General features: G+C 34.6%; 5 protein-coding genes across 13 annotated transcripts; all 5 read left to right on the top strand.

The window, feature by feature from the left end:
- The first annotated feature begins 22,823 nt into the window (after window positions 1–22,823).
- On the top strand, window positions 22,824–28,058 carry LOC114713080 (cyclin-dependent kinase B1-1). 6 transcript variants are annotated; one of them, XM_028897664.1, is made up of 5 exons: window positions 22,824–22,890; window positions 25,293–25,964; window positions 26,345–26,432; window positions 26,626–26,757; window positions 27,716–28,058. In XM_028897664.1, the coding sequence occupies exons 2-5, from the start codon at window positions 25,345–25,347 to the stop codon at window positions 27,806–27,808; spliced, it is 933 nt and encodes a 310-aa protein (XP_028753497.1). In that variant the 5' UTR covers window positions 22,824–22,890; window positions 25,293–25,344; the 3' UTR covers window positions 27,809–28,058. The 6 variants fall into 6 exon arrangements, with proteins under 6 accessions (XP_028753497.1, XP_028753500.1, XP_028753499.1 ...); XM_028897667.1 differs by lacking the exon at window positions 22,824–22,890 and having other exon boundaries at window positions 25,168–25,940; window positions 26,372–26,432; window positions 27,716–28,000; XM_028897666.1 differs by lacking the exon at window positions 22,824–22,890 and having other exon boundaries at window positions 25,168–25,964; window positions 26,372–26,432; window positions 27,716–28,000.
- Window positions 28,059–31,109: 3,051 nt separating this feature from the next.
- Window positions 31,110–40,377, top strand: LOC114713079 (autophagy-related protein 3). Of its 3 annotated transcripts, none has more exons than XM_028897662.1 (10): window positions 31,110–31,402; window positions 31,795–31,865; window positions 32,858–32,974; window positions 33,056–33,219; window positions 34,660–34,733; window positions 34,941–34,992; window positions 35,264–35,329; window positions 35,568–35,695; window positions 37,163–37,264; window positions 40,039–40,377. In XM_028897662.1, the coding sequence occupies exons 1-9, from the start codon at window positions 31,242–31,244 to the stop codon at window positions 37,257–37,259; spliced, it is 930 nt and encodes a 309-aa protein (XP_028753495.1). In that variant the 5' UTR covers window positions 31,110–31,241; the 3' UTR covers window positions 37,260–37,264; window positions 40,039–40,377. The 3 variants fall into 3 exon arrangements, with proteins under 3 accessions (XP_028753495.1, XP_028753494.1, XP_028753493.1); XM_028897661.1 differs by lacking the exon at window positions 40,039–40,377 and adding an exon at window positions 37,424–37,785 and having other exon boundaries at window positions 33,053–33,219; XM_028897660.1 differs by having other exon boundaries at window positions 31,111–31,402; window positions 33,053–33,219.
- A 1,411-nt stretch (window positions 40,378–41,788) lies between these two features.
- On the top strand, window positions 41,789–42,816 carry LOC114713082 (PLAT domain-containing protein 3-like). Its single transcript, XM_028897670.1, has 2 exons — window positions 41,789–41,888; window positions 42,306–42,816. Exons 1-2 carry the CDS (start codon window positions 41,820–41,822, stop codon window positions 42,765–42,767), a joined length of 531 nt encoding a protein of 176 aa, XP_028753503.1. The 5' UTR covers window positions 41,789–41,819; the 3' UTR covers window positions 42,768–42,816.
- Window positions 42,817–45,644: 2,828 nt separating this feature from the next.
- Window positions 45,645–46,831, top strand: LOC114713084 (uncharacterized mitochondrial protein AtMg00860-like). Its single transcript, XM_028897671.1, has 2 exons — window positions 45,645–45,764; window positions 46,400–46,831. The coding sequence occupies exons 1-2, from the start codon at window positions 45,645–45,647 to the stop codon at window positions 46,829–46,831; spliced, it is 552 nt and encodes a 183-aa protein (XP_028753504.1).
- A 4,943-nt stretch (window positions 46,832–51,774) lies between these two features.
- LOC114713078 (uncharacterized) lies at window positions 51,775–66,999 on the top strand. 2 transcript variants are annotated; one of them, XM_028897657.1, is made up of 16 exons: window positions 51,775–52,216; window positions 52,414–52,497; window positions 54,421–54,494; window positions 54,617–54,650; window positions 55,423–55,481; window positions 55,773–55,887; window positions 56,269–56,306; window positions 57,279–57,376; window positions 57,565–57,620; window positions 58,429–58,711; window positions 58,866–58,978; window positions 61,289–61,345; window positions 61,943–62,008; window positions 63,112–63,186; window positions 65,509–65,592; window positions 66,613–66,999. In XM_028897657.1, the coding sequence occupies exons 1-15, from the start codon at window positions 52,088–52,090 to the stop codon at window positions 65,569–65,571; spliced, it is 1,344 nt and encodes a 447-aa protein (XP_028753490.1). In that variant the 5' UTR covers window positions 51,775–52,087; the 3' UTR covers window positions 65,572–65,592; window positions 66,613–66,999. The 2 variants fall into 2 exon arrangements, with proteins under 2 accessions (XP_028753490.1, XP_028753491.1); XM_028897658.1 differs by lacking the exon at window positions 51,775–52,216 and having other exon boundaries at window positions 52,479–52,497; window positions 55,407–55,481.
- The last annotated feature ends 4,345 nt before the right edge of the window (window positions 67,000–71,344 follow it).

Here is a 71,344-nt window from a genome sequence, read left to right as displayed (position 1 = left end):
TAATTTAAGCAAACTTGTTTCAATGCAAGATTTGAAGATAACGGGAATGAAGTCTCATGATTGTCATGTGTTGATGCAACAATTACTTCCACTTGCTATTCGAGGCATTATGAAAACCGATGTGAGAAATACTATTACAAGACTTTGTATGTTTTTTAGTGCCATTTGCAGCAAAGTCATTGATCCTGCTGAGTTGGATGAATTAGAAAATGAAGGTTATGTGATCCTCTCTCAATTGGAAATGCATTTTCCTCCATCATTTTTTGATATTATGGTCCACTTGATAGCTCATCTTGTGCGAGAGATAAGACTTTGTGGCCCTGTGTGTTTAAGATGGATGTACCCTTTTGAGAGATACATGAAAATCCTAAAAGGGTACTCTAAGAATCCTTATCGGCCTGAGGCATCAATTGTTGAGAGATATGTAGCTGAGGAGGCAGTTGAGTTTTGTAACGCATATCTTGACAGGGTAAAGGCAGTTGGTCTTCCTCAATCTCGACATGATCAAGGGAGAAGAAGCAAGGGAACACGGGGTGTCATAGTGAGGTCTATGTCAAGAGAAGTTGTAATGCAGGCACATCTATACATTTTAAACAACACGGATGAAGTTTTGCCGTACTTAAATGCTCACAAGAATATGCTGAGGAACTTGAATCCAAGAAAGAGTGACATGCAACTAGCTAATGAACATAATAAGTCATTTGCAGAGTGGTTCAAGCGAGAAGTGTTAAAAGATGGCAATCCTTCTGAGACAATACAGAGGCTAGCTGCAGGGCCTTCTTTTGAGGTTTTGTGTTGGGGTGGATATGATATAAATGGTTATTCTTTTTACACAAAAACCCAAGACGATAAGAGTACTATGCAGAATAGTGGGGTGATGGTAGTAGCGGAAGCCATGCATTTTGCTAGTTCTAAAGACAGAAACCCAATGTTGGCGGCAATGTCCTATTATGGAATAATAGAAGAGATATGGGAGGTTAGTTATACCAAGTTTAAAGTTCCCGTCTTCAAATGTAAGTGGGTTAATAGTAATGCTGTGCAAGTGGATGAAGAATTTGGATTTGTTTCGGTCGATCTTGAGAGGTTTGGATACGGAGACGAGCCATTTATTTTGGCAAGTCAAGCAAAACAAGTGTTCTTCGTTCCCGATCTAGCAAAAAAGAAATTGTCTATCGTGCTTCAAGGTAAAAGGCAAGGAGTTGGTGGAGATGATGGTGACTTAGAGCTTAATCTTGATGAAACCCCGCCTTTCACAGCTACTCGACCTAAAGCAGTTGAATTAGATTTGGTAGATGATGACTATGCTGTTAGAGATGATCATTGTGAAGGAATTTGGGAGGATAATCGTTGTAAGCCTCAAATGAATTTTTTGATTTTTTTTTTTTGCTAAATATACTTAATAATATAGTGTTTTATATTAACTTGATATTTTTTATTCTTACATTTATTAATTCCTTATTCTTTAAACAGGAAATGGACGGATCCGGTCAACAGGGTTCTGGTGATGACAACTCTTTACTAGCCGGAGAAAGGGTAGAGGGCCAACCCATATGAGGCATTTAGCTTTACGTGATGAGAGCACACAGCCTACGAGGATTACAGTGGAATTTGATGATGATCTGAAGCCTATAGGAAAGGATGGGGCTCAATTTACTAGTTATGTGGGTTATCTCGCACGCAGTAAAATTAGCATTGACATTCCTAACTGGAAGAAGGTGGACAAAGATTTGAAGAAAAACCTTTGGGAGGATATATTGGTATATTGTGCATTGTTTTCTCTACTTGTTTCAATTATAGTTGTTTATTTACTTTATAACTCTATGCTATTATTGTATTGCATGCAGCTGACATTTGATATTCCTGCCACTAAACAAATGAGAGACCGTCTGTTGAAGCAAATTGCTGAACGGTGGAGGGATTTTAAGTCCATGCTTACAACACAGTATATTAATGGAAAAAGAAAGGGTGTGCATCCTAAGGAACGATACCAGTTTATTAGCGATGAGGCATGGGAGAATTTTGTGAAGCAACGTGAAGACCTCGCATTTCAGGTTTGGTTTCTTCAAACTTAATTTTTAATCAGGTCATATTTTATTTACCTAAACTAATTTTGTCGATTTGGTTATAATTAACATGGTTTGCCTTTTGCAGTTGTCATTGGACTCTAATTGTTTGTGCCCCTTTTGACAACAAAGTTTACTGGTTCGATTCACTCTGTGGAAGTCCATCCGAAGAAACCAAAGATGTCATCGACACGTTAGTTTTTATTTATATATTTATTACTTGTGAAATTTATACAAGCATGCTCTAATATCATTTTCTCTTATAATGTTGATAGGGCTTTTCATAGTTTTAATGTCGTGGCGATTAAACAAAATAGACAAGCACCAACATGGATTCTTCCACAGGTATATGTTGTTTTGAACTAACTTTTAAACATTTTTTGATGAATTAAAGTTAATGTTTATAATCAATAATGTCTAATATTCAATTTTATATCTTATTTTTTAAGTATCGTTGTCAACAAGGACATGTTGAGTGTGGATATTATGTCATCTGCTACATGAATGACATAATTGAGACAGGAACGACTGAGAAATTAAACGAGGTAAAGATGAGTTACGTTGCATGACGTTCTTCAATTTATTTCACATTTTTGACTAAGTTTACTATGTTATTTTTGATTAACAGATATTTCAAAATACTGCGCCATATCTCATGGATGACATCAACTTGATGAGGGACACTTTGTCAACAACATTGGTAGAAAAAATTGAAATTTAGCTTTCAAATAGATAGGTTATTTGTCAAAAAATTCATTGTTAGATGCTTTCTCTCGGTTCCCTCTTATATTGTTCATGATTTCCATTGTACAAGAAGTAGTTACTTCTATTTCAGAATTGTTGGACCTAGCTAGCCAATACGTGTTCCTTGGTTACCACTTAGTTCTATTATGTTGGCCGGTTTCCCTATTTTCGAATTGTGTAAAAAAAAATTTCATTGCTGTATATTAACTAGCTAATTGATCTTGTTCTGCGTGATCTGCACTGCCTACATTTGTTTGGAGCTGTAAACTGCAGGGTGGTAAACACGAAAATTTCGCAGAATTTAAAAAAAAAAAATTTAACGGCGGTTATACATATAACCGCCGTTAAAACCATTTTCCACGGCGGTTAACTATAGGACCGCCGTGGAAAGTTGACTTTCCACGGCGGTTAAAAACCGCCGTGTTTTCCTTGCCTTTCAACGTCGCCTTTAACAACTACGCCTTCAAAACCGCCGTTAAAAGCCACTTTTAACCGCCGTTAAAAGCCTTTTTTCTGGTAGTGCAAGTTACCTATTCTCCTTTAGTTTACAAGTAGTCAATGACATATCCAACCAATTAAAGCTCTTAGTAGGAGTCTACGAGAATTACATAGATACAAATATATCAATATATAACTCAAATTTGCAAAAGAATTCTCCTAAACCAAGCTCAGCACTATTTTATAAAATTATCCTACGCCAAAGTTACCCTAACTCCTCTTTTAAATTCATATCCCTTTATGGTTTGTGTAACTTTAGTTAACAAGAATGTTATATTTTATTCATCTATTATTATTTTTAAGTTATAAGCTGAACTCGAATAATATATGTTAAATGAATAATAATATATTTGAATATCTAACACCCATGATCAATTAATAGAAAATAAACAATAATATAGTTATGTTATAGATGCCTTAGTTAACACACAATTACTTGTTAGTGTCTATATATATATATATATATATATATATTGAGTTTCTAGATGTGAGCTATGTGGCTGTGGTTATATCCTCTTTCATTTAACAAATATGAATCGATATATATATATATATATATAGGTGTATCTATATGTACAGAATTATTAATTATGCAGGTGAGAAAGGCATCAAGATCATAGTTTTTTTTTAACTCCAAAGATCAGGCTCAATGTTTATGGAGTTGAAAATATATACACATGCTATGAGTTTTAATTGAGGAACAACTCATATAGAGTACTATATACTCATATAAAATACTATACAAATATATGGTTAAATTGAAAGCCAAAAGCAGTTGTACGTGGGAAGAGAAGCCCCGTGACCATTATTCAACAATGGGGAAAAAGACAAAACATCAAGAGAAGGAAAGAGAAGTCAAATTGGGGAAGAAAAAAACAAAAAGGAAGTTGGATGGAGGAGGTCACGGATGCGTATGAGAGAAAACAAAAAGAAGAGAAAGAAGAAGAAGAAGCTAAGATAAGAGAGATGGTGACTTAAAGTGACGGCTCATAAAAAAGTTGAAAATGGAGATGACATTTAGGTTTGGCCAAAATATATATTTGTTTTTTTAATTTTATATAAGATTTTAGTTTGGTCTTTTAACTTTAAAAAGTATACTTTTAGTCCTTTAATCTTAAAACTTTTATTCTTAAATTATGATTTTTTGTAACAATCATGGTTGTTTTGAATATTAAACTTAATATATTAGTATTTAGTGATGTTTTATCTGCATTCAAAGCTTAATATCTTTTTTTTTAACACTTTTAGGGTTAGAAAATTAAAAGTTTACTTTTTAAAGTTACAAGATCAAAATAAAACCTTGTGTAAAGTTAAGGAACTAAAAGTATACTTTAACATTTAGATTTTGGTTACTATATCTTTAAAATTTATAAAGCTAAATTAAATTCCCATATCTCACTTTGACTTATTATTGTTGTTGTTGTTATTTAAATATCATATTAAATGTGAAATTGATTTCAAGATAGTCTTTAAAATAATTTGAAGTATCCTTAAAATTTGATTAAAAATTTCTAATTTTTATCATTTTGTTTTAAAATAAACTTTAGATATATTTATTTAAGAATTATTTGGATTTTAGAACTTGATTTAATATAGATAATTTTTATGGTTCAATCTTTTAAAATCTTAAAGTTTTTTAGTTATTATTTACTTCACATGATACTACTTAATTTGCCCTAAATAATAATCCTAATAATAATATATTTGTATTGACATACACATATACATTCAAAACAATTATTTTAAGGGATATTTTTTTAATTTGATACTCGTTAACTTTTTTTTCCTGATGTACACAAATAAATTTTAAAGCACATAATGTTTATCATAAATCATAATTTATTTTTTTATATACCCTGCAGTGCAACTAATTCTAGGTTAAAAAAATTAGGATGTTACATAAAAGTATCACGTGACGTTTTGGGCCTCCACTTCTCATATGGGCCCTCCTTTTTGAAACTAGTATATATCTCAAAGAGTCTCATTTGGTCCACGTGGTCTTCATGAACCAACGGCTTTGAATTCCAATGAATGTTGATCTCAAGTGGGTTGCTATAATTTAGGGCTTTTAGCATAGGTGTGCATTCTATTAATTTGTTTTGTCATACTAATTTTTATATTTTTCTCGTAGCTCACAATATAAATCTTATGCACTTACAAATTAAATGATCATATTATCTCAAATTTTTGTCTTACTGGCTCTGATACCATATGGATGAGTTTTCTTAATCTCTGAGACTCAATGTAAAGAGATACAGTTCTTACCATGTCAATGTCTTAACAAATGGCACTCCTGGCCTCACATAGACCACATTGGGATCTCAACTTATAAAACTCCAAACAAAAGACTCTTCAACTAAAAGAGATCATCTTACAAGATCATAGTCAGATTCTTTCTGATACACAGGATCCTCATAAGAGACAAGTATAGAACATACTTGAATCTTTAGAGTAGATAGAATAAACTTTTAGAAAGAATTTTTGTTCTTCTTATTTTTGTTTTCTTCTTATTCGTTACTTGTATCTTTTTTATTGTTTCATTTCTAATTTTGCCCCTATTAATTATAGTAAAAGTTGAGAGAGGAAATGAGTGGGAGAAAATATATTAGTAATGCTCTCCTTAATGAGCACAAAGGCAAAATATGTAATTTATTTAATAATTTTATTAGCATATGAGTAATTCCTACAATTCCAAAATAATAAGAATAAAAACTAGTATTAGATTATGTAGAATGACAATCTAACCTAGGTCTTCTCATAGGGAGCCTAAAATTTGTCAAAATCCTGGTTAATTGACTAAATTACCAATTTAGTTTTCTGTATGAAGATCAAGAGTTCAGAATTAGAATGCTTATAGAAGAAGATTTGAATAGCAAGACAGTTCGGTTAAGGATAGAGTTGTAAGGAAAGGGAGTCAATGAATGTAAGAAGTTCACCTAGCAATCCACCTCTGTCTTCATTGTTCGCTTGTAAAAATTTGAGTTTCTCATATCAATTTTGAGATAGGAATTAACTACTGTTAAATCCTCCTCAACAAATGTTCAAAACAACAATTCCACTAATCTATTGCAATCAACCAAAGGTCAAGGTAAGGGAAATCAATTGGTAGAAAGAGTGTCAGAGAGGAGAATTGAATTTCCTTTCAGTGATCACAACTGCTAATCACCTTAGAATTAATCGAATCAATTTGAAAAGATTAAACTACTGCAATAAAATTACTTAGATTAACTCTACTTGAATGTAGGAAATGCACTTGTTCAACTGAGATCAAATGCTAACAATTCACTAAACAATTACACTCAAACAAAATTGAAGTTCTTATCGTATTAGCACTATAATCCAATATTTAAACTATTCAATCAATCATCACATCGTTACAATTGGATGAAGGAAAATGTAGATCTTCAACTCTATAGAATCACTCCATAAACGCTTTGGAACTCTGACTTCAGCGGAAATTGCTAGATGAACAAAGAGATTTAGCTACTCATGCTAAAGATATGCATCGGCAAGGATGAATGGAATGAATGCGCCATTGAAGATTGGATATCAGAAAGCCTGTTCAGGAGAGAAAATGTAGATTTGGAGATTGTGTCCTCATCGATATTTCCCATAAGTCTTATATAGAAATCAGAATCAGTTCTTCCCCCTCCAAGCTGACGTGGAGCTTTTTGGCTTTTGGCGGTTGCATTTTGTTGAAGAGAGAACAAATTCAGGACTCTGTTCTGCTCTCCTGCTCCTCCTTTATTTTAAATTTTCATTGAAGCTTTGACAGAAACTTCTCTCCTTTGCTAATGGAATTGGTTTTCCATTGGCGAAGGAATCCTTTTCCCTGGAATTCATTTTCAGCTTGAATATGGAATTCCTTCTAGAATTGCATAAATTCCTTATTTGCCCCCAGAAATGAAACCAGCACATAAAAGACCAATGTCTAGAGTGGGAAAAATCTCTAAAAACTCAATAAAGTCTGATGATTCTAATTCAAAAGAATTAGACTCTGAATGATTACAAATGAAAATCAAATTACTCAATTAAGACTCTAAAAAGGACCCTTTAACACAGATTGAATCATGTTAAAATAACAGTTTATCAAATTCCCCACACTAGAATTTTGCACTCTATGCAAAACAATAGAAATATCTAAATTAGAGGACTGTTTACAACAATCAGTAATGCAATAAAATTAGTTGTAAATCACTTAATTTCTAACCTTATCTCTTAGAGAGCATCAAACTGAAAGAATGAAAACTAAAAGCACATATTCAAATGCAATTTAAACAAGGGAAATGGAGTTTGGGTAAGGTTTCCTCATAGTTAGGGTGTTTCACTCTTCACTCAAGGGGTTCTTTTCCTCCTTGGCTACCTAAAAAGGTCCCTACCATAAGCTTATAAGGACCCTATATCTCCTTCACTTGTCAACAAGTAGAGTTGTAAATTAGAGGGACTTCACAAGGTTGTAATATTGGAAAAAGGCTAAGTGAAATGGAATGAACTGCTAATGACTATTGAGATACTGCACATGCTTCTATACAAAATATCTTGATGGGCTTTATTTAATCAGAACCGTGCCATAACAGTGTTGTGATGCATTCTAACCTTTTGCAATCTTTAAGCCTTGCCATCAGCTTCTTACCCCTTTTTTTTCCTATGCAGTCTTTACCAAATTCTCTTCTTTCTTCTCATTTTTCATTTTTTTTCCTTTTATTTTCTTCTCTTTTTATTTTATTTTCTTTTTTTCATGCTGGCCCTTTTCTGATGCTGAATAGCAAGACTTCTAACTCTCTGATTTCTATCTAACAATTGTTGTTTCAAGTTCCAACTGGTACTTCACTTCAGCCAGGTTCGGCTATGTAGCATAGTATTACAATTAGTTAATGCAGTATCACAATAATCATGGATGGAGCTAAAAGAAAAGTGAAGGTCTCAAAGGGTTCACAAGGGATAGATTGATGTCAGGGTTTTGTTTGGGATGAAGGTTTTTTCAACAGAAATGCCCTTATCATTTTCACAACTCCAGTTACCAATGTAGTCTCAATTAAGGATCCAGACAAGTTCCGAAGAGAGCTTAAACAAGGTGCCCACACTTAATATGGAATTACGGCTCAAGTTTCCTTCCAACTGGCTTACTCTTCCTACTCCATTTATTAGGATTAAACTACATAAAATCTAAACTTAAAGCCTTCATAGATTTCATTTGATGCATCTTTCAGGAAAAATAATAGAAATTCAAATAACCCACAAACCAATAGAATCCATTCCAAATCATTGCATAACAGTCCATTAGTTTAGAAAGATCCTATTTAAATTTAGAGTCACTTCCCCCTACACTTAAGAGAAGCATTGCCCTTAATGTGATAAAAAATCTAAAAGAAACTGAGATGACTACTATGGAATGAGGATTTGTGACAGAGCAAGAATGACTACAACAATAACTATCCTACTGGTCAGTCTTATCCCCCCACACTTGAATGAAAATTAAAATTGGCAATAAAGAAGAAGCGAAAGGAAAAGGGGAAAAAATAATACCAACTGCTAAAACAAGGTGTGCAAGAGGGAAAGTGATGTAACATCCTTATTTTTATCTAGTATTTAATTAAATTTATAAATAAATACTACCTCCGGTCCTAATTATAAGAGCCAGTTGACTAATTTGAGGAGATTAAGGAAGTAAGTTGAGTTAGTTATTTGTCCTAAATATGTGTTGTCTTTCCTAAAATATCCTTACTAATCAAATGTATTGACTAGAACTCTTATTATTAGAAGGGCTACTTTGGAAAAAAATATATAAATATGAGAGACAAAGTGGATTGGGGTCTTATATTTAGGACCAAAATAAAAGTCAAACAGGGTCTTATATTAAGGACCGGAGGTAGTATATTTTAGTATTAAGTTAATAAATAAAAAAAGGTTAGATATAGGCAAATTATTATTATTATTATTTTAATAATGTTTTTGTGTGTGATTGTGTGTGTGTGTGTGGGTAGTATTCTAGAAAATTATACCATGGTATAGAAGTCCCACATCGACTAATCTTTAAAGTGAAGGAGTTTGAGGAGCCTATATATAGGAGATAGTGAGTGGAGCTTGAAGTGAGTAAATAATATTCGCACATATCTGAGGTAGTCTCAGAAAAGTGCTAGTTTTGAGTATATTAACCGTTGGATCGGACTAAAATTTGGTCAGCCCATTTGGGACATTCAAATAGTTAATTTCAACGGTTGGATCATCATTTTGATCTCCAAGTTACAAGTTATTAGGTACGTTTTTAACTTATATATTTTGGATTTAGCAAATAGAGTCCTGAATAGTAAATTAGTATTTTAAAGTTCATTCATCGTTAGATTGGGCTATAATTTGGAGGATAGTATTATGATAGATAGGAAATTAAATTCAACGGTTAGATTAAGGGTTTAACTTCTGTAGTGAGAATAACCTGGTTCATACTAAGTCTATTTGTCTAAGTCCTTCGAAGATGGAATATAAGTTATAAATTTATAGTTTGTCTATTTACATTATGAATTTGATGATTCTAATAATATAGTCTAATAATTAAAGGATATTTAAGTAATGAGAATTTTGGAATTGAGTTTAAATCATCATATATATGTTCTTACCCCAAACCTTAGAAAAAGCCTTTCGAGCTAGAATTTCGAGTAACAGCTGAATGTATTAGAGGGAGCGTTAAAGGTTAGAAATTTATGAGTAGTTTACTCTAATAATGTAGAAATAATATTTTAATTTCAATTGTAGATATAAACCCTATTGTGGCATTTTCGAGTACGGGCCTCGTTTGTACTTGATTGTTAGCTAGGAGACCAGGTAACTAAATTTTTATCTGTTGCATGCTCTAGTATGAAGTTGGTGAGCAGCTTTATAACTAATTCTATAAAAGTATATTACGTTTTGTATGAACTGTCTTGTGGGATGCTATTTTAAAAAGGATTGACATAGTTTGTATTGCAAGAAATTGGTGATCATGATTATGATGTGTTATTATGAAATTCTATTGATTATGCATATAAATGTGTCATTTTGAACCCTGTGCATCTATTTTGGGTGGGGAAAGGAGGTAATTGAAGTTATTGAGATTCATATATTTGCCACGTGGTATTAGCCTCCATATGGAGCTCTATGGTTGGCTGCTATTATTGTCCCACTAGTTCTTCGAGGGACTGCGACACCCCACTAGTTCTTTGAGGAGGGACCCATGGTCCACCGAGTGCTCTGTGGTCTTTGGCCGGTCCACATCATTCGTGTGGTGAGCTTGTCAGAGTTGCCAGTCAAATGGAAAGAACTTAGCCCATGGGTCCAGTCGGCAGAAATAAGAAGGATATAAGGATGAATTTGGATTCATGGGTTTCATATGACATGGTATCTTCATTGGTGTTTATATCTTTTGAATAAATGAAAGGTATGTTATCTCTTTTGAAATCATCAGTTGCTTGAGATTGGCAGATTGTGAGTTCAACTGTTAGATAAGTGTCTATTGACTATTATTAACTCTGTGTATCCCACCTGACACCTCGTTAGCCCATGCTAGTATGTGTGATAAGTAGGGATTTAGTTACTGAGACATTGTCTCATCCCTATTGTTTAACATTTTTCAGGTAAAAGCTTTAAAGGAGGGACGTCAGGGAAGACTTAGGAGGAGTAAAGCTACATTAGCAACTTGTAGCGTCTCCTCGGTTTATGAGCTATGTTGTATTCTATATATTGCCACCTTAGGATAAATTGGTTTTAATTGATTCGTGCATTATTATTTCTTATGTCCTTTGAGTGTACTATTGTGGTATGTGTGCTGATAGGTGGCCAGAGGCCTAGGATCGCATATTCGCATGTGATTTATTTATGAATTTATTATAAAGTATGAATTAAGATTTAATTTTTAATATTTTGATTTATGAGCTATATTATATGTTGTTTTATAGCCATATTAGATAAGATTGATTCTTTCTTATATAGTTTGTATTTAAATGAGTTAAGAAAAGTTCTTTTATCCGTGATAGGATGTATGATTGGGTGCTGCTCTTTTCTATCACGGATAATAATATTATATAATTAGTTAGTGTAGATGATTGTGATATAATTTGAGTTTGTATTTAGCATGGTTTGGTTATAAAAAGTTATTTTTTAAAGTTACTATAAAAAAATAGGTTTATCTGTTTATTTAGGAAGGTTGTTTCAAGTGACAACCTTAGTTTATGGGGGTTGGAAGGTCCCATTATATTTCTTCAAAAGGTGTCCATTAACCTTGAGTGTTCTGCCACTATCTTCTTCCAGAACTTCAATCATCCCAAAGTTATGGACTTTGGTAACCAGATATGGTCCTTCCCATTTAGTATTCAATTTCCCAGATTTGAACGAAAATCTTGCCTTGAACAGGAGAACTTTGTCTCCCACTTGGAAACTTTTTCTCAGGATGTGTTTGTCATGAAGTTGTTTAGTTCTTTCCTTGTAAATCCTAGAGTTCTCATAGGCCTTTAGTCTGATTTCTTCAAGTTCCTGCAACTGCAATAACCTTTCTAATCTAGTAGCTTTGAAATCCAAGTTACAAATTTTAATTGCTCAAAAGAATTTATGTTCAATCTCTACAGGTTAATGGCAGGATTTTTCATAAATCATTTTGTATGGGGACATGCCTATTGGAGTTTTAACTGCTGTTTTGTAAGCCTAAAGAGCATCCTCAAGTCTAGTACTCCAGTTCTTTCTTGAATGTTTGACAATCCTTTCTAGAATTCTTTTAATTTCCTTGTTTGACACCTCGGCTTGGCCATTAGTTTGAGGATGATATGGTGTGGATGTCTTGTGAATGACACCATATTTTGAAAGCAGGCTATCAATCAGTTTATTACAAAAATGTGATCCCTTATCACTAACCAAAGCTCATGGCACTCCAAATCTTGAAAGAATGTTATTTTTGAGGAATTTTAATACCGTTGCTGCATCATCTTTTGTTGTGGCTATGGCTTCCACCCATCTTGAAAGATAATCTACAGCCAAAAGGATATAATTATGTCCAACAGATAGAGGAAACGAGCCCATGAAGTCAATTCCCCATACTTTGAAAACTTCACAGAATAAAATGGGTTGCTATGGCATTTCGTGTTTCTTACTCAAGCCACCAAACCGTTGACACCTATCACAATTCTTGCAATATTCACGAGCATCTTTGAAAATGCTTGGCCAATAAAATCCAGCATCTAGAATTTTCCTAGCTGTTTTCTTTCCACTAAAATGATCTCCGCATGTTGCAGAGTGGCAATCCATGAGTATGCTTTCAATTTCTTCATCCAAATACACCTCCTCACAATTTGGTCACTACAAAGTCTGCACAACAGTGGTTCATCCCATAAGTAGTGTTTGGCTTCACTTTTGATTTTCTAAGCCTGAAACTGAGATAAGGAAGTGTAATTAGACCAATAGTAATGTGATTAACCAAGTGACAGTACTAAGGTTCAATTATGGTTATAGCAGAAATGCTACAATCTCTAAAGTCACCACAAATCAAATCAGGTTCAGTCACCTCCCCCAGTGTTTTCAGGTAGTCTATTCAAATGATCAGCAACCATATTCTCAGCTCCAGCCTTGTCTTTAATTTCCACATCAAACTCTTGAATTAATAGCATCTATCTCAACAATCATGGTTTAGTTTGTGGCTTGCTGAATAGGTATTTAACAGCAAAATGATTAGTGTAAATGATGCAAGCAGAGTTTAAAAGGTATGGTCTAAACTTATCCAAGGCAATGACAATGGAGAAGAGTTCTTTCTCAGTTGTGGTATAATTTGACTGAGCTTTGTCTAATGTTTTAGATGCAGAGGCTATTACTTTTGATGTTCTACCATCTTTTTGTCCCAAGACAGCACCTACCGCGTGATTAGAAGCATCACAACAAATTTCAAAAGGAAAATTCCAATTAGGAAAGGTGAGGATAGGAGGAGATGTCAATTTAGTTTTTGAGATGTCAATTACGACTTGGCTTTAAAACTGTGTTCATGAAAAAAAATTGTAAATAAATGATAGTCATACACTACTTTCACTGCTAGTTAAGGAATTGACTTTAATCCTAAATGAAAAATATAAATCTACTTTGTTTATCATTTTTCGCTTAACTCATAATCTGATACATAATTTAATATTATGGAAATATAATTAAAAGAGATTAAGCCATGTTTATTATAATCAGCTCATCTAACTTATTTAATTTAGACAAATTAAATAACTCTTGATTGCGCTATATTTGGACTATTACTTAATTATCAGAATCTAAATTTGAGTACGGGTAAACTATATGATAGGGAGCCCAAATAAACTAGGGAACGAACCTTAAGCGTAACCGCTGTCGGATCAAATCCAAGTCATCATAAAAGTCGGTGATGGTGGCGGCATGCAAATTCTGGAATGTCTCTTTATCATAACAAAGCCTTCTAGGAGCGACTTCCCACATCAGGCTTTTTAGATTGGGCGCACAGACCTCAATCACAATCTCATCCTCATTCAACTGATGGTGAACGCTGTTCTCAAATAGTAGTTGGTGTAACTCAAGGCTAAAAGGTTGTGGGTGATGATCCTCACTGATTTGAAGCTGCAGCAATCATAAATGGTTAAATCCTCCAAGCATGGGCTTTGTATTGTGAGGTCTAACTGTTTTGTTGAGAAGGGCGACATATTGGCTTGCTTGTGGGATAAACTCTTCGAGGATGGGAAACTCCAGAAAGCCACTCGCCAACTAAATCTTGGATTTCCATCATCCTTTCCATCTAAGAGAGCAATGAGTTCACAGTGAAGGACAACCTGTTTTTGTGTCTCATATAAACAGACATTTTATTTGGGATCTTGCTGTGACTGCCAGCATCATGGAAGCAAGCTTCATCTTAGGAAGCTTCGCCGGTGAGACGAGTGCGGTCATGATCAGTTTTAGAACTTTCAAGGACTCAAATCTGGAGAGGCTTGTGAAGATAGAGCGTAGATCATAATCAAGAGAGAGTTCGTCTACTCGAAAAGCTTGGGATAATTTATCTAACCACAGCTTGTGAAGCTTACGGCTCTTGGGTTTCGTGCAGGAAGATAAGAAAGAAAATCGGTCAATTTTCAGATGATGAAGACGCTGTCGAGGAAGGGTATTCATAAAATTGAAGACACGTTGGCATGAGCAGCTGGGGGAGAGTCTTTAGCATCAGAGAAGCAGAAGGAGGGGCGGATATGCACAAGGTTTAGAACCTTCTAGAGAATGCTCTGAGTCGTGCAATGTCTTCAACTCGCAGGAAAGACAAAATATGGTGAAGAATGGCATCTGGGAAATTGCCTAATGAATGGCTCCACTCGGCTTCCATTGTATATATGGCTCACCACAATTCTAATTTTGAACTGCGAGACTCATGTATATTAGCTGAAGACCAAGCTCATATTTTATTTTATGTGACTTGTTTTTTGGATTATTATACTTCTTGTGTTGTTCAAGTGCCGCGTCAGCAGTTTTCACTCTAACATAGTCACCCGATACCAAACTCAAAGCACAAATTTGGATTTTAAATTTAGATCAGAAAAGAAGGTCCAGATTCTAAAGTGAACACTATTCAAATGCAACCTCAATTTTTCTATTGGACCCGTTAATTAATGTGTTTGATTTTGTTGTATCCATTGTATTACAATATCTGACAGAAATTAGAGAGCAATGAGGACTCATTTTTTTGTTTGATCTCTAGTTCTTTACTGTATCAAAAAAGACTGTCAACTATTACTCGTGGAAGTTTGCTAATTAAGATTGGTTGTTTCTGCAAGAGATTACTTGTACGGTTCACTTACGCCTGCTCATTCATGAGTTTTCTCTCAGCAGCCTTCTGAGGCTAATGATATCTCAGATGCATGAATGATACCTGTTTCTAGATCCAAGAAGAAATTCTTGTAAAAATCAAAGTCGTGAGAGTTTCTTAGAACCTTCTGAGTCATCATGTTCATCCTCTGCGTTATATGACTTGAGAGAAATTGTCGCTCTCGGCTGCATAATGTACCAGTTGTTATGCCAAAAGGTACAAGTTAGTTTCATTCTGTTATCATGTTAGCCTCCAAATTACCTGGAACAAAGGAAAAAAACATGGTGCTGATGATGATAATGTCAGAAAATACCCCAGTGACACGACGCTGAGTTGATTTTGAAGAACTATACCTAAAGTATCTACTGGGCAGGCAGAGATATATTGATGGCCGGGTATATCATTTGATCAGACAACTGTTGAGAACCGTTCAAATGCTCATTGGGCGTAGCACCTGAGTTCTGTTTATGGTTAGCAACATCCTCATCTATCGGGCCTTGTTCTGGTGTCTGGGACGTTGGTTTCAAACAGGCTTCACCATTAGGATTCTCTTGTGAGACAGGCCATGCTGCCATCCCTGTATCTGGACCACATGAATTCTTTTATGCTTCTTATGGTAATAACCATTCGAAATGAAGCTCCCCATCAAAATCTAAAATCCAATAAAAAAAGATAAGCTGAGATGCTAGGTGGGTTCATCATTCTTGAGTCAGAAGTTGAATAGATCATTAATATGATACCTGGATTAAATCCCCACCAGCTGTTTGCGAAATGCAAAGTATCTATCATGTCTACTGTATTAAATCATACTATGATGTGAATCTAATGTAGATGACCAAGTATTTACTCGGGTTTCTGCATTACCTCTCCGGTATGAACAGTCACCACATGAGGCGTAGAATCCCCACCAGCTGTTTACGAAAAACCCACCTTCAAAGACGGTAAGGTAGATGTTAGAAGAAGATCTGTTTCTCAAACAATAATTTCATGCATATAGGATTCTATTAGCAATTTAGCATACATTTATGCCGTGCATGAATCGTCTGGTTCAACTTGTTTTTAAAATCACAGTTCGTCCATGGAGAAAAAAGGAAACCCAACCACTTTACTTGCATATTAGAAAGTTCGTTTGTCTTAAGCGATTATGGGCCTTAACTCACCGTTTGTACAGCCAAAAATAAAGGATCGGTTTGAATTGACGATTAAAAAAAGTAGTTTATGGGTAATTTGATTTTTAAAAAAATTAGATTGAGTAAAAATTAAATTGGCTATTATGAATTGTGTTTAGATTGAATTTTATAAAAATTAGTTTGTAAAAATTAGGTTGAGTAAAAAATTGTTTAGATTATAATTGAATAAAAGTAAATTTATTTTGAAAAATTACTAAAATGAATATGAGTTTTATTAAATAATAAAAAATAATAGAGAAATAAATTTATATAATACAATAAATTTAAATTAGTAAGTTTAGTTTGTAAAATTCTTAAAAATAAGTATCAATTTTATTAAATAATAAAAAATGATCAATTTATTAATTTAAAATATCATAATAAAAAATATCATTAAAATATATTTAAATGGCTGGATTTTATTGGATTGATATTAATAGCACTAGGAAATATTAATCTACATATTCTTATTAAAGAACAATACGCTCATGTTGGCCGAGAGAGAGAAAGAACATCTTATCAGACAAGCAGGAGACAGAGGGAGAAGCATGGGAACCAGTTTCGGTGCTCATCACTTTGATGAGCACCATAAGCTCGTCAGATTTGAACCGTCTATATCTGATTTGAACGGTTTAGATTTAAAATATTTAATTAACTATTTTTAAATAGAGAAAATTATTTTTTGAAAAAATGATAGTTAAGATATCATCACTATTTTAGATTCTATACATATTAAAATAATTATTTTGAATAAACAAAAATAAAAAAGAAATCAAATCTGAACCACCCAAATGAGATATAAACGATTCAGATTTGATGAGTTTATGGTGCTCATCAAAGGGATGAGCACCGCAACTGGTTTCGAGAAGCATGAGATGAGGGGACAAGCGTGAGATAGAAATGAGAGAGAGAAGAGAGAATAAAAGCCATAAGCAAACAAAAGCTACCTCCTTCAGCTTATTTTCAATCTCATTTTTACCCAACTTTTGGCCCCCAAACTCAATAACCCACAAACTGTGCCAAATAAGACCATAATTTTCAATCGGGCTTCTCTAGAAAATAAACTCCTTAGGACCCAAAATAAGCCCTCCCAAACAGGCACTAATTCAATGTAATTTCTCATCCTAATATATCTAATACATTTAGGGCTACCCTAATACAGTCCAGAGATAGAGCAGGTTTAAGACTTAGACTTAGAAAAGGAATACACATCGAAGCAAAAGGAGAGCGAAACTCACTAAAGAATGCAAAGAGGCGGGGTATAGGCTTGGGTCGGGACCTTATATATATATATACACTCCTCCAATCCTAAATATAGGACTCTTATATGCACTATATAAAGATTTTATATTTAGGATTGGAAGAGCGTATATATATAGTTGGTTGACATGGGTCGAGCCTTTTTGGAGGAGAAAGAGAAGGCAGAGCTGGACTGGCCCTGGTACGACGTCGTCACATTGATTAGTCGTTTTATTTCACCCAGAGGTTTAGTAAATTCAATGTAACGACCCACCGTTTTGTTAGTTGACATCACTGTAAGAAGAGCAGGTTGATCCTTAGGCCTCTTACTTCCTTTCTTTTCTTCTCCAATTCCTCTGTTCTCTCCATTCTTTCCCTCCTTTTCTCTATTCTTTCCTATTTGAATCACAGGTTCTATTAGCGCTTCATTACTTCGTCATCCTTGAGTTGGTTGTCATCTTCTTCTTGGTCTATGTTTTCACTCCGCCACTTTCTCTTCGTCAATCCCTCTGTGGAAACATCTTCTTTGATTGTATGTAATAACTGAAGCAAAGATTTTCATGGCTTTGTCCGTGTCTGGTGATTCATTATATAAGGAAAAAAGATTGTTCTTTTTCTGCAAGTGCTCTTCTTTCTGAATGGATAAATTTACGCATTTTCTTTCTTCCTGCTCTTGATTTTCTATTTACCTGGTGCATTTGCCTCTTGTTCTGCATTTGTAATTCATACTCACTAACTTAACAGAATACATTGTGCCAGAGTAAATTTGCCTAGGCAACTCACGTACGCTAGTGCTTAGATGAGCTTGCTAGATATAATTTCACTAAATCTTTGTATCCTCTTATATATATATATGTGTGCACGATTGAATTTGAATAAGAATGGGAATATATCAAAGGCCTGCTCATAGTGCAATTCTTTTTTTAGTGGAAGTCAATGTTCAGTTCATATAAGGGAAATGATCCATTATTCCACTCTCATGGCTCTTCTTTCCCAAGATTTGTGCATGACATAGATAGGGACAGAGAATAATCTTTTTCTTTCGTCTAAAAACACAAGCATTAATTTTATCTTCCTGTGCTGCTAATTTGATCTTTAATTTTGTTCCCGCTGCATATCATTGCTTGCTGAATTATACTAGCTTACAATTGTATAATCGATATTATTGACCCGACAAATCTCAGCATGTTATAGATGTCGACTCTGTTTTTAGCAGAATACTGATTTGGTCTATTTATTGCTTATCATCAATATAAATATGCTACAATGCTATCTCATGCATTTCACTGTTTCTTCTCGATCCACTGCCCTTTAAATTTTCAATTTGATTAGCTAGCCATTAACTTGAAAATATAATCTTGTGACCCAAGTGAGTAAGCTCTTTCTCCTGGTACCAAGGAAAGAGGGACCACACGTGATTGCATATTTTTTGTTGGTACATACACATGATTGCATATATCATACCCCAAACCAACGTGGACAATATGAACTTTGAAAGAGCACATAAGAGGGCCCACCCCAACTCTTTTTCATCATACTCCCTTCGGTCCTAAATATAAGATAAAATTATTTTTTAGAGAAATTAAGAAAGCTAACTAAATTATTTTAAAGTAGTTATATTTGTCATTTTTTCTTTAAATTATTTTTCATAACTTATAAACTGATATATAATCTAAGAATATACAATATATTATATGATTAAGTAACTTATTTAACTTTTTTAATTTCTCAAAAAAAAAACCAACTGTATCTTATATTTAGGACCATAGTTAGTATATAATAATTTGATGTACGAAGCCCACTCAAAAACCATGAGAACCACGAGATTTGAAGTTTTAGACATTAGGTCATGTATGTCAGATTTCAAGTGAATTCAATACTTTTAACTATTTCAATAATTCATGAAAGTTTCAATGTAATAAATACTTAGTTTAATAAATTTAATACTTGTAGCTATTCTATTTGCTTGAAGTTTGACATGTTTGATCTCTCTCTCTAAATAGCACATTATATCCAACGATTAAATTTAACAAATTTGATTGAATAGTTAGAAATAATTTAAATTACATTAAATGGTAAGTTATGTTGAGAATGTCAAGTTTAGAAATATATATTTAATTATTTAAATATGTATATCACTAAATATTAGGGATTATGTTAGATTAGATATTTCTACTATAATTAGATTAGATATTATTGTTGAGAGCCATAACTATTAGGGCTCATTCTTCATGTATATATGCCATTTCTGTGAATGAATAAAACAAGGACTTCATATTATTTTTCCTTCAATCTCAACTTGGTATCAAAGCCTAGGGTTTTGCCTAAGGTCCTTTCTTTAGAATTAGTATGTGCCCTTTACTGGCAGTTCAAGTTGGGTCTGGTGTGTCTTTGGTAGTCTCATGCTCTGGGACCTACATTTGGTGATTGGTCTCTTTTTGTTTATGGTGCTTTGTGCCGTTTTGGTGTGTCTCAAATCTTGGTTTAGTTATTTTGCAGGTTTTGGTATGTTTCCTTTCGTTCCAATGTAATGAATTTTGTGTCTCTTCTGCCTTAGTTCGATGACTTCTTTAGTGTTCATCCCTGGTGAGACGTTTGGAGAATTGGACAATTTGGTGTTCGTCCTTAGTAAGACGTTTGTTGTTGCTTTAGTCCCTTGTGAAACCATTTGTTGTTGGTTTGGTCCTTGGTGAGACTATTTGGTGTTTGTCTCAGAGAGATATTCATTGTTGCTTTGGTTTCTTATAAAACCGTTATTGTTAGTTTGATCCCTTTTGAGACCATTTGTTGTGGTTTCTATTTTGGTTTGGTACTCTTTGGTGTTCAAGTTCTTGATGAAGCTAGTGGATTATTACCTCAGCCTTTATTGTTCGAATTCCCTTGGTGAATATTTTCTTGAAGATCAGTTGTTGTATGTGCAAGTCGCCTCTAGCTTGAAGGGGAGTGTTGAGAATATCAAGTTTAGAAATATATATTTAATTATTTAAATATGTAGATAACTAAATATTAGGGATTAGGTTAGATTAGATATTTTTGTTCGGATTAGATTAGATATTATTGTTGAAAGCCATAACTACTAGAGCTCCTTCCCATGTATATACCCTTTCTGTGAATGAATAAAATAAGAAGCTCAGATTATTTTTCCTTCAATCTCAACAAGAAGTTATTATAATTTACACTTTGTAATATAGAATATTTCTTTTTGGCTGCTTTTCTCTTTGTTTTTTTTCCTTTCTGGAGAACGGTAGACTGTAGGACCCAAGATGAATAATACATGGTCCCTTCATATGTTACCATGTGATTACCGGCACGCGTGATTGCAAATAGCAACGAAAGAGGGACCACGAGATTATGAATTTTGACAGAGTGCGTCCCTTTTTCATCATGTGTAATAATTGATGTACGAGGCCCACTCAAAAACCACGAGAACCACGAGATTTGAAGTTTTATGCATGTAGATATAAAATATAAAAATATTTCAATAATATAATTTAGAATATTACTGTTAAAAATTACACTTTATAATATATAGAGTGGTAACTTTCATAATATAACACAGTAAGTTACTAATATTTTATTTATTTATTTTTAAATATAGAATATTTAAAAATAAATATAGATTATTTTTCCTTCAATCTCAACAAGTTATTATTATAATTTACACTTTGTAATATCGAATGTTTCTTTTTTGCTGTTTTTCTCATTGTTTTTTTTTCTTTTCTGCATAATGGTAGATTGTAGGGCCCAAGATGAATAATACATGGTCCTTTCATATGTTACCATGTGACTACCGGCACGCGTGATTGCAAATAGTAACGAAAGAGGGACCACGAGATTATGAATTTTGAAAGAGTACGTCCCTTTTTCATCATCTATAATAATTGATGTATGAGGCCCACTCAAAAACCACGAGAACCACGAGATTTGAAGTTTTATGCATGTAGATATAAAATATAAAAATATTTCAGTAATATAATTTGGAATATTACTGTTAAAAATTACACTTTATAATATATAGAGTGGTAACTTTCATAATATAACACAGTAAATTACTAATATTTTATTTATTTATTTTTAAATATGAAATATGATTAATATATAAATATAAAAAAATTAATATCTTATTCAAAAAGGTTGTATCAAAAAACAATATTTTTTTTTATCCATGAAACTTTCACCTGTTGCAAAACTCTAGATTTGGTTCAAGGTTAACAAATTTGCCATGTGGGGCCGGGCACACGTGATTACATATACCAACGAAAGAGGAACATGATTTCACAAAATGAACGTAGAAAATATGAACTTAAAAAGAGTACGCAAAAATTTTGGTTCAAAGAAATCAAGAGAGCTATTTTTTCCGAGGCAGAATTAGCATTTATGCAGGTAAACCCATAACTTGCAATATTTGTTGTTTTATGTAGTGATACTTTTAGTAACATTAAATGTTAAGTTATAATTAAGAATCTCTACACTTTGTGATATAAAATATTCTAGTAACATAACGTGGCAAATTACTATTAAAAATTACACTTTATAATATAGAGTTGTAACTTTCAAAATATAAAACAGTAAATTACGAATAATTTATTTAATTTTTTTAAATATGCAATATGAATATATAAATATAAAAAATAATATCTTATCAAAAAGTGTTGTATCTAAAAAAAAAGTAGAAGAAAAGGCAATATTTTTTAATCTATGGGATTTCTACCGATTGTAAAACTCCAGATTTGGTTCAAAGTGACAACATGGCATCATATGTTGCCATGTGGGGCGCGACACATGTGATTGCATATATCACGTCACAAAACGAACCTGCACAATGTGAATTTTGAAAGAGTATGTAAAAGGGACCACACCCCATCTTTTTCATCCTGTGTAATAATTAATAGCAGTTAATAACATTGTTATTGCTATAAATAGCAACAACAGGTCGGAGTAAAGCAAAGTAGGAGTGAGCAAAACCGAACCGAAACCGAATGTATTTTCGGTTTTTCAGTTCGGTTATTTCGGTATTCGGTTTCGGTTTCGGTTTTTATTTTTATTAAATTTCGGTTTTCGGTTCGGTTTATTAAAAAAAATTCGGTTTTAAACCGAAAAACCGAAATATGTGTGTATATTTTTTTGGGCCAAGGTATATAATATAACACTAAGTTAGCAATAAACTAATAGGCCCAATTCGATCAAAAAGAACTAATAGGCCCAAAGTATACTTCTAAATCCAGCCCAATATATCTCAAACCCTAACCTAATGTAAGATAGCTCATCATCTCTCATTCTCTCTAGCCGCAGCCTCCTTCCCAGCGTCCTCTCAACTTCAAAAAGTAAAAAACATTACCATCATCTTCTTGCTCATCGATCTCAGGTAGAATGCCCTCTCCCTCACACTCTCTTACTCTTCATTGCTGCCCTCTCCTTCACACTTCTTCATTGCTGTCACAGTAGCGCCTCTCTCTCTCTCTAAAAACAATATATTGATGCTTTTGCTCTTCTTCTTTGCGGCGTCTCTACTTACTGCTTCTTCGCCATTTTTCTTCTCCATTTCATTTTCACATTGATGCTTCTGTTCTTCTCTATAGTCTTTGCTACTGTGGTTGTGCTTACCGATTCATCTCCCTCACACTTGGGATTTTATGGTGGGTTTAAACAGAGGAAAAAGTCAGGAGCATTAACCGAATGAACCAACCGAACCAAACCAAGATATTTCGGTTCGATTTCTATTCGGTTAGTGATAGAACTTCGGTTCGGTTCGGTGCCTAAAAATATTCTAATTCGGTGATTGGTTATTTCGGTTTCTAGATCAAACCGAACCGAATATCCGATTGCACACCCCTACTAGCAAAGCACAAGAGTGAGGTTCACTAAGAAGGAGTAGAAGTGATTAGAGTGAAGAGAGAAAATGTCATTGCCAAGGTTTGTAGTGCTCAAATCAAACTACAACAACAAATACTTGCGTTATATAGAGGAAGATGTGCAGGTGCATGGGTTTCTCCAATTCTCCGGAGATGAGGTTGTGAGGCCATATGCAAAGTTCGAAGTGAAGATGGCAAAGAGTGGGAATGGACTGGTGCACATAAGATGCTGTTACAATAACAAATATTGGGCGAGGTGGACACAGAACCATTGGTGGATTGTTGCGGGAGCTGATGAACCTGAGGAAGACCAATCCAAATGGTCATGTACATTGTTCAAGCCAATCTACGTAGATGCTGATGCTAAAACAGTCCGATTTTTGCACGTCCAGCTTGGACACTATGCATGCTTATGGAGGGCTGCTGCACCTTTTTATTCCTGTTTATTTGGAGGATCAGAAAATCGTGACAAAGATTCGTGCGATGTCTACACAATCATTGATTGGGAATCACTATTGATAATGCCTAAACATGTCGCATTCAAGGGCGACAATGGCCAATATCTCAGTGCCCGCTCGATCAAGGGACATGAATATCTGCAGTTTGCATCAAATGATGTAGGTGATCCAACAGTTGGGAACGAGATCTTCACCACTCATGATGGAAGCATCCGTGTAAAGTCCGATTTCTTCGGTAAATTCTGGAGGCGTAGCCGCAATTGGATATGGGCTGACTCAAATGACACCACCAATAACAACTCCGACACGTTGTTTTGGCCAATCAAAGTTGACAACAATGTCGTTGCTCTTCGTAACTTAGGCAACAACAATTTCTGCAAGAGACTCACCACCTGGGGAAAGACAAATTGTCTTAGTGCTGGAGTTTCCACTATTTCCAGAGGGGCCCGAATAGAGGTGGAAGAGCTTGTTATTTCAAGGCAAATCTATAATGTCAATTTTCGTCTCTTCGATGCCAGGATTTACAGCCAAGGAGTCCTCACAATGGCCACCGGAGTTGCCATTAACAGGACTCAAGAACCCAATAATGCAGAAGTGAAGCTCTCTTATACAGAAACTAAGAGCAGTACTTGGAATGCTAGTGTTTCATTGAAGCTGGGTGTCAACACTAGCTTCCAAACCGGCGTTCCATTCATCGCAGAAGGAAAAGTTGAAATTTCAGCTGAATTTAGTGTAGCATACCAGTGGGGAGAAACTAACACATCATCATCTGTAGTGGAGACTGTGTACAAAGTTACTGTGCCACCAATGACGATGGTGACAGTGAGTCTGCTAGCAACAACGGGTTCATGTGACGTTCCCTTCTCATACACTCAACGCGATACTCTTACTAATGGGCAACAAGTTACCAATAACATGGATGACGGCATTTATACTGGCATTAATTCTTTCAACTTCAAGTATGAGACCAAACAAGAAAAATTATGATGTAATTAAAATGCCAGGAATGTTTGTGGATATCATCTCTAGAAACCCTCACGAGACTCCACTCGTCTACTAGGGCTAACCTAGGAGTTTAAAAGGCTTGTTGCATGTGCTAAATGCAATCGCGTTCCCCGCGAAAGTGGCATTTTTATTTTTGTTTGTAATTTAGTACAATAATATGTATTGTAGTAGCCTTTACTCTTTACTTGGGGACTTTATATTCTGGTTCTACTATATCACTACCTGCATAGGCGCATAGTTGCGAAGAGAATTGATAATGCATGGGATTGTTGGATCTTATCTGTGCTAACATTGCTTTTGCCTCTGTCTAATTTCTCTGATTTCTTAACAATTTGATGCTGGGGATTTGGCAGGATGGTGATTGGATATTGTGTAATTTGATTTCTTAATAATCAAGGAGAATCTAAATACGACAAGTGGTTGAATATGTGATCAAATATTTTCTTTTTCAGATGAATTTTGATTGATGTTCTATCAATGAATGCTAGAACCTGATTAGCAATAATGGAGAAATACGATAATTTAGAGAAGATCGGAGAAGGGACTTATGGGAAGGTATACAAGGCGACGGACAAGGCCACTGGGCGGCTGGTGGCTCTGAAGAAGATGCATCTGGAGATTGGTGACCAGGGAATCCCTCCAACTACTCTTCGAGAAATCTCCCTCCTTAAGATGCTCTATATGTCCATCTACGTCGTCCACTTGCTCTCTGTCGAGCTCACTGAGAAGACTTCAAATTCAAAGCCTGTCCTCTTCCTGGTCTTTGAGCACCTTGACACTGATCTTAAGAAGTACATGGATTCCCGCCGCTGTAGTCCCGTCTCTAAGTCTCTTTCTCCTTCCCGTATTCAGAGCTTCCTTTACCAGCTCTGCATGGGTGTTTTTCACTGTCACCGCCATGGTGTCCTCCATCGTGACCTCAAACCCCAAAATCTTCTTCTTGACCAGCGGAGGGGAATTCTCAAGATTGCTGACTTTGGTCTCGGACGAGCCTTGATTTTCCCTCCTAAGAGCTACACACCTGGGGTTGTCACCCTTTGTTACAGAGCTCTTGAGATACTGCTGGGATCTACCCATTACTCCTTTGGGGTTGACATGTGGTCCGTTGGATGCATCTTTGGTGTGTAAATTGCTATAGTCATCTCCTATGCTTTTATCCCAGTCAATCGATGCTCAGGACCTGTTTATTTTAGCCTTCCTAACGAAAAATTATTTTTTAATAAAACATCTTAAATAAATTTAGGACGCTTGTTTAAGCTTTTAAAAGATACTCTAAGTGGCTTCTGATCGGTTGGATGCATTTTTGGCGTGCATAAGGTTCTAGTCGTCTCCTATGATTTTATCACTGTCAACATATGCTTAATCTGCATCATCATTTATGGTTATAAACGACTCGTATTTCTTAATTGCCAATTTATTAGTTTATATAGCTTTAACTAGGCTGAATTTGGTTTTTGTAGCTGAAATGGTGAGAATGAAAGTTCTGTTTGCTGGGGACTCTCAGTTCCGACAGCTCCTTCTTATCTTTCAGGTTGAATATCATTTCTTTAAATCATGCTGCTGATGCTGTAATTTTCATACCAAGAATATGTAATGTAACATTACTAACCGAAAGATGTTTCTTAATTTTATATTTTACTATTCATTTCTATCCGTTTTGCATTTAAAGGACATTTGTTACATCTGTCTCTATCATTCTATTCTAAAGGTTGGCTTGGCTCCTGCTTTTGAAATTCCAGATTCAACATTGACTTCATCTTTATATGTGATCCTTGAAGGTGGTTGGGAACTCCAACAGAGGAAGTAAGGCCAGGAGTTACCTCTCTTAGAGATTGGCATGCCTACCCACAGTGGAAGCCACGGAATTTGGGTCTGGCTGCACCATCCTTGGAACCTGACGGAGTAGATCTTCTCTCGGTTGGTATTTTGTTCTCAACTCTTCAGTTCTTTCTAGCTTTTTTGCATTAAGCCTTTTGGGGACAAGTTTTCATCAATAATTAATTACTATCAGTGGAAGAGTAACTTGCGGTCCTAATTGCATTGTTTTTTATGAGGACTCAGTATCTGGGGGCACTGATATGATTTTATCGCATATTATATGGCCGTTCTTCAAAATTTAGGGACATACTAATGGTTACTAGAACAAACTAATTAGTGATCTCAGTTTTCTACACACAGGTTTTCGTATGGCCTTAATGGAGGAGACCTTCTGTCTCACGCGTTTCAATGTAAATGATCTCAGTTCTTCCAATTGGTTTCTTTATCTGTAGTCAAATTCGAAGTTGTGTATGGGAGAGAACCAAGAAAAAACAATGCGGAATCAAATGAATTTTGATTTTCATCTTTTGAATTAGATATTCTTTTATTCTGCTTTTTTTTTAAAATGGCTTTTATTGGATTGAATGAGAAATTCAGGATCATAAGTAGGACCATAATAGCTCGGTGATGTATTTGTTGTAAATTATAGGTATATAAATTTTAGCAACTTTGATTGAAAATCTGAATCATATTCTCTGTACTTTGAGTTCTCACTGATAAGGATGGCCTTGTATGGAGAGAAAAGACTTGTTTTCTTTCTCCACAAAGGACCATTCTTATCTATGATTAGGAAGAACTGATTCTGATGTAAAGGAAGGGAAGAGAATGGAGAAATCTAGATCCGTTATACCCGAATGGAAGATGATTTGATGGGAAAGTTTGTTTGTTAAGTTGAAAATAATAGCAAGATAGGTAAGAATAATATGCAAATGACCATAAGAAAGTTAGTGTTCTTTTTCCACCCAGGACCGATCCTGTCTATGATATGAGAGAGCTCAGCCCATATTTTCTTTTTCTTTTGTTTTGACTGGTTGAATGTGATATTTGTGCCTTGCAGAAAATGCTCAAGTATAATCCTGCTGAGAGAACCTCTGCCAAAGAAGCACTTGATCATCCGTACTTTCGCAGCCTTGACAAGTCTCAATTTTAGTCATGTTCTTTATAGCCAGAAGTTTATGTGTAGAGGCCTCTGTTTTGGTATTTGGCAGTCAAAGGGAAATTATTTGATCTTGTAGTGTTTAAGGATCTGTTGAATTGATACCAGATAAAATGGTTTGTCTTCATCCTGGGTGTGTTTGCTGAGGAACAAAGTGAAGTAATTCAGCATTGCCCAAATTTCTAAGTGCTTTGTTTTTTCAATCCAAATTATTAATTACCACCATGGTACTTTTTAATTGTCACTTGTAGGAAGAAATTTTAATCCTTTTTAGTTGTCACTTGTATTGTTTTAATGTTTCATTTCCGATTCTATTCTTATTAATTAGGGGAGACAAATGTAAAAGTGAAGAGAGAGTGAACGGGTGAGAAAAGATATACTAGTTATTTAATAATGATAAAAGTAAAAGATTTTATGTATTTAATGATCTCCTCAATATATGAGAAATTACTACAACTGACAATTAAAAAGAACCAAAGTGGTATTAAATTGGAATAGTCAATACTTCTCTTAACTTGGCTTAGTAATTCTAGCTCTCATTTAATCATCTTTTTAAGAGGTTTGAACTTTTAACCTTTATCCGCACTCACCTCATCCATATTAATAGCCTCATCTAGATTGACTATGCCATTTTAAGGTTGGGTTTGAACTCGGTTAATACGCACTACTCAAATCAAGTTGTAAAAAGATTTAATTGGACTATTAATTTCATTATGAGATATTGATAAATTTAAGTTTTCTTTCAAAGTATATATCCACATGTTCCCTTTTTTATTTTTGAGAAGTCGTTTTAAATAACTTTTGAAAATAGTTCATTATGAGGAATGATAGAAAGTGTTCTTGAAAGACATTGTAACATTTTAAAACAATACTAAATAATAAATAGTTTTTTTAATAGTTATAGCTGTTTATGAATTTTATTTTTTTTTGGTTGTGCATTAGGTTTGTCAAAGGTCGTTGAACCACAAATATTGGTAAAATTACTTGACTTCAAGAGATGATAAGTTTATTAAAATTGTTCTCAACTCTATAAAAAGATTATATATAACAGATCGGCCCATCACACATAGTTAATTTGAGTAAAGCTCAAATAAATCATGGAAGAAAGCTAACCCATTACTAAAATAAGAAAACGACATAATATAAATGAAACCAAAAGGGAAAAAAAAATAACACAGTCAGCATTTCAAAGATCAACTAAAACTTGAATCCCATCTTGAACCAACGACAACGCCACCAAATCTGACGCTACTCAAAATGCCAAAGCGAAGGAACAGATATCACTCAGCAACATTGATAAGACAAAAGGACATAGGAGGATATCACTATAGATTACTCATTTATATTGGCGACCCAGAACGTCGATGACTTTCAAGCTATTGAAAGAGGTCTCGGCACGACCTTGCTAAGACAATGAAGTAGGCTTGCAAGCCAGGTATAGTTTACGTTTGTTAGAAAGTATTGAAAATGAGAAATTGGGATTGAAATTACAATTAAAAAAATCTATTAAAAGAGTATTTAGTATAAGAAATTATTTGTCATATGAGAATAACTAAATTCATATATGTGATATTGGAGAATATTATGGGGGAAGTAGTATTGTCTAATCCGACCTCTATGGGTTTGGTAACAATTATTGATACTAAATATTATTTTAATGATTTTTTTCAATTGTAATTCCAATCCTAATCCCACATTTTTAATGCTTGGTACCAACGGAACCATAAAGTTTGTTGAAACCTTGATAGAGTAAAATTGGAGAGGAAAGTCCACAGAGGCCATAAAGGCCTTGAAACTCCCAAAGAAAGACAAATATGGCACTGAGAGAGAATCCCAAAAGTAGAGGACAAGGAGAAGACATAAAAAACCAAATAGAAAAAAATAAGAAAGCAATAAGCAGCCTCATGTAATCCTCAACAGGTATAACACTGCCCATTTTATGCCTGTATGGAGAGCAAAGGATCACGAGTCTCGGTGCGAATCTTTTTGGCTTGAAGATTCGCAGAAACCCAACACCTAAGAACCATCACAAACACTGAGTTGCAAGAAAGACAACAATTTCTCGTTTTCTTATATATGACGCAAATACATAAAGTAAGGTTAAACAAAATGAAAATCTAAAATTTGATGGATTAAAATTGTAAATAATTCATGATCTTATTTAAATGAGCAAGACCAAGATGTGTAGATCACATTAAACAAGCTAGAACGCAAGGTAACAAGAAAAACTAACAATTGATATGCTGATTTTTTAGGAGATGTTGTTTTGTTTGTTATCAGCTTTTAGGTTAATTATAATAGTAAGAAAGATTTATATCAAAATATGAGTGATAAAATTTTTAGACTAGCAATAGCTTCCATATATAAAAATTTACTACCTCCGGTCCTAATTATAAGATTTAGTTGACTAATCTAAAGAAATTAAGGAAACAAGTTAAATTAGTTATTTGTAATAAATAGATGTTGTTTTTTCTAAAATATCTTTACTAATTAAATGTATTAGCTATCTGTGATGACATCCTCCCATATCTCTTGTTTTATCAATGTCGCCGAGCAGTATCTACTCCTGTGTTTTGTGATTTCAAGCAGTGTTAAATTTGGTGGCACTGCAGTTGCTTAGAAGACTCAAGCTTTAACTAGTTTTTGAAGTGCTGTTACCTTCTCCTCTAGTTTATTTAGGTTTTGCTCAAATTAACCATGCATGATGGGCTGACCATTTTATATATAAAATTTTTATTTACTTTGAATAAAATTGTTTTTTTTAATAAAAAAGGTATATAAAAATTTATCTATTTATTTTCATTAACAAAAATTTTATTGAAATTTTTTCCCTAATTTTTCCACCTTTCCTATTTTTTTGGCCAAGACGCACCTTGGCTTTTTTGAAATTTATAAATATTGAAATTATTATTAAGATAAAGAGAGATTTTATGCTACCCAATATTAAAGCTTTGTTTTGGCCAATGTGATAATAAAATAAGTCAAGACTAAAATTTCCTATTAGAATTATCCACAACTTTTTTGGTAGCAATTTAAAAAAAAAGAGAGAAAATTTTAGAATTAAATCTCTCGTTAAAAAATTAACTAACAAAAAATGTGTACAATGCTGTATTGTATAAAGAAGATAAGTTCCATAAATAGAAAAGTTAAGTCATTATGATTTGCACAAAATTTCAAGACTCATTCCTCATGAGTCGTGTCTTATCCAGAGATTCAAAAAAAAAAAAAAAAGACTTTCGTTGGAGAAAAAAAAAAAGGTGTACTTTAGGATTTAGATAGAAGCAACCCAGCGAAAAATATTTTGGCACGAAAATTCCTTGATTGATTCCGAGAATCACTAGGAAAATCCAAGCTTCGCTTTGGCATTGAAATCGCCCCACCCTCTTGACAATTTCTCTCAGAAGCTGCCAAATCCCGTGAGGAAGAGATGGTTTTGTCTCAGAAACTCCACGAAGCTTTCAAAGGCACTGTGGAGAGGATCACGGGCCCTCGAACGGTCTCGGCCTTCAAAGAGAAAGGAGTTCTCAGCGTCACCGAGTTCGTTGAAGCCGGCGATAATCTCGTCGCCAAATGCCCCACCTGGTCTTGGTAATTTACTGAACATACCCATTTAGTATCTCAGAAAATTGCTCAAATATTTCCGTATTATTCTTGTTTGTTGATTTGGGGAGGGTACCGGATCGTTACTTTAATTTGAAGCTTTGGTTAGGTAAGCGTGCACCCTGAGGAAGCAGTTCTTATCATGGGCAGATATATTTTTACTTCTCTACTGGAGGTCTGGTGTGATCGTGTTGTGAGTGAGGATTGGGGGTTCCAGTTGAATTTATGATAATTAACTAGCCATTAATCAAAGTTTGAATCTTCTTTATCCATGTAAATACTATATATTACAAGGATAGAATCTTCAGAGCTATTTTATTTCAGCTGCTGATTTTCTTCTGTATGCTTATTTTGATTCTATGTTTCATCACTCAAAATAGGGAGTCAGGTGACCCTAACAAGAGGAAGGCATATTTACCACCAGAGAAGCAATTCTTAATCACTAGAAATGGTAAGATCAACATGAATTTAAGCTCCACGTGGGATTTTTTTTATTTGCTTTTATTTATGAGAAACAGTAAATTTTCCTGTATGAAAGCCTTATACTAATTCTAATTGTGCTTCTGCATAAATGTGCTGTGTTCTGTCTGTCTTATACTCTACTATTTAAAGTAGTTGCTGTGTGGTATTGGAAAATTACGTAGTTGGTGATAAATATTGGAAGTTTATTGTATTGTTAATTATTGAATAAGCTGTGCGTACTCGGGGGTCTTATTCAGCACTCCCATCAATTACCATCACGTGTAAAACTAGAAAGTATGGCGACTTCATCATTTCAATTGTTGACTTACTTGACAAAGTTGCCATTGTAATGGACTGTAGAACATTACATAAATGTGTAAAGTTATGAGGATGAGGACATAAACTTATTTGTGCAATTCTTTACTTATTTGTGCTTATTTGATTTCTCTTGTTTTAGTGAGAATAAATTTGTGATCCTAGGGAGCATTGGATTTGCTGTGCCCCTCTCTGCTTAATTTGGTGCTGCAAAGGACAATTGAAATTGGCCAAACCTTTTTACTAGTTATTTTATGTATTGATGGTCTCATTATTTGTTATTATTAGTGAGCAGTTATAATGGACTGAGTGGATGGTGTGAGCAAGTCGTGAAAAACTGTTGCTTATGTGAACTTCGGTTCAGATCATATCTGGCGAAAGATTCTACCTTTTTAAATTCTTTGCTTTGGCTCTTGGGTCAGAATACATAATCATAATTCTATATGAGAGGCACATGTCATCTAAGGTGCAGTGGCTGAGAGGCTTTGCAAGATATGGGGTAGTCTGTGTTAGAACTTTGGAGCTGAACAAAATGGCTATTTTTTTAACTTTAATGAGTTAACCATCCATTACCGAATCAGATGTACTTTTACCCCTCTGTTGTTTTCCTTCCCTTTCCCCTCATAGTCGTCCTATTTGGTGCTGAATTTTGAATTGGTTTAATAGTGCCTTGTCTTCGAAGAGCTGCATCTGTAGAAGAAGAGTATGAAGCTGCTGGAGGAGAAGTTTTACTTGATAATGAAGATAATGATGGGTGGCTAGCAACTCATGGGAAGCCTAAGGGTATGAGTTTTACTAAAGCCTATTGTGTTTTTGCATTATTTATTTGATTCTTATATCTGCGCATTTTTATTTTCTTAGAAGGTAAATCTGATGAGGATGAGAATTTACCTTCCATGGAAAGCCTGGAAATCAGCAAAAAGGATTCTGTTAAGCCAATTTCTTCCAACAGGGGAGTTGATGAAGATGACGATATACCAGATATGGAAGAGTTTGAAGAAGCTGACAATATTATTGTAACAGATCCTGTAAGTTGATACCATTTTCATTATGTGGTAGGGCTCTATGAATAACCTGAAGTGCAATGATTTGATATTATATTGCTTTTCTCCTCCAAGTGAGATACTTTGTTCTTTTTTCGGATGATTAGGAACCAAGAAGAAAAAAATCAGAATGATGGATGAGTTTTATAAGTACTTTATGGTTCAATAGGTTTTGCTTGAATCTAGTATGTTCCTGATGTTTCATTTATTGCCTGGTTAGAGAACTGGAAAACCAGGAATATATGAAAGCAACACTAATGTGTTATGATTCTTATAGCAAGTCATATGAATCTTTCTACAAGAAAATCTCTGTGGTAGTACATTCTTTACACTTTTTGAAGTATATAAAATTTTGAAGTTTCAGTTTTCTCAACTGAATAATTTCTTTTGGACAAATTCAACCAGATAAATTTACAGATAACTGTTTTAACGTTTTCAATAATGAAGGTGTTTTATAACAGCCCTCTTCCTATTGTTCCTTTGAAATCCATTTTCTTTTGCTAATACTATGTTATTTGGAGCCAAAACTGTCTCATTTGGAAGAAGCCTTTGCTCTTTCTCCCCATGTTGTTGTGGCCACTGGCCACTGTCCAACAATGTAATTCAACTTACATTTTTTGACCTATATACCAACACCAACTGCTGTTTTAGTCTGGAATTTCATTTTCACACTGTTGGACAATTTTCTTGACTGCAAATTTCCATAGATTCACATCCTCTTACATTTTTTCCCCCTTAGCAAAAGCATTGCTGGAGGAATCACCTTGATATGTAATACGATAATAACTTTTAGCAAAACTGTGTTCAAACAAATTGGGGCATTGAAAATTCTCAGTGAGATTTATTAAGTGGAATCTTACGCCTGGCCTTGTGTGTGTTGATTTCATAGGCACATTTTAGGTAATATGTTATTCAATACGTGTCTTGAGTGTCATGCTTGGCCCGCGTTATCTTGATTTCAAAAGTTTACAGTACCGTATGCAAGATCCAACCGTATATTGAGTTACATTTTGTTAAAAAATCTGAGTGATACTACAACCCTTTCTGGCATTTCCATCAGGTGAGGATTACTCACTTGAGCATTGGCAATGACCCCACGATCACATCTTAAATTCTTAATGGCGTTGATTTTTTGAACTTCTTCCTCACCACCATAACCACACTTCTGTTCAAGATCTTACAATTTCAATGTTACCGTATGAGTGGATCATGGCATACCTGAACGTGAACTTTAATTCGGATTTTTTAACTATGATAAATTTTGTTCTCTTTTATAATTTCTTTGTACTCTTTAGTTTTATTTTGCCTTTGCCTGGTTCTTGTTAAGTAGTTTACTTTTGGTGTTGCTTTTTATTTGTTACTAATATAATAATTCTGATCTGTGTCATTTGTATGCTGTTACACCAAATGGGTGCAACTCTCCAGTCCACATATTTAGTCGCCCAAGAACCTGATGATGATAATATTCTTCGAACCCGAACATATGATGTCAGCATCACGTAAGTTCAGTTTCAATCTCATTTTTTTCATTCGTGTTTTAGCAGATACCTCCTTCTAAAACTCATTCATTTTAATGTCATGCAGAGCAGTGATGTTATACTTTTATAATTGACGTATCATGATGGTGGTCCATTTTGTGCTTATATTAGAAGCCAATTACTATTCTGGCAACCATCTATAAAAGCTAGTCTTTTCTTGTTTTGCAGGTATGACAAGTATTATCAAACCCCTCGAGTGTGGCTTACTGGATATGATGAGGTCAGTGTTACTCACTCGAACCTTGCCACTTGTATATTTCAATGTATTCATATATATTGGAGATATTGAAACATGCATTTAAAGGTTTATTTTAGTGCATATGGCCTTGACACTTCCAAAAACAAAAAGGAACCGTCACTTTTACTTGATGCTTTATTATCAAGCCACGAAAAGGTGGCTGTGGCAGACAAATTAGTTTCTCTTCCACCGTATTCAGTTGTACTCCCTAGAAACCAGGTAGACCAGATGATTAGATTTTGTTTTGTGGCAGTCAAGGATGCTTTTGCAACCAGAACTTGTCCTTGAAGATGTTAGTCAAGACCATGCACGCAAAACGGTGAGAAACATTTGGATGATTATGTTCAATTTGAAATGATAGTTTTTTGTTTATTTGAGAAGATTTACAAGGAATGGATGTTAGTTATCAATTAAAATGCAGTGATCATTGTCCTCATTGATTATGTTTCTGGGCTTCCACTATTCTGCAAGCTAGCATGTGCTTATAAATTAGGAATATGGACAGTTCAGCAAAATGCAAAGTTCAATTGCATAGAGCTTATTGAATGCATATGCAGGTAACAATTGAGGACCACCCTCACTTGCCTGGGAAGCATGCATCTATTCATCCTTGTCGACATGGAGCAGTGATGAAGAAAATTATTGATGTCCTGATGTCACGAGGAGTTGAACCAGAAGTTGACAAGTAAAACCTTTTTCTGCCTCATATAAGCTGCTTTCTTTGGCATTCAATTGCTCTGTGTGGCATAAATTCCAACTTTTCTGGTTAGATGTATATGATAGCTCTGGTTCTGGATTCTGTAACATCATCAATATTTCATGCAAATAGATTAACTATTAACTTCAAAAATGCTTTTTCAATGAAAATGTACTTTCAGCCCCTCTTTAGAGAATGTTTGGTCCATGTCTTCTGATATTGGACAATTTGAGATCTGACAAATGGCCAAAGGTTTAAACCTGTTAGAGCTCACTGTTAAGCATGCTCATGTGCTTTTTTCCTGTTACCTACTTATATTTTGATTTTCCGGCTGATTTGCAGATGTTAAAAATTTTTGTTTTATGAATTGATAATGTCATCAATCATTTTAATTGTCTACAATAGAATTTGATGACATATGCCTTCATTGAAGAGTTGAATTAGTCCCCTTTGACTTGGTACTTGGTCTCCCTAGAAATGAGATTTCTCTGGGTTCTTGAAAATCCATGAAGTACTTAAACTTGGTACGATTCTTCTGAAATTGGATTCTATATTATTAGGGCTTAATGGAAGGACTGTTCCCTCCTTCTAATGGATAGTTCCATAATACGGCAATCATGAATTTTATTTGTACTTGTTGAATAGTTATACTGGTCACTGTAGTCTTTGATAGGATCTAAGATAGATTGAGAGAGAGAAGGAAGAAAAGTGTTTATTAGAATACTCCTCCTGTCCTAAATATAAGACCCATTTTTAGTCTAATTTATACCACAAAATGGGTCTTATATTTAGGACCGGAGGGGTATGGAATTAGGATCTAACTTCACAAACTAATAAGGATGATCCTTCTCATATTTACTCAATTTTTTCCAAGATAATCCTTCTAATAATTATAGTTCTAGTTAATACACTTGATTAGCAAGGATATTTTAGGAAAGACAACACCTATTTAGAACAAATAACTAACTCAACTTACTTTCTTAATCTCCTCAAATTAGTCAACTAGCTCTTATAATTAGGACCGGAGGTAATATTACTTCCAAAAATTTAGGCACATTAAAGCATGACTTAGGAATAGGAAAATAAAAATATTTAAAATAAAATTCTGGGCTCAGTAAATAATCATAACAGACACCAATTACTCCTGAACATGTGCTGCACTTAAACTAACCTCTAAAATCACTGAAATAAATATTAATAAAATAAAATTAGATTGATTAAATTCCAAGTCAGCCCCCAATTTACTGTGCACACGACTTCTTTATCAATTGGCACTCTATTAGGCTTCCATCTTGAAACTGAAGAAGAACAAAGTGCCAACTTTTAAATCTGAGCACTACTATTCGCATTTCATGTTACTGCTAATGGCTGAGTGCAGAAGCAGAAGTGATCTTTCATTCTTTCTATTTCTTCTAATTTGTATGAGATGCTACAATCATTTATTTATTTTCATAGGTATCTATTCTTGTTCTTGAAATTCATGGCCTCTGTAATTCCAACAATTGAGTATGACTACACCATGGACTTTGATCTTGGCAGCTCCAGCCGTTGACCAAGGTAACTGTTATTGCTATCTTAATTCTATTATTTACATTCAGTAAATTCCACCTAACTCTGCCAAGCATGTGTCACTTCCAGTCTGTCATGCCTCCATGGCTTCCTCATTCTATTTATCATTAATATCTATCGGTCATCTATTGAATATGTTTATCCCAGTGTTTACTTGCAGCTTGATTATTTCTGTCTGGCGTGGCCATAAGTTCTGTTCAAGAAATAGAAGACCAACATTTTCCTTTCCTTTTTATCCATTGGAGAATATCTTTCAGTTCCCTGCTTTATCCCATATTTTATTATAATTATGTTTTTCTCATGTAGGATTTTATTTATTTCATGCAGAAAAAATTTACTACCACTATTTGATGTTGTACTGCTTATGTGGATAATGCAGTTGTTCTCTTTATGGGTTTTCTTTTTGTTTTTTTTTAATACACACACTTAGAGTTTCACACATACGTCAATATGTATACTCGCCCTCACACACTTAATGGATATTCATGCAAATTTGCATACTCATATCTGTGCATTTTCCTGCACGCACAGACATATATGGTATCCGAGTTTTCTAGCTGATTTTCTAGTGCTGAATTCGGAATACCCTTTTGCTCTTGATGTTTGTCCAATGGTTTTAGAACCAAGAAAATGTCTTTTGACAATAAAATAGTAGAAAATAAAAAAGAAGTACAAGTTAACTGCTGTTTTATGAATCTTTGGGCTTCTCTCTTAATAGTATTAGCCTTTTAATATTTAATGTATTTTGTTGAACTTTTACATAAATATCCTTATTTTATTTATTTACTCGTCAATAAAATGCATCAATAAGCTGAGTGTTATGAATTTTATTTATTTTTATTAAATTATCATATAAGTGCATCTGCGAAATTTGCAAAAAATATGTTCATAGAGCACTGTAAGATATCCCAATCATGCCCCAGTGGAATTCCTCATAGGAAGATGATCCGCACTGGGTTGTGGATCCACTGTGGGAGAGATCTTAGGGTGTGTTTGGTAAGAGGGAAATGAAGCGAAGGAGAGGGGAGAGAAAATTTTAATGAGGCCATTTGAAAAATTAGAAAAGTGGGGTTATAAAATTTTGATAAAGAGTAAATGTAATATAAAAGAGTAAGAAAAATCAGTTGAAAAATTTTAAGCCCACTTCTTGAATTTTTCAAAACGAGCTCATTAAAATTTCCCCTCTTTTTCTCTTCCCTCCATCGCCCTCATACCAAACAGATCCTTAGTTGCATGTGTAGTTTTATATCTTGATATGGATATTATAACATTATGCTTGGGCATGTTATATTTTATTATAACACCCTTGTGCAGGGTGGTCAAAACCGGATGGGTGGTTTGGACAAGGAACTTTTCTATGGTGTTATTTCGTGTTTTTATTTGTCATTTAGTTGGGTTTTCTTTAGCGTTATATATATATATATATATATATATATATATTTGATGATTGATGATTTATTGGCAGTTCCAGTTTATTATGGAAGCTTACACTAGTTTAGTTGAAATATTAATATAGCATATTTGATGATTTTGGGATTTGTAATAGGCAATATATAGTATTTAATTTGAGTGTGTATGAAAGTATGTTAGTTTGGCATACATGAGATTGATATGAATAAATATTATAGGACGTATTTGGACGTGTATGATGATACATGAATAAATATTGTCTAAGTTTTTTTTTTTTTAACACGTATTATTTAAGAATATTTTTTAATTAATTGACACTGGTTCAACCATGGTTTAGCAAACCAGTGCTCTTGACTCGTTTAATGCCCCCTCTGATTCTCTAACAACATTGCCCTTGAGTTCTCTAACAACATTGCCCTTGAGGTCATGCTGCTTACTTAAGAGCTCTGACATGAAACCTTGAAATTGACACAACCATGAAAACAACGGAACATGATAACAAGGCCAGATATGTTTTCGGGAGAGTCACATGTTTTAAGTGCCTTGTCAACTAGTGGCAACTGGCAAGACCTTGGCTTATTTGAATCCCTGTGCACAGGAATTTGTAATCAAGGTGAGGGGAGCCAATCATTATCTATGCTCGTGCTGGTATCTTAGATAGACTGACCCCAGCTTTAGTTAAGTCAATAATTGTGATCAAATTTGACTCATTTAGTAAAGGAATCTAGCTCAAGCAGTTCATAAACAATGCTGAAGGTATAATAGTTTATATGTAATCAAATATTATAACATTTGCCCAAGTTTACTTCCTATATCCACACAAATGTAACATAAAACATTAATTTTGTTGGTTGAAGGCCTCTGAAGTTATGTACAAAGAGTATTTTTCTTTACTGTCAACCAAAATCTTTTTCGATGTTTGAATGTTTGAAAAGCTTTAACATGTTTTAAGCTCTTTTATTTGTAAATATGTTGAATGAAATCCAAACTTCTTGCATGTCATATTTGAATTATAATTTAGAATTGATCAGTTAATTTGCACACTGGGCTATGCAATTACGTGATTAGTAAATGGGATAAACGTTCTGACCATATCTGTGCACATGATTAAGAATTTGGGTCTTTTCTTTTTCCGTGGGGGACGAAATGATTATGGATTTGGCTAATCGTAGGTGATGCATTTATATATGTATCTCTAACCTTTTCAGCTGCTTTTGCCTTATTATAAGTTATTTTTCTTTTTCTTTTTCCCTTTCTTTATTTTCCATAATGCGTGGCTTTATTGAGATATTGAATTATTGATGATGGTGATATGCCCTTTTCATGAGATTTGAACTTTCTGGATTCTACAGGTGGAAGCTGCAAATTTAACTATTAATCAGACTTTTCAGCTACTTCTCCATTGATTCAGTCCGGTGCACAAGAACTTTTAACAAGTTTTTCTGTCTTTGCTGCGCACATTAGAACTGCATCTCGTATGAGTTTGATAAAGTGTACATGTCATGTAAATTATGGCTATGCGCTGTTCTGGTGGATAGGAATTTTATGTGTACATAATTGACACGCCATTCATGAAACAGGCTATTGTTATGCTACTCCTAAGACATTAGACATTGCTTGATATTTTTTCTTGTCATTCCTGTGGTGGTGATCTTGCGATTATTGATGTATTGATATATTATCATTATCAATATTAATATTAAATATCAAATTTATAATAAATAAATATGATGGGTAAGTAATGAATAGCACAGTTTATTTTCTTAAGCTCTATATGATTCAGGGAAAAATGATTATATATATATATATATATATATGATAAAATTTAGGTGTTAAGGTTTATCTAGAACTTCAAAATATTTTGTAATTTATTCAGCATCCTAAATACCTTAACCCTAAACTCTAGACATGTACTCTTGAACTAGATGAACTAACAAAACTTATTTTTCATGCTATTAGAACATGCATTTTAAAGGTTGAATAGGGTGTATCTCTTTTTAGGTAATGGTTATCCAGTTTTCATTGAAAAAAAAAAAAAACCAGTTGTCCTATTCATAAATTATGAACTATGCGTTGGTGGAGGGTCATCTAATTAGCAATCATTAAGAGCATTTGTAGTATAAAGAAGAGCGATTCTACTATACTGGAAGAAAAGGTATGTGAGTGATATATACTGAAAAAAAGGTTTTTAAGCCGCCTCTGCAGACTGGACTGAATGTGTTTGCCTAGAATTCAATGGAATTGAGTGAAAAATTTGACATATTGTTTGTGATATTTTTTTTTTTAACCGGGGCATATTTACGGTTTTATTCCTTTCAATCATGTCATTTAAAGCAGTGAGCTCGTGTCCCCAGCGCGTTTTCCTTAGCTGTCACTATCTTCATGTGTTGCTAAATTGGAGCAGTAATAATAGGTGTCCGAACTATTATGTTGACATGTATATCGTGTTAAAATATGTGTTCATTGTCTTGAAATATTTTTCCAGATACATTTAAAATTTTAAAATATTTTGTGATGCAATTTTATAAACAGATTTAATTTTATTATTAATTTTTCAAAAAGTCCATTAAATAAATATATATTAACCACAATAAAGTATTTTTAGTATTTTTTAGGATTCCAAAGGCACCTAAAAAAAATACTTTAGAGTGTTAAAAACACCATAAAAAATTTCAGAGTATTGAATATACCTAAAAAAATAGTTCAGAGGATTGAGTGCTTGATCTTATTATTAAATTTCAGAATTTATATACTTATAACCTTTTTATTAAATTAAATAAAACCCACTGTAGGAATATAAAAAAAGTGTTTTCTTTATCAAATTTCACCGCCAAGAATAGAATTTATTTTCCTATTTTTAGGGGGAACCCTCTCACGTTATAACATCTTGAGTTTCGGTTTTATCTACATACTTAAGGATGTATTTTAATTTTTAAATGCACATTTCGTCTGAATAATTGAAATCAGATTTAAGAAATAATAAGATAATAATAAGATGTAACCAAGTGTCATTTTGAACAATCTAGAGTAAAATTCATTCCTTTTGAACAAGAAAATTGCCTATAAATACTGCAACAGACAACACAAATAATATACAGAGAGAGAGTGACCGAGAAAGCAAGTGACACATAACATGAAGAGCTGCCAACTCTCTTTTCTATGTCTAGCTCTCTTGCTCGCTGCAGTTTCTGCAGATTCCGATGTAAGTTTTCTTCAATTCATAGTCATAGTCCTTTAAAAGATCTAATCTTTTTCTCTAGCTTTCCATCAAATCGAAGGAAAAATTCTTGTTCTCAGCTATTGCTTATTGCTACTAGTAGATCTGCATGAATCACCACCATCATCAAATTCTCTTTCTTAAGGATCCATCTAAAGCTATCCCCAGATCAAAGATTAACAAGGTCAAAAATGTACATCGTTTTGATCACTAATTTAGATGATTTTTTCTGTAGCTTTCTTACTTGGTGAATGAATAAGCTATCTAACCCAGATCAGGTTGTTTTGGCGTAAATTTTCACTACAGATTATTTCCGAAATCCTAATATTGAAAGATTTGGTCGCCATTAAGTGCGATATTGTTTAATGTAAATTAATCTCACTTGGACATTTCATCAAACAGAGGGACTGCGTCTATACGCTATACGTGAAGACAGGTTCTATCATCAAAGGCGGAACCGATGCCAAAATCAGCGTGACGCTCAGCGATGCTTCAGGCCGGTCGGTGTCGGTCCCAAACCTCAGGTCATGGGGCCTGATGGGCCCCACACACGACTACTTCGAGCGAGGCAATCACGACATCTTCAGCGGCCGTGGCCCCTGCATCGGCTCGCCAGTGTGCCGCCTCAACCTCACCTCCGACGGTGCCGGAGCTCATCACGGATGGTTCTGCGACTACGTCGAGGTCACGTCGACTGGGCCCCACAAGCCCTGCTCGCAGTCCATGTTCTACGTCGATCAGTGGCTGGCCGACGACGCTCCACCGTTCGATCTAACAGCCGTGATCGACGGGTGCGGCCACGTAGCGGCGGAGAAGAAGGCGGGAAGATTTGTTGTGGGGAATCCGAAAAGGTCATCGGAATGATGGTGTGAGAATGAGAGGATGGAAATAATAATGTGAGTGTTTGGAATTATTGTGGATCTTTGCTATGAGCACTCTTTTCACGTCTTGGGCTTCCCTGCCATTGCTACTCCGGCAACTTTAGCGTTCAAGGTTTTTTTAGCGTGTAAATTTGCTCTAGACGTATAATCATAATAATATTACAAATATTAATGGGTAATAATATTATTTTAACCGTGAACATTATTTTTTAATAATAGAGAGTAATATTCATACGATTTTAATTTTCACAATAAATTTATACCCAAAACAACTTCTGAGTACTGAGCTTTCATCTTTAAAAACTTTCAAAGCAAATCTTTCTGAACAAATTCAAGGTTTAACCCAAACATGTATACAAACCCATGTAGCAAAAAGAAACTCCTTTTCTCTTGATAAAAAGGCACGCAAAAACTCAAAAGAAAATACACTCCTAGAAAAAAATTGGGAAAAAAGGTTCCTATTAAAGTTTTACATGCAAGAGGAACCTGAATCATAGGATATTCTGCATATACAAAATTTGCATGGTATACTTTTTATTGGGGAACTTTTCTTAATCTTCCGGAACTCCAAGAATGCAACAAAAAACTTAATTAAAAACAAGTCGTGAGGCACATTCGTGAACAACCATTTGGCACATCTGATACCATCATCATCTCAGAATGACCATGATGACACGATTTATAATATACCTGCAAGTATGTGATGTAGCTCTACATCCCAGCCATTATAAAAGCACATATATATTTATATATATATCCCTAATCTCATTGATGATAGACTTATAGAATGATCTATATCACAACCCCTCCTCCTCATCACAAGATGTTAAAAGCATCTAGCGAATCGAATCAGTTTGCATTACAATGTGGTGGAATTCCATGTGTCTGCAAACTTGAAGCCTTGTTTTGATGACGGCGGGGTTTTCCCCCCTTTTCTTCTCTCCTAGGGTTTATCTTTGTGGGAGCATGTTTCTCTCTGATGTATTACTATAATTATTTTTAAATAGTAGTAGGAACAACGATCACTAACCGTTAGGAGAGTTATTTAAGTAGGATTAGTTTTGTAATTAGGCCTATAAATAGACACGATCAGGGTACCCATTGTATAGTATTGATTTTCATGAATATACAGTGCACTATTCAGTATGCTCTCTGTTTTTCTCTTTGTCTTCTCTCTCGGATCACCCCTCCTTTGATTCTCTTCTCCTCATTCCTATCTTTCTCCATCTTTCTCCTTCCCTGAACTCTCTTCTATCTCTCTTTTCTATTTCTATCCTATCAATGGTATTTAGAGCAAGCCTTTTCGTTGGCATTATTCACGAATTCCTGCTCGGTGTATGGTACTTACCCGTGGCCAGACAAGAATAATGGAAGAACGCTTGAATTTGATCAAACAACGTCTAGGCACCGTCGATGAACTTCAAGAAACAGCATTGGGAGTCACCACGCAGCTTCAGAATCTTGTTCGGGATGTTAGAGACGGCACACTCATGATTCGCAACAATAATCATGAGCGACCTAATGATCAAGATCGCAGGGGAGCTCGCAATGGTTACCAACGCCCGACCCAATTTACGAAAATGGAGTTTCTGAGGTTCAACGGGTTGAACGTGCTTGCCTGGATTGCAAGATGTGAAAGATTTTTTGAATTCGATGAGACTCCAAAGGCTTCGAAGGTGAAGGTCGCATCGATACATCTGGACGATCAGAGCTTCAAATGGCAACTCGCGATGGAAAAACGTCTCAAGGGACGTCTGATGGGGTGGGACTAGTATGTCGGGCTCCTCACAGATGCTTTCAGCCCTCTGCTCAACACCCCCATAGTTGAATTCACTCACCTGCATCAAACTGGGTCTCTCGTGGAATTCAACGCTAAGTTTGACTCAATCACAGCAAAGCTCGATCTTTTGGAAGACTACCTCGTGGACACCTACGTTTTGGCCCTCAAACCAGATATTGAAGCCTCGGTTTAGATGTTCAATCCAAGAACATTGCATGAGGCTTGAAGGCTTGTGAGGATCCAAGAAATAGCCATCTCCAAGCAGACCAGGAAGAACACGTCTTTCAAGTCTACACCCCACATGTCAGTCACAAACCAGGTGGCATCATCTACTTCAAATACGTTGACTCATCCCAGAAACACCCTGTTGAGGAGTGGGTCCCACACAAAAGATAAGTCCTCTTCATCATCTTTTAAAAATTCCTCTTCGTCCTTTAAAAGAGCATTGAAGCCGGTCAAAACTTTGTCTGCAGAAGAGGAAGCTGAACACAGAGCCAAGAATCTGTGTTTCTTCTGCCATAAGAAATTTTCCAAAGACCACATCTGCCCACAACGCCAGAAAATGCAGCTCCATTTTGTTCTTTTGGAAGAAGAAGATAATGCTGAAGAAGAAGACTTGGAGATCATGGAAGGGGATGAAACAGAGACCACTCCACATATCTTTTTACATGCAATTGAAGGGACCAACAGTGCAGATGCCATGAGGGTCCAAGGAACTATTAAGAAGCGTGCCGTTCAAATTCTTATTGACAATGGCAGCACGCATGATTTCTTGGACCTTGGGCTTGCCAAGAAGCTGGGTTAGGAAACTGATACAAGAGAAACATCCTTTGTATCAATAGCAAGTGGCAAGAAACTCAAAGTTCATGGACTTTGGGAAGGGCTTTGTTGGAAAATGTAGGGCCTAGAATTTGTCTTTGATTTTAGAATTTTAGATCTTAAAACCTATGATTTAGTTCTTGGTTTAAAATGGCTTAAAAGTATTAAAAATGCTTTTTGGGATTATGAAACTCTCACTATGTTTTTCTAGTATGACAGAAATTACAGAAGTTGCAAGCCAACATCCCAGGGACCTATCAAATGGTGCAACCAGCAAGGATTGAGACTACCCACTTGAAGGAAGAACAACTCTTCCTACTCCAGTTGGTCACCAGCAAGGAACAGAGGTTCAATGCTTTGCTATTTCAGAGGTGGACAGCAGTATTCCTCCTGGAATTCAATGGGTCCTGGATGATTTTCAAGAAGTCTTTGGGGATCCTAAGGGATTATCTCCTTTGAGAGAAGGCCATAACCACCCTATTGTTCTAAAAAAAAGGGACAAATCGTATTAGTTTGAAACCTTATAGATACCCAACAGCCTAAAAAGATGTTATTGAAAAGATTATAAATGAATTGTTAGAGAATGGGGTAATTCAAGATAGTTGTTCACCCTTTTCAGCTCCTATAGTATTAGTGAAGAAAAAGGATGGGACATGGAGGATGTGTGTGGACTATAGAGAGCTTAATAAGTATATTGTCAAAAATCAGTACCCCATTCCTTTAGTAGAAGATCTTTTTGACGAATTAAGTAAAGCTAGGTGGTTTACTAAGCTAGATCTTAGGGCTGGCTACCACCAAATTCGTATGGAACCAAATGATACCCATAAAACAGCTTTTAAAACCCATTCTAGACACTATGAGTGGCTGGTCATGCCATTTGGCTTGACTAATGCACTAGCTACTTTTCAAGGAGCTATGAATGACATTTTTAGACCATTTCTTAGAAAATTTATTTTATTTTTTATGATATATTGATTTATAGTTCTTCTCTTGCAGACCATCAATAACACTTACAGATAGCATTCAAAATCTTGCAAGAGAATTGTTACTTTGTTAAGAGGAGTAAGTGTGCCTTTGCTGCAGCTGCTGTGGATTACTTAGGTCACATTATCAAGCATGGCACGGTTTCCACAGATCCACAAAAGATAGAAGCTGTGGTCAATTGGCCCACTCCTAGCAACATTAAACAACTTAGAGGATTCTTGGGGTTAACTGGATATTACAGGAGGTTTATCAAGGGGTATGGTGACTTGGCTAGAACTCTAACCTTATTACTACAAAAGAATGCCTTTCAGTGGTCAGATTCAGCAACTCAAGCCTTCCAAACACTTAAAGATGCTCTTACTTCAGCTCCTGTTCTTAGGCTTCCAGATTTCTCTAAGGAATTCATAGTGGAAACTGATGCATGTGGCACTGGAATTGGGGCTGTATTGATGCAAGAAGGATAGCCCATAGCCTTTTTCTGCAAGGGATTAGTTCCTAGACACCAACAACTTTTAGTTTATGAAAAAGAACTTATGGCAATGGTGCTAGCTGTGTTGCATTGGCGACAATACTTAGAGAGGCAAAAGTTTCTCATTAAAACAAACCAACAAAGTATTAAGTACCTTTTGGGGCAGAACCTAAATACTTCTTTTCAACAGTTTTGGGTGACAAAGCTAGCTGGGTTTGACTATGAGATTCAATATAAAAAGGGGAATGAAAACTCTGTAGCTGATTCTTTGTCCAGAATGCCTAGATAGCAACTTATGCACATAACTTTTGATACGTCCTCTCCTGAGTTACTGCAGAAAATAAGAACAAGTTGGGAGGACAATGATTTTGCCGCCACTCTTCTCAATAAGGTGCAGCAGCATAATGGAACTTGGAGGCATTTCACTTGGGATGGTGAATTACTAAGAAGAAAGGGGAAGCTAGTCATTGGCAAGGACCAGTTCCTTAGGACACAAATCCTACAATGGCTCCATTCTTGTCCTCAAGGGGGCCATTCAGGTATACAAGCTACTTACAAAAGCATCAAAGCTTTATTTTGGTAGAAAAAAGTTGATTAATGATGTGACAGAATTTGTCAAGGCTTGTGATACTTGTGCTAGATGTAAATATAAGGCTATTGCACCCCCGGGACTACTACAACCTCTCCTTATTCTAAGCAGAGTTTGGGAAAGTGTGACTATGAATTTCATTAAGGGACTTCCCAAATCACTTGGCAAGGACACCCTTTGGGTTGTTATCGATCGCTTGAGCAAATATGCTCATTTTATTCCTCTTTCTCACCCTTTTTCTGCTACCACATTAGCTCAGGTTTTTGTGGATCAGATTTATAAATTACATGGAGCACCTACTGAAATCATAAGTGATCGTGACCCTTTGTTTGTGAGCAACTTCTGGAAAGAGTTTTTAAGGGTACTAGGGGTTGATCAAAAGCTTTCCTCTGCCTATCATCCCCAAATAGATGGCCAATCCGAGGTGCTGAATCACTGTTTGGAAACATATTTAAGATGCATGTGTTGGGAAAGACCCAAGGATTGGAGTAAATGGGTTGCACAAGCTGAATGGTGGTATAGTACTTCATTTCATTCAGCTGCAAAGTCTACACCTTATGAATTGCTTTATGGGCAGAAACCGCCAATCCATTCTCCCTATTTACCTCATAATTCAGTTTTGGATGCTGTCGATAGGAGTTTTACAGCGAGGGAGGAAATGATGGGTCTTTTAAAACATCATCTCAATAGGGTAGCAAATATAATGAAGCAAAGAGCTGATCAGGAATTTGCTATTGGGCAATGGGTTTTCTTAAAGCTATAGCCTTACCGACATATTTCTGCTACTTCTAGGAGTTCTCAAAAATTGGCTCCTAGGTATTTTGGCCCCTACAAGGTGATTGGGAAGCTTGGAGCTGTTGCTTACAGATTAGACCTACCTCCTGACTCAAGAATTCATCCTACTTTTCATGTCTCTCTGTTAAAGTTGTGCCCAAACCCTTCTGTTAAACCTAGACATCCACCTCCTGATTTTCCTGAAGTGCCACCAGCACTAGTTCTAGAGAAGATTTTGGGAAAAAGAAATGCTAGAAAAAGAAGGAAGTTAATTACTAAAACATTTGTTCAGTGGCAAGGTTTACTAGATGAAGAAGCCTCCTGGATGCCCCTCTGTAGTTTTCAGCAACAATTTCCAGATTTTGTTATTATTCCAAATCTTTGAGGGCAAGGATCTTTTGGGAGGGGAATATTGATGTATTATTATAATTATTTTTAAATAGTAGTAGGAGCAACGGTCACTAACCGTTAGGAGAGTTATTTAAGAAGGATTAGTTTTGTAATTAGGCCTGTAGATAGACACGATCAGGGTACCCATTGTACAGTATTGATTTTCATGAATATACAGCGTACTATTCAGTATGCTCTCTGTTTTTCTCTCTCGGATCACCCCTCCTCTGATTCTCTTCTCCTCATTCCTATCTTTCTCCATCTTTCTCCTTCCCTGAACTCTCTTCTATCTTTCTTTTCTATTTCTATCCTATCACTCTCCGTTAGTGGGAGCTCTTTTTCCCGCGCCTCTCTTCGGCATTTGCCATGGGAGAGGACGTCCGGCTGTGTGTGTGAGTTGAGGGCGTGTGTGTGTCGTGGTCTGTTTTTTAGAGCTTGTTAGGAGTGAAATGGAGAAGCATTTGTTTTATAGATTTGAGAAATTAGGACTGACAGGTGTTGGCCAAGGTAGAGCCAAGTTAGTTGAGGGCAAATCCCTAATAGAAAAAATATCAGAGTGATGGAGACTGAGATGATCAAAGGTCGCGATGCAGAGATTAAAGAGTGGTGAGGATGATTGGTTTGCAAAAGCTGGCATCTCACTGCTAAAAGAAATATTCAGAAGCAATCTCTACTGTAATAGCGTCAATCCGAGTGCTCTATTTTTCCGATCCAAAGATGGTGAGCGATTCAAGGTTAGGTTGGAGCTATCTTCATGGCTTATGCATTCGTTGACTCCAAGATGGTATTGGTATAGTGATGAAGGCTTTCTAAACCTAATGTCTCTAAGGTATGCAGTATGCTGATTCCTGCTTGGTCCTGATTTGTTTGTTGAAATTTTGTATCATCTTGATGAGTTGGAACTGGTTGAGAAGAGCTTTTGAAATATATAATAACTATCCTTTACATGGGAAAGAAATGGAAGGAAAGGAGAGTCGAATGAGGCTAGATTTGATTTGGAATGTAATTATCCTTCTATTTGCTATTGTTTTAGCTGAGAATCTAATTTGGTCCTTTTATGTTGATTATGAGGAGAGTTTGTGGCTGTAATATTGCTTTCTCACTAACAGGGATGGATTTGTCATGAAACTAGTATTACCTTTGTATTTTTGGTTTGCTTTTATTATTTGCAAGAAAAGAAATTATGCAAACTTGGGACAGGTTGTTCTAAAGAAGCAGGATGATTTGAGATGGGTTCCACCTGGAGAATATGATTGTCTTTTGATGTCTCTAGTATCTTTGGTTATAAATAGAGTGTTGTGGTTAGATGTTGGTGCTCTTAGGCTGAATGATGTATGGTCTCGTTTTTGTATGCTGCTTGTCCTGGAGGTCCATTTTGGATTCCAGTGCATTCCTATCTTGTTTCAAGGGAGTAGATTAAAGCTGCGATTTAAGATGCAGCATTGGCGTTAAAGAAGTTGGGAACTTTTGTTGAGCAACTCTCAAGACTACCACCTTCTATAGCCGTTTTCTTGTTTGTTAAAGCATTGGAAGTTGACTTGCATTATTCAACTATAGAGTGTTCCATTTTACTTTCTCTTTTTTTTCCTTGGTTTTTGTGTTGATGTTCTGTAGACTCTTTTTTCTTTGAATGATATGAATATATTTCTTTAGCCCAAAAAAGAAAAAAAAGAAGCCTTGTTTTGATGGCCATTGGTTCTAACACATTTTTAGAACCTCAATAAGCCAATCACCTCAAAAGTACGTCGATTGCTTGCTGTTGTCAAATTGATTTGTATAGGGCTGGTGTGAGTCCAATCTGCCAAAAATGCCAAGCTAAGGATGGACTAAAAGTGAACTTGTTATTAAATAACCAGTAAGCTAACCCATATTTATTTTTTTATTTTTAAAATTTTATTAATTATTATAATTATATTATTATATATTATATTCTATCTAAAAAACAAAAAAACGTACCTATCGTTTATTTAGTGCTTTCAATAAAGTATTTTAAAGAAAAAAATAGAAGTTTCAATATATTTTTTATACTGGATAAAAAAATTAAAAAAATAAATAATTGTTGACAAATTAGCAGGTTAGGATGATTAAAAGCTAATCTATCTGCAAGCGGGTTTTTAAGGCCACACCGCATAGCCTCAATATGTCATAGGCCAAAACCCGTGAATTGAACCGTTTTACCACATCTTTATTTGTCCCCATCAACATTTACAGTTAGCAAATAAAGTTAACATCTCTAAATTTTAATTATTTCCACATATACCCATCCACCTGCAAAACCAATGGTTACTGTCGCAAAGAGGGAGGGTTTTTGCTCCACACTAAACCCATAAATTCCCTATTAACCTGAATGCAAAGAAAATCATTGATTGATCTAATACTATAAGATTTAGTTAGAGATTCCATTTGATCCTGAATATAAGATCTCAATTTATTTTATTTCCTATATTTATTTATTTTTTTCAAAACAGCCTATGAATAATAAAATAAAATAAAAAGTAAATTTGGAAGTTAAAAATATTTTTATGCTTTCAAATAAAAAGTACAAAGAACTTTTGTCGTTTAATAATAATGTAAATATAAGATTTTCTTATGTGATAAAATTTGATTCTTTAGCATGGCCTTTAAAAAGTGACTCAGATAATACCTTAGGCATGATCTAACAATCAATTGCTTCTAGCCAGCTCGTTGTATTTTAACGACATAATTTTTTTTTTTTTTATAAATGGAAGTTCATGATTTTGATGTCAATCGTAATCTTAAATCATTTAAAGTTAAAGTATACTTTTAGTCTTTTTATTTTATATAAAGTTTTATTTTAGTCCTTTAATTTTAAAAAGTAAATTTTTAATCTTGTAATCCTAAAACTGTGAACAAAACATGATGATATTGAGCACTTGAATGCTGATAAAACATTACTAAATACTAACATATTAAGTTTAATATTCAAAATAATCATGATTGTCATAAAAAATTATTATTTAAGACTAATAATTTTAGAGTTAAAAAATTAAAAGAACAAATATATTTTTGAGCTGTGATGTAATCATTTGGGTCTGCCTCTTAGATAAAAGAAGAAAAGAACGGTTTTGAGAGTGATTTTAAATTTTCAATCCAAATGTCCCCAAATTCCTTTTTTTTGGTTTTTTCTGTTGACCAGTCCCCTAAATTCGAACTTTGGTTGATTGTGTTGTGATTTTCTTTTTTTTTTGACCTTGATTGTGTTATGATTTGATTCATGTCAACCAAGCACTTTATTTCACACTTCCGGATCGTTCTTACGTAGGATTTTAGAGCATATATAATTCGGAAACGTCGCATGAGAGATCAGCAGATGAATCTGGCGAATTGTGAATTCCAGGAAATATTGATTTATCGAGATAATCAAATCGGTTAAAACGAAGGACAAGCAGTCAATCTAAGAAATTTAGTTATTGGGTTTTCGGATTTGTGCTGGTGTTGGAGAGTGGAAGGGGGTTTTGCAGTTGTGCGTGGGAGCAGATGAAGAAGGACAAGGGAGTGCTGATTTCAAGCCCCAATAGTGGCGAAGACAGTGACGAGAAGCAAGAACCGTCGTTTGGCGTCAGATTCTCTTCTCGGAACAATTCCTCCAAATACGATTTCGTCAAGGTCTCAATTCCCGTTGAAGTTCGTTCTTAATGTAATTAGGAAAGTAGCAAGTTGGAAAAGTGAATCTTTTTCATGTCACTGAGGATTTATCTCATGCCCCTGGATCATGATGAGCAAGGAGCAGAGAACGACTCTATTGATTATGTCTGATTTTGCATTCTTTTCTCTGAAACTTTTGGTGGTTTTTGAATTTGCAGGTAAAGGTGTGGTTGGGTGATAATGCGGATCACTACTATGTTCTGTCCAGATTTTTGCTCAGTAGAATGCTGACCGTGACCAAGGTGTTGTAATACAGCCATTTAAATTATACTTTTGTCATATGATTTTTCCCTATGTATGTCTTGATCATGGAAAATGTGTTCGTAAATTTTACAAAATAACTCGTGTTGTTTATTAAAAAGTAATACAAGCATGGAGCTCACATGAAGCCAGAATTGATTTGAAAGAGATAAGGATGTTTTATTATAGTAGATGATAAATTGGATTAATCCTGTTGATATTCTGCCATCCTGGAATGATTGAAAGTCTTAATGAGGTGCTATATGAGAGTAGGAGATAGAAATAAATTATTTTGTTTGAACGTTATCTGCTATTCAACGGGAAACTCCTCTGAATGCGGGGAGAATGATCTAAGATACTTAATCAAGAGTGGATAAAACAGTATTTTGGGAGAATAGTTATAGATTCCCTTCTCCATTGTATCATGGTGCGATTGGCAATTTAGTTGCCATAATAGCAAAATATGCTGCTGGTTCTGGCAGGTGATGATACTGCTTGATTTCTGAGAATTTGGGGTGTCGGGCTTGGAAATTCTTGAGGATGTCAAATTACCCTTCTTATAACTTGTTTCTCCTCTTCTCTGTTTGGATTCTGTGTTTGGGATAGAGGTGGTGGTAATGAGAGAACTGAGACTCAGGGACAGGCAAGAGCCTTTCTTTTTGTGAGTTTGAGATGTAAGTCAAAAACCTTTTAAAGTAGCTGCTGGTTTCATAAATATACAAATTGGAAATTATTTTAGAAAGTGAAAATGAGTACAAAGGAAAAGAGTTGTCGACCTTGCATTCGGTGCTACTCATGGGAGCTCATAGATTTTTATTTATTTGAAGTATTACAACTTTTCACTACCCTGAGTTACTTGATGGGGGAACATTTTTCTAGGAGGATATCTGAGTGGGGAATGCATCTTTTATGGAGATTTCCCCATGTCTCCGGCAGTCTCTCTGCAGTCTATCTTCATGGTGTAATTGAAACATTGATGATGATGATGATGATTCTTGTATTCTATAATTCCATTTGTGAATGGGATTTCTCAATTTTTAGGAAATATCAGGACAGGATTATTTAGAACACTAATCTCTGGTTCCTTTAGAATTTATTCAATTTCACACCATCCACATAGCAGAATATGGACTCCAGAACGTTTTGTTGTTCATGTAAATTATTCATTCAGTATCAGACTCATTATTCTAAATTGGATATTTTTTTGCTGGAGATGTTCATTTCATATTTTAAAGCTCCCTCTAAGGTTAGGTGGTTTGTCTGGACTAGAGAGTTGATGCTAATGTCATGTTGCGGGTGTTGGAGATCTAAAACATTTCTTTCTGCTGCTACTCTGTGCCATGCGTATGGATAATTTGGAGTCAGCTGCTTGCCTCTTGTTACATTGTAGGATAGCTGTCCTGAGATTATATGTTTGTTGTTTTTATTGCTCATTGGGTGCACCAGCCCTGAACATTGGAGGGGTTTTGTTTGTGAGGTTTAAAGGTTTGCTGTTTTGGAAGGAAAAGTGGCCAAATCCATGTGGCAATGTTCTGTTTTTACTGTGTTATGGTGTATTGGTTGGAAAGAAACATCTGCAATTTTGAATGCGTATCTTTATTTCTTGAGCTGCTTTGGAAAGGATAGTCTTTATGACTTTGGTTTGGTGCTTCTCTGATGGGCTTATTAGTTGATTTGTTTTTCTCTGGGAGACACTATTTATAAGTTAGTACCCAACTTGAGGGCCTTATTTTCTCACGTTCGCATCATATAATTGATTTGCTCAAACTAACCTTCTATCACACTAAATAAACCAAGTTAACATGCTTAACAAGTCACATACTCTTGTATAATTCTTTTTTAAACTTCTATTATGTTTGATTTTGCCTTCAAGATCTGAGTTTGAGTAGGCGACGTGTACTAACACAAGGACATTGTGATTTCAGATCCCAAACCATGTGGCTGTTAAAATTGCTCTCGAACTCAAGAAGGTGCTCATAGACAACAGCCTTCTTGATGTGTATGCCACTCTCCTCCTATGTTTTCTCTTTCCTTAACGGTTTTTCCTACCCTTTTTCTTTTTTCCTGAAATCTGGTCAACTTGTGTATTAATTCTTTTTACATTGTGATTCTATAATGCAGCTCTCAGTCTGATTTGGAAGCTAATCTTTTTAAGGTATATTGGAAACTTTTGATCTGTTTAATGCATGGCTTACACTACTTTATTGGTTGTCTATATGTTCTTTTTTATACTTTTAGTTTGCTTTTGGAGTGACATATCATGAAATATTGAACAAGAATAATTTTTCACTTCTGGCTTTTCTAGAGTCATAACATTTTTTAATTTTTCAGCATTCTAAACCTGTATGTATGAGTAACTTAAAAACTCCATATCAAGATGCCACTTTGCGTAAGGATTGATTTGATTGTCTCTTGGAGCTTGCTATGGTTGTTTTACTTTATTGTGTTTATTGCTCAAATCGCAAAATATATATTCTACGTGCTTGATTCTATCAATCTTTATACCAAACTGGATATGCAAAGAGATTTGAGAGCTCTGTTGTGTTTTGAGCCTTACTATTTTCCTGTTTAGCAGGGCTTATCTTCCTCTATGCTGTGCTTTTCCTATTCTTTTTCCTATAAAATTCCTTTCCTTCTTTTGGAAGTTTTCTAATTGAATTTGCTGGGGCTTCCCATATCTACATAGGAATATAGGATTTTGTGTCTTCATAGGAGGAAGTTGAAACTTCTCTTTTCATTTCATTGCAAATTTTTTAATGAAATCATAAGGGGTGGATTTCTGTTGTTTCCTTAATGATAATATACATTTTTTGAATCAATTGATGTTATTGTGGATTTGTTATGAGCTACCATGACTGGATTTCTGTTGTTTTCCAAATGCTGATATAATCTCGTCAAACTTTCTAAATAGGACTCTTTATGTGCAGCTTATGGAGCGGAGAGGGTATGGAGAAGAGTATATAAATCGTTATAAGATGATGACAAGGTTGGTGTGCCAGAAGTTTTGTTTCAAATGACCTTGTTTTGTTCCTATTCTGTCGGTCCAAATGAAACTTCTACTATACAAAAAATTTAGCTTTACCAAAAAGAAGTATCTCTCTTTTTCATAGGTTCACAAGTGTTTGATGTTTATATTTATCTGAGTAATAAAAAGGCTTTCATGGCTAAGAAAAAATACAAAGAAGAAAGGAAGGAAGGAAATTCATGAATCATAATACCTTATATAGTAATTATAATGATCATTCTTTTCATTTTGCTGCCATCATCTGTCATCCAGGTTTCACCACCAAAGAGTACCATTAGTAATACTTGTCTGTGGAACTGCTTGTGTTGGGAAATCTACTATTGCTACCCAGCTTGCACAGAGACTAAATTTGCCAAATGTCTTACAGGTAGGCTTTGTTTATCTGCAGCGTAACTGCATCTACAGTAATTTTTTAAATGCCGTTTTTTAACTTGGTACCTAGTTAAACCCATATATGTTAGTTTTTAATTTTTGGGTGATTATTTTATTACAATGTGGTGGCTCAGTCTCAGTTTCTGTAATTCTCCCGTAAAATGTTATTTTATGTCTTCTCTTTGATGTAGACTGTTGGAAATTACTGTTGATGCTAAGTTATTTTATTTGTTGTAATTTTAAGGAAAGTTTAAGTTCAGGGTTGAGCTTGAGTGCTCTAATCTAATATGAATAGAGTTATCATATTTGAATAGAGTTATCACATTTTTATTAGGATAAAGTTACATTATGACATTTTTCTTGTTGATGCTTGCAGACAGATATGGTGTATGAATTGTTGCGCACATCTACTGAGTATGTCCTAAACTTCTCTTTTTCACTTTTGTGTTGATTGTACTTTTTGTTTTAATTAAAAAAAGATGTAAAAATTCATTCATGAAGAGGCGTCTTATATAGAGCATTTTAAGTCCACGTTTGACCCTAATTTATTTATTTGTGAATCATGTTAACAAACTGTTGCTGAAAATTTGTAGTTAACTTGGCATTGGCCAGTGGATATATATTAGGAAGGCAAGACTTGAAAGGATATAGATGCTTGCTAATGCAATACTATGCTTAATATAATCAGGTTAATTTTCATGTTGATATTGATAAATGCAAATGCAAAACAACTTTAACTTGTACCGATTTTACTTTCCATTCATAAATGGTAACAATTATTGCCACAAATCTAAGACAGTGTACTCTTTCTAATGGAGATCATTAAAATGCATATCTTGGCTGTGGTATGCCTATTTCATCTTTCGTGTGCTCTTCGGTTGCCAAGAACCTTTGGCTTAAGCAGCAACACACACTCCCCTTAAGTGGAAGGCTGTGGGATCTAGCCTCAATGGCTCAAAGTGGTTGCGTGAGTCCCCCTTCCCTGTGGGGGATGGCTAGGTTAGGGGTAATTTCTTTTTGAAATAATGTAGTAAACTTATCCATTCCCTTAACATGACTATGTAGTGGTCTTATCCATTCCCTTAAGGTGACTAAGTTACTCCTCAATCCCCATCATTTTTGTATTTGTTGTTTATAGAAGTGAACTGCACTTGCCACTAACGGTCAAGGATTATATGGCTCACCTATGCTCAAACTTAGGTTAGCAATAGTTACAGCATACTTATGCACAATATATTCATGATCCGAGGAGTGCAGTGGATAACATTTTAATCTAGCATTTTTATTTTATGTGATGACTTTGGTGTTTTTATTACTTGAGTGACTAATCATTATCAACGTATATTTGTTCTCAACAATAATACGCATTTTCTTGTCTTTATGTAGTGCACCACTGGCATCTACTCCTGTATGGTATCGAGACTTCAGTTCGTCAGAGGAGTTAATAACTGAATTTTGTAGAGAATGCAGAGTTGTGCGTAAAGGTATAATTAGTTCTTTCTTGCTTTGAATTTTTTTTTACTTAAAAAAGATTTGTTTTCTATTATGGTTTAAAAACCAATTGGCTTATTATTGGAAAAAATATATTGTTTTACGGATAATGCTATGGATTTTCTTTCCTTAAAGGAATTTTTTTTTTTTGCTGGCTAATTATGTTTTTTTTTTTTTAAAGGTTTGGCTGGTGATTTGAAAAAAGCTATGAAAGATGGAAAACCAATAATTATTGAGGTATGCATGAACTAATATTTATGGAATTTGCTTGTTTGTTTCTTAAAATCCCACCCATCAGATGTTAGGTTCATTTCTAGATGGACACACTCATACAAGCAAAATTTGAAGAAGCGTACGCTTAAAATATTCTTGTTTCTTTGAATTCTAGAATGTGGTTGTGGCTGGTTCGGTTGTAATTCTATATTTGTCCATGAGGATTTTTGTATGTCTTTTTCATAAATTTATGTATAATTTTGTTTTTGCTCACCCACATAAGGGATATTTAATGGCTGAAATGAACTGAAAGTGGAAAATGGGAAATGTATAATTCTATGTGGATTAAAACAAAATTTTGGGAATTTGCAGGTTTTGTTTCTCAGACAACTCTCAGATTTTTATGTGTGACTATTGTTTGAAAAGTGACATGTCCGACACAAATTTGTTGTTAGGCCTTGATAGACCTTGATCAGCCTTGGCATGTTTTATATTCCTCTGGTCCTATTTATAGGGCAAAGAGAGAAGGTTTTTTTTGGTCCTATTTATAAGTCACTTTATTAAATTTTTACCATGAATGTACCATATTATCCTTCATTTATTATAGTATAGATTTTTTTTTTTTTTTTTGAAAGGTGTATATATTAAATAGGGGTAAAGTTGAAAAATTGCTATATTTTAATGAAGAGTTAATGTAGTTTAAGGTTTTCTTTGGTCTGTGTGAAACATGTTAGAAGTGCATTATAAATAGGACCAGAGGAGTATGCATTTAATTTATTTGTTTTGAGGATGGTTCACTTTCTTTCTCTTTTTCTTTAAATAATTCTTCCAGGGGATACATCTGGATCCTAGCATTTACTTAGTGGATGATGAACAAAAATCACCCTCTAACGTATCTGTTGAGACTAAGGAGATATATCCAGTATCTGTGGCACCAGCTGATAATGCTACAGCTAATTCAGAGAATAATCATGATGGTGTTTGTTGTGGTGATGAGAATAATGGTGACTTAAGGCCTCCATGCACCAAGCAGGAAATATCTACTGACCAAGTTGAATCACTATCGAATTCTGTGCAATCCACGGATCTAGCGGGAAATATCTCTGCAGATAAAGGTTTGTTTCTTTTGTTCGTCTTCTTTGTATGCTTTTAGTAGGACAGTTGTGTGCAAACATGTAGTGGAAGTCATAATGTGTATATAAATAGGCATTCATGTTTCAATTTTTACTTGAGATTTTGATGGTTGCAATTAAGTTTATTGTTGTGCAGGTGGTGCTCTTAGAGAACTGGACACAGACAGAACTAGTGTTACAAAGGAGAAGTCAGGTTCCAAACCGGTAGTTGTGCCCATTGTCCTGAAGATGGCTGAATTTGATCACAAGGTTTTTTTCATTATGCCCATTGCTTTATGATTGTAACAGTTATTTTCGTTGGAAGGCGTCAGCTTTATGAAGCCCAAACCGACTAAGCAGAAGAGTTTACATTGATTAATGTCATTAATTAATTTCTGATTGTAATCTCTTATTTTTCCTATTTCCCATGATCTTAGGATGACCGATTGATCAGATTCTACTTTGTTTTTCGGATTGGGTATCCGTTATTTACCTCAGCCAAATTTCATTTTTCATAAACAGTTCCTATTTTCACTTACAGTTTGTCTAACATCTAAAACTTAGCTGGTTACCCAAGTTTAGTGGCTTGGTGCTCTTTGTCTATTTCTGGGTTATTCCATTATTGAATAGGGACCTATAATTCCATCAATGAAAGTTCAAGTAATTTTCAGGATTGTTGCACACAACATCTTCTATTCTAGTATTGGTATATATGATAGACGAATATGATCATGGTCCTCATTATTGTTAATACAGCATCTACTAAGGTTGGTTGCATGGGTTGTACAATGCTATTGTACTTCATTGAGATCCCATTCCTATTTGGTAACTTCTTTGAATATCCTTCTTGATCTCCCTCTACACCTCTTTATAGGGCAAAAGACTATACAGCGAAATCCCCTCACTAATCTGGCCAAAAAAAAAAAAAATCCCCTCACCACCATCTCTACTGACTTTCTTTGCACGTCCAAACCACTTTAAGATTTTCTACCTTTTTTCCCCCTCAATAAATGCCTTACTAACTTTTTTTGTATACAATCATTATAGATCTCATCTTTCTTGCGCAACCGTGCATTTATCTCAGCATCTCTTTCTCTACCACCCTAATTTTTGGATCTTGTTGACCCTTTAATGTCTAATAGTTACTACCATATAACATTGGTTTTTTAACGGTTCAATAAAATTTTCATTTAAACGTAGTAGGTGCTTTGTGTCAAATGAAATGATTCTTGTTGCTTTCATTTTAATACATAACATCGTCAATTTCACCATCTTGTATTACCGATCCTGAATACCCTAATTTTGACAGCTGTGGTATGGTCTGGTCTCTAATTTTTACCATGGCTAATTTTGTTTTTTATTGCTAGGGATGCCTGTGGTTGTTATTATGATGGAAAATGAGAGATGGAAAATTTTATTTTAAGGCAAATTAGAATTTGATTGGAGACTTCTTAAAATACATCCAAACTAGGGAGTTGGAGGGAGAAACTTACTGTATTGGTTTATGTCCTTGCTCATGCTGTCTTTCCCTTGGTTTGAGCAATTCATTCTTTGATCTAAAGTTTAATCCTTTTCTTTTTTGGATCTGAAAATGTACTCTAAGCTAATGAAACACTAAATCTGAACTATACTAGGGCTGAACAGCCTCCAAATTGCCTAAAACCTTGTACACTTGCCTGAAAATTTCTTTTCCTTTAAGACGTTATAAACTATTGGAAATCATTATTGATTTTAATTAATTTATGTTTAGTTATTTTATTTTTTATTTCAATGAAGGCTTTTCTTTTTGGATTGTGTTTCTTTACGTTTAGAATAAAATTAGAGTATGTGTTCTCTTTTAGTTAGGATAAAGTTATCTTATTTTGTATAATTATGTGTTTTACTTGGTGCAGGAGTCTATCCTTGTTCTTTTATTTTCTATAAATGTAACATTACTTCTATTTAATGAAAATAAGTTTATAGGTAAATGAAAGCCTGAACTTGTGCATGTACCTCAACTTCAACCTTTATACCTAAGTCTGTTTTGGCCTCCTAGTTGTGGAGGCTCCTGAGATCTTTTATTAGTGGGTTTTTTTTTTTTGAAAAAGAAAAAAATAATTTAACCGAACTCAAGTACATAGGTCTTGGTGTTGGGTTCCATCATTTCTAGCCAACTTCTAAATGTTATTGTTGGAAATGGGCATGGCACCACTGTTAGACCCACTAGGGTTTTTAACTTAGTTATCTTCTGTTACTAGTTTATTATTTGACTTTTTATTTGGTATTCCATTTTCTCTTATTTTATGCATTTTTTTTATCCTTCTAATAATGATAGTTTAGCCAATATACTTAGCGTCTTATTTATATAATTTAACTTCCTTAATTCCTCAAATAAGTCATTGGGTTATAATTCCGTTATCTTATTCTAATATGTTATTTACCGTCAGATTTTACTTTTCCTTGATTTTAGGAGGTCTTTAGATTATCTGATTAGATTATTATTCTTCTCCGTTTCTATATATGTATTTGACCCTATCAATAAGAAATCAGAGTATAGTTTGCCAAAGTATTCCGTAATTTAATGAAACTTTCAAATTGCAGGCATTACTGGAGGAGTGGATCTCCAGCCGCTCATTTAATGATAAATGCCCAGGCCAGGTTAGATAACCCTCTTGTATGGCGCACATTTTATGATTTCTATTCCAAAAAAATTAAAAATATATAGATTATGGAGAACGAACTTTCCAAACTTTGAGGCTTTGCTGACATCTTTTAGGATACTGGAGAAAACTAGGAATATTGGTTCAGAAGAACATGAATTCAGTGGCATTAGGGTGTGTCCAAGCTGAGAGAAGGGCCAGGACTATTAGGGACTACCTGACTTGCTGCCTGACATGAAATGTTTTAGTTCGTTTATGGTTCCTTACGTTTGATTTTCTATGGGATTTTATTTTATTACAGTTAGAGAGTGGTTAGAAGACTTATGTGTGGCCCATTTGGTTCCTTTTATCGAGTTCTTTTGCTCCATAATATTGGTTCTGACAATAATTAGATCAGAGTTGAGAGATATTATTGGCGAAGTGGTTTTGGTTGTGTTTCTCTATGTGCAGTACATGCATATTTATGTTTTAAATTAATTGTTTTATTAGATATCAAATATTATGAATTTCTCATATGATAAATTAGATTCAAATAGAAAATTGGTTTTGTATATTCTTGTTAGCTATCTTTTGAAATCAATTTTACAATTTACAGGATAAAAATAAACTTATACAGAACTTGAAAACCATACAAGATTATCTCTGCTCATTCACATCACAGGTATGTCCGACAATTTGCCTTCCAATTAGCTTGCATTTTTTTTGGATGGTGATACATGTTCTGTATGATTTATTTCTATTTCTTTAGTGGAAAGAAATGAGAGAGGGATGAAAAGAAAACCCTTTGTGGGAATTGTAGTCAGTGAATTCTGATCAACTTGGAACATTGTATTCATAGTCAATGAATACATGACACAGTATTTGATTATCGTAATTGGAGTTCCTAAATACAGCCATTATAGTCATATCCAGCTCACTACACATTGATTCCAACACTCACCATAAGTTGATCTTATAGATTATGGCCACATTTGTTACATATGTAATACACAATCTACTTAAGGGCATAATGAAAATATTTGCTAATTGATCGTTGCAATTAACATAGCTACTAGTAAGAGCCCCTGAGTGCATCTTTTATCTAATGAAGTGATTAGTTACTTTACTGATGGTAGCATAGCCTATTACTACAACACCACTAAATTATGGGGGCGTGGGAGCGGACAAAACAGTTTGTACGGAGATAGCAGTTCTGTCATTTGATAATTGAAGTAAAAGAAGAAGCTTATTATATGACAACTGTAGATGTGTAAGTTGAATACTTTTTTAAATAGTCTCACAAGACAACTGAGTTTTTCCTTGTGCAGAATTTACACGAGAAATTCTCTAGCGTTAACTAAATACTCCTTCTGGTTCAAAAATATAAACATCAAACTTTAGAGGGCCTTTGTTTTTTTTTTTTTTTTGGTTATAAGCTACTATTTGAATTTGTGTTATCATTTAATGAATTTTTTCCATTTTTACCCTTAATCAATTATATGTCTCTCATATATTTTGTTTCCACTTATTCTCTCTCCCACCTGCCCTCTCCATAAATAAAGGCGTTTTAGGAAAATAAGTTGTATTTTTTTACATATTTATTATCTTTAACCAATTTCATCTATCTTCTTGAAGTGCGTAAGTTAGTTATTTGATGCTTATCTTTTGAACTAGAGGGAGTAATAAATTGATATGAAATTTCATCTCCTAATAGATTTAGCAACCAAAGTTCCTGCTTCTTGTAGTAATGTGGAAATTATACATCTCTATCGTCTCATGTTGTAGGGCTTGACTGTGGTCAATGTATCAGCAACAACATTCCCTCAAACACTGGACTGGTTGCACAGCTATCTTCTTCAGGTATGTTTATCCGAGTTTGTATTGATTTGTGCAGTTTTCCTCTTTCTTTTTTTTTTTTTATAAGTGCAGTTTTCCTTTTTCCTTTGTCTTTTTTTTTTTTTTTTAATTCTTTTGGAGAATAAGACAGAAAAGGGAGTTTTTCATACGTTGGGGGGAGGGGGTGGAGGAAGCAAAGTGGAATTGAAATGTTTTGTCTAGTGTGGCTTACTGTATTTAGTTGTAATGAAATGGAGACGGTATAAGCAGAAGGTCATTCAATAAGATTTAATAGAATTCTGTATTGGTGGGCAATCTTAAAACGGAATGGTCAGCTTTATTGTGTATTGATTTATCATTTATGTTATCTGCTCTTGTTTTCTTTGTTCCTGGTTTAATATAAATGTAACCCATATCTCTTTTGTACTTCATTTCAATGACCCCCCCGGGGGGGCTTTTTCTTGTCCGTTTTGTTCTAGTTGGGAGGGATAAAAAAGGGACCGTATCAAATTTCAACAAAAATTCAGACTCCCTTTTTCCTCGTGCAGTTTACTAGGAGATAAAAAAATATTTTTTAGGAAAAAAAAAAGAATATTACCAGAGTTAGGCAGATTAAAGACAAGAGTTAAAGAACGATAAAAAGTCCTCCTTGAGAATGCTGAGGAAAAAGAAAAGAAATGCAGTGAATAAGGCTCCATCAAATTACTCTTGCATCTTAAATCAGATGTGTTCCCTAATAGTTGGTATAAAATATTATAAGCCAATTAGTTTATATTGGTGACAATTTGTTCTAGCTTTATCGACAAGTTTCTTTGTATCCGATTGAATGAAACGTCACCATGCCACAAGGAACCATTTCACAGAATCAAAGTGCCATTTCACCAGGATCTTAGGTTTTGTCCGTTTTGCAAAGGAGTTTATGAAGATGGGGAAACCAGTGTATATTTTTTGAGTTGGATTTGATGAAAGCTTGTGATTGCGTGAGTTGGAATTTCCTCAGCAAGGGTCTTCTGCCTGATCTTTTTTGGGTTATGGTTGGTGTGTAATAGATGATCGAGAAAATTAAGGAACTCTGTTCCTCACTAGACTGGGGAAAAAATATCTATCGTCAAATCAGTTGGGTAGGCTGATGTAGGATCTTTAGTAAATTGGTCTCAAAGAATATGGTTTTTGGTGGCTAAATGGCTTCCTCAATTTGTTGCTTCTAAATTTCTACCGTATAGCACACCAACATAAAGGATTTAGTGGGAGAGGGAGGATTACTAGTGACCTTCTTAGGATCTAAGAATAATGATGCTAGCTCCAAAATCACTGTTTTCGGTCAACAGTGTTGGTTCCAAACGAGCATCTCACGCTGGGGATGCGGAACCAGTTTTACTCAGAATAATCAAAGCTGCCTCCACCACAAGTGTTTCCCCGCAGGCTCAAACCCATGACATTGTAGAGCTCCTCCACCACTGAGCTTTAGCTTGCTGACGACTTGATCCTCTCTTTGCTAGTATCCGGGATAAAATTTAACTGAGTAAAATATCAACAGAACACAGCAGTGAAGTACTCTTTTAAAGTAAACTTTTGTCCATACCTGCAGGCAATGACATTTTATTAATCTTAACAGTATGGTATAACCATAGTTTCGTCCTCATCAAGAGCTGAATTTTTGAAACATTTTAACATAGCATTAGTTTATTTTTCTTATTTAGTTACTTAAGTTCAGTGGCTTTGATCCAGTATCGATACTGGTTCTTGAAAGACTCCATTCTGAAATTCAATCCTAGGGATGGGTCGCCTGCTCAGGGGCTTTAAAGTCCCACATGTGTAGTCTCAACCCTTCCCGGAAAGGGTATATTCACTTTTAAATAATGCTAAAAACACACTTCATTGCATCTCCGATATTAACTCTGAGGTCTTCAAAACTGTCAGACATTGGGAATCTCAGCCTAAAATGGCACCGGTTGATTTCTGTTGTAGTATGATCGACTATATTCAACACTTCAGCAGTTGGCCTGCTATGTCTATCACCTTCAAAAAAGTTTAGTTGATATTGATAACTAATCGATTATATCCTTTTCAGCAGCTCTGCAGCAGGTCTTTTTTCATGAGACATTGCAAGATGTGTAAGTTATGGTTGATCTAAGAGCAGTGCCTAAAAACAAAGTAATTGTAGCATTATCATCTATTACGTGTGGGTGTTGTGTTAATTTTCAAAGTGCTTTAAAGTTGGAATAGATCAAAAGGATATGTATTTTAGTGGCAAATCATGCATTTTTTGTTCAAGTTGGGTTTCTATTAGAATTATTACAAGTTGGTAGTGACTGGAAGCTGTTACTTAAATTTGATTTCTTTCAGTGTATTGAGCAAGGCATTTCATCAGTGTCACATGAGAAAGGTCCACAAGTAGCTGCAACATAAATCATGTAGTGAGTCTCACAGGTATGAATTTACTGCCGTTAGTTTTTAATTGTTCTCTGGACTAAGCTCCTTCAATGTACTGATTGCAAATTAGTGACAGCGATGTGCACTCCGGAAATCACTAATGAAAAATTCTTTATTAGAGTATGCCTCTTAAGATGTCTAGACTAAACCAATGAGCAGCCATGTAAACATGTTAGTGGTGGGTTCACTGGAAATGAAAAATTTACTTGGCATGTCCGCGTAGCTACTACTTATTGGTTTAGTCTACTTGTCCAAAGTAAACTTTATCTTAAGAATGTGCATGGTTCATATCTTTAGGGTTTCCTGGATTGTTTTCCTGTGCCAAATGATTCAGTCAAACTGTTGCCTTATTTTTTCTGGTGGAAGCAAGTAAAATCTCGAGTTGAAGCATGTCAAGAGATCAAACTTATTGCGGTCCTTTTGTGCCGTGCAAGTACACTGCATGTGCATGCACGCTATGTATTTTCCATTTATTACTTCTTACTTTCTTTTAATCGAAACTGAGGAAACAGAAAATACAAACACCACCGTTCAACTTCAGATCATCTCTGAACAACCTTTTAATCAGCAATAAAATTAAAAACAATTATATCCCTGTTGTTTCATTATTTAGCATTGGAGAATTTATTCTTCTTCTGTTTTTTTTTTTTTTTTTGCCGTCAGCATTTGAGAATTTCACAGTTTAGGTTAGGCAAATCTCACTCCTATGCGAGGTTTTTTTTTCCCCAAAAAAGAAAAAAATTAACCACCTTAATTTATTTATTGAACTAATGAAAAAAACATGCCATGTGGCAAGAGACAAGGGGTGAAGCGGTATACCCATTGACAGAAAATGAACAAAAGGTTTTAAATGCTTAAGGGGGAAGTTTAAGGGGATAATTCTCAAAAGTGAAGGTGCATTATTTACATTTTTACACGTTGAGATCGTTCCCCTCTAGTGAACCTCTATTTTTGCCTATAATTCAGCGTTCTGTTCTGTGGATTGAACCACACTTTATGAGTACATGAATGTTGCAGAATAAGCTTGTGAAAATCAAGGAGGGGGAACGAGCCTATTACAAGGACGTGTCTGAAACGAGCTTTTTCCTAGATGCTATCTCCAGAACTGATGGTCGCTAGCCTCTTGTGATTATGAGATTCCACTGAAAGATCTATGCAAGGGAACAGGGAGCAGCTCATGTTCAGGACAAAGTAATTATTTGATCAATTATCTGTTGTAGTCAAATAATGCATATTTTTCAATTATCAAGTCCACGCAATCTTTTACTACCTGAAGTGATTGTAAAATCATGTATCTTAAAGAGACGTCTGGTATGCTTTCATAACAATCATGGAATCGCCCGAGTGGCCCAGCTAGCTACGTCGGTCTGATCTATTTACCCTTTAAACGGTGTTAATTTATTATATTTTAGAGAAAATTAATCTTTTAGGTCTTGAAGTTTTGACTCCTTTAAAACTCTGTTCCTCAACTATAACTCATTATGACTCAGTCCTTGAAAGTTTAACTCGTATAAAACTCAGTCTCTCATCTTTTTTATTTTTAATAATTGTCTTTATCATCTATAACTCATGCCAAGTCATCAGTGAGCCATCCTACATGAAAGAAATTACAGTTATAAATTCTTTTGTAGCTTTCCAGCTTACCTCCCCACAGGGATTTGACAAAAAAAAATTGAAAAAAAAAAAGCTTCAGATTTACCATGAACTTGGATCAGAGATGAAGTATGAACGGTGACACTGCTCTCCCTCACTCGCCTTCTCTCCTCTTCTCGGCAATTATCCTCAAGACAATTAGTTTGTGAATATGTTGTGAATGTGAATGTGTTGGACTTGTAGTTGTCTTGTGAAACTCTCTTGTTTTTGTTGCTTTCAAGATGATTAGTTTGTGAGCTTGTAGTAAACGATATAGGATCGGGATGGATCTTTCCTGCCATCTCAATTGGAATAATTAGAATTGTCAATGATGAGGCACCGTTGTTTTTGAGAGTTTATGCCTTGTTTCTTTTTTCTTTTCCCCTTTTATTTTGTCTAAAAGTTTTCAGCCCATTCAATAATTCCTTGTCTCAAATAGAAGAAGAGGAGAGGAGGAGAGTGAGGGAAAGCGAGCTCATCTCCTGTTTAAGTTCATGGCAAATCTGAAGTTTTATTTTTTTTTCCAATTTTTTTGTCAAACCCACGTGGAGAGCTGAGTTGGAAAGCCAAAACAAAATTTATAACTGTATTTTTTTCCATGTAGGATGGCTCAGCGATAACTTGGCATGGGTTATAAATGATAAGGACAAAATTATTAAAGATTAAAAGGAAAAGGAACTAAGTTTTATACAAGTTAAGTTTTTAGAGATTGAGTCATAACAAGTCATAGTTAAGGAATTAAGTTTTAAGTGAATCAAAGCCTCAGGAACTAAAAGATTAATTTTTCCTATATTTTATTATATGACATTACATTACTAGGTACTAGCTGAGGAAGGAAGTGAGGGGGGAAATGTTAAAACCTTGATTAGTTAAATGGTACTTGCAAGTTTGATAGAACAAATTTAATGAGATTAGAAGGGAAAAGCATGTGTATTCTATAAATTTTTTTCACCCCTAACCAAATGTCTCATAGGGAGTGGGAAGAAAAGGCAAACGAGTGCCCTGGAGTACACAAACATAAGTAGGACAATATAAACACAGTCACTATTCTAAATCATATGCAATATAGTACAGGTATTAAGCTTAAGCTTAAAGCTTGGACAAATAAAGCTTGAGAGAGTTTAGAATAGCAGTACTTGTACTACGTTGCACTTTTATTTTAATGTTCAAGTCTCAAGTTCAAGACTTCAAAGGCTCCAAATATATTAGAATAATAGCTGTACTACATTATACTAATTGCATATGGTTGTAAGTTTGCGAAAGTAGTAGTGAGACCAGTGGGAGAGCATGTGTGGTCTATGTTTTTTAATCCCCACTTGCATTTCCATATACATAGGAAGTGGGAGGAAGAGGCACACTAAGTACATTGTCGTACACAAACATAGGTAGCACAATGTAACACACTAAGTACATTACCGTACACAAAAATAGGTCGTACAATGTAAATTTAGTTACTATTCTTGAATCTTGATCATACTCAACATAGTATGAGTATTATTATTTTAATAAGAGCTCCGGACAACTCAAGCTTCAGAGAGGTTTAGAATAATAATTGCTCTACACTGCATTATATTATGCTAGTTTTTTGATGTTTAACTCTCATGAAGACCTCAAAGGGTCCAAACTGATGAAAACAGTAGTACATATGCTGTATCACACTACATTGCATATGGTTTCAAATAGCAATTAGGTTCATTGTACTGCCTATGTCTGTATACTTCATTGAACTTGCATCCCTTTTTAATGCATTTTTTTTTTTGGGAGCACCAGGGTATTCTCCGCCTGATGGGTGAGGGACTAATCTCATGGGGGTCTGTCAAGCTGTCTAATGACCCGTCACTCCTCCCAAGTGAATTCTTTTCATACACATCGCCCTAAAGATCGAATCCGAAACTAAAGACACTTAAGGGAACACAAGCCCCTTACCACTTGTACCAACCCGTATTGGTTCATATTTTTCAGTTATCTTGTCTGCATAAAAGTGATTGACGAATTATTAGCCTGTTTGGGTCAGCAATTGTCAACCCAAAAGTAGCTTAGAGGGTGTTTGGCAAATTGTCAAAAAGGACTTTTGGACTCCAAACCATGGTTTGAGTTCAAAACTATCCAAACACCTCAAATTTTTTAAAAATCATGGTTTTAGCCTCCAAAACCAAGGTTTTGCTCAAAGGAAAATTTTTTTGCTTTTGAGGCCTAGAAAATGGTCATTGGAGTAATTATAAGGGTGTCAAAAGTTAGCTAACCGTATTTGGACACAAATATCCTTTAGATTGAAATCGTCTTTTCTCCTGATCGTTCATGTCTTTTTTATTTCTTTTGTTATCCTACACTGTAGCATTTTGTTAAAAAAAACTACTTGTACAGATACTATATTTTGTTGCAAGCTCACAATTATTATAACACTTACTATGTTGTTTTTATGTATGTTTATTCAATTTAGTGAAAAAATATTATAGGATTTCATCATAAGCTCGTTTGGAAAATGGAAGCCTTTTTGGGAGAGCTTATAAGCCATCGTGCTTGGGGACTAAGGGGGTGTTTGGATATAACCAAACCATGGTTTGAAGAATAGCTTCTGGAGAATAGATTCTGGAGAGAATAGATTTTTTGAAGAATAGATTTTGTAAAAATGTGATTCTGAGAAGTGAGAATGTTTGGATAGTTGTTACCAGAAGCACTTTTTACATGTACAAATTACTAAAAAAGGCACAAGTTAATATGATAATTACAGAAAAAATATATTTTATGATATATTTTAATTTGAAAGAATAAAATTGTTAATAATATATTTTTTATCAACATAATTAATAATACATAAGATAATATAATTAATAAATAATTAATATGTATATATATTTATAAGATATAAGATTAAATATATTTATAAAAAAATATGTTTATAAAAAAACAACAAGATACATATCTTATAGGCTCTCAGATTCTCCCTTTTTTTTTTCTAAAAGCAAAAAAATTTGCTTTTTCCAAAACCATGGTTTTGACTCAAAACCATGGTTTTGGTTTTTTAAAGGTGTTTGGGTGATTTTTTCCCAAACCATGGTTTGGGTTGGAACCCAAACACCCCCTAAAAGTTGGATTAAAACACACTTAACAGTAAACTGATCTGAGGTAGCTTTTTCAAGTGAAATCGGGCTTATGTTGGCGGATCATTGGAATTGTTAGATTATTTATTTTTCTTTCACTCCTCGCTCATTATTCTCTCATTATGATTTGATAAAGCTCATACTCATTTGAGTCATTTTACAAACTAAATTTACTAATTTAAATTCATTGTATTATGTAAATTCATTTTTTTAATTATTTTTCATTTTATCTAATAAAACTCATACCTATTTTGGTAATTATACAAACTAAACTTCCTTCTATTCAATCATAATCCAAATAACTTTTTACCTAAACTACTTTTTATAAAATCCAATCTAAATACAATTCACATCATCCAATTTAACTTTTACCTAATCTAACTTTTTTAAAAGTCAAATTGATAATAAAGCTACTTTTCCAATCACGAATCTAAATAGACTTTGTATAATCATGCATCTTGAAGTGAGGTCTATTATGCTTTCATTATAATTAATTAATGGGTTAAGGTGACATTCAAAAAAAAGTTTAATGGCTTAATATGCAACTTTATTCCAAAAGTTTTCTCTCAAGTGTTCGGTACTCTAAAATCTTTTTTAGTGCAAAATTATTGTAAAAGTTTGAAATCATAGCAATTTTACTTTTTAATATTAAAAAACTAATATTGACTATTAATATTTTTAACACCGAGGGACAAAATTGCTACAATGTCATACTTTCAAAAGAAAATTTGCGCCCGTCAAGATCACCCAACACTCCAAAAATGTGTGTCTTTAATTCAGTGGTGGAGGTAGCCAAATCTTAATTAACCCTTTAAAAATTCAAAGTGGTATAGCTGATGGTAATCAATTTACCCTTTTAAACAAACTATTATGTATTATATACACATACATGCATCTGTATACACACATGCATACGTATTAGTCGTGGGGAAGGAAGGGGGAAGAAAAATGTTAGTGCCTTAAAAAAATAATGCGACTAGAGTACACAAGCAATGTGTATTCAATTTTTTTTTTTC

Source organism: Neltuma alba, unplaced genomic scaffold (genome assembly GCF_004799145.2).
Source record: "Neltuma alba isolate B1F8T4 unplaced genomic scaffold, ASM479914v2 tig00011416_pilon, whole genome shotgun sequence".
Taxonomy (NCBI): Eukaryota; Viridiplantae; Streptophyta; class Magnoliopsida; order Fabales; family Fabaceae; genus Neltuma; species Neltuma alba.
This window is presented reverse-complemented; position numbering and strand designations above follow the sequence as displayed.

Excerpts from the sequence above, each read along its gene's own strand:
- LOC114713078 (XM_028897657.1), top strand. The coding sequence starts at position 52,088 with ATGAAGAAGGACAAGGGAGTGCTGATTTCAAGCCCCAATAGTGGCGAA. Across the intron at positions 55,888-56,268 it reads ATTTGCCAAATGTCTTACAG|ACAGATATGGTGTATGAATT; the intron begins GTAGGCTTTGTT and ends TGATGCTTGCAG. Across the intron at positions 63,187-65,508 it reads TGCACAGCTATCTTCTTCAG|TGTATTGAGCAAGGCATTTC; the intron begins GTATGTTTATCC and ends GATTTCTTTCAG.
- LOC114713082 (XM_028897670.1), top strand. The coding sequence starts at position 41,820 with ATGAAGAGCTGCCAACTCTCTTTTCTATGTCTAGCTCTCTTGCTCGCT. Across the intron at positions 41,889-42,305 it reads CAGTTTCTGCAGATTCCGAT|AGGGACTGCGTCTATACGCT; the intron begins GTAAGTTTTCTT and ends TTCATCAAACAG.
- LOC114713080 (XM_028897664.1), top strand. The coding sequence starts at position 25,345 with ATGGAGAAATACGATAATTTAGAGAAGATCGGAGAAGGGACTTATGGG. Across the intron at positions 25,965-26,344 it reads GTTGGATGCATCTTTGGTGT|TTCCGACAGCTCCTTCTTAT; the intron begins GTAAATTGCTAT and ends GGGGACTCTCAG. Across the intron at positions 26,433-26,625 it reads TTTTCATACCAAGAATATGT|GGAACTCCAACAGAGGAAGT; the intron begins AATGTAACATTA and ends TGAAGGTGGTTG.
- LOC114713084 (XM_028897671.1), top strand. The coding sequence starts at position 45,645 with ATGGTGCAACCAGCAAGGATTGAGACTACCCACTTGAAGGAAGAACAA. Across the intron at positions 45,765-46,399 it reads TATTTCAGAGGTGGACAGCA|ATAGCATTCAAAATCTTGCA; the intron begins GTATTCCTCCTG and ends TAACACTTACAG.
- LOC114713079 (XM_028897660.1), top strand. The coding sequence starts at position 31,242 with ATGGTTTTGTCTCAGAAACTCCACGAAGCTTTCAAAGGCACTGTGGAG. Across the intron at positions 32,975-33,052 it reads AACTCATGGGAAGCCTAAGG|AAGGTAAATCTGATGAGGAT; the intron begins GTATGAGTTTTA and ends TTATTTTCTTAG. Across the intron at positions 35,696-37,162 it reads GTTGAACCAGAAGTTGACAA|GTATCTATTCTTGTTCTTGA; the intron begins GTAAAACCTTTT and ends TTATTTTCATAG.